At 36.8% G+C, this 72,089-nt stretch overlaps 1 protein-coding gene and 1 pseudogene across 1 annotated transcript; both read left to right on the top strand.

Annotated features, from left to right (window-relative positions):
* Nucleotides 1-42,592: 42,592 nt before the first annotated feature.
* LOC108475215 (2-oxoglutarate-dependent dioxygenase 19-like) lies at nucleotides 42,593-43,947 on the top strand (annotated as a pseudogene).
* A 10,338-nt stretch (nucleotides 43,948-54,285) lies between these two features.
* On the top strand, nucleotides 54,286-58,836 carry LOC108475214 (uncharacterized). The gene is made up of 4 exons (XM_017777199.1): nucleotides 54,286-54,366; nucleotides 58,054-58,189; nucleotides 58,232-58,388; nucleotides 58,479-58,836. The coding sequence occupies exons 1-4, from the start codon at nucleotides 54,286-54,288 to the stop codon at nucleotides 58,834-58,836; spliced, it is 732 nt and encodes a 243-aa protein (XP_017632688.1).
* The last annotated feature ends 13,253 nt before the right edge of the window (nucleotides 58,837-72,089 follow it).

A 72,089-nucleotide genomic window follows, 5' to 3' on the forward strand; every position in this document is an offset into this window, starting at 1 on the left:
CAAGGCGAAACTTTAAGAAACACTTTATCTCCCACTTGATACTCAATGTCTTTTCGTTTCAGATCCGCGTACGACTTCTGACGATCGGAGGCTATCTTCAGATTTTCACGGATTACTTTTACTTTCTGTTCAGCATCTTTAATCAAATCCACTCCAAAAATTTTGTTCTCACCGAGCTCGGTCCAAAACAATGGTGTACGGCATTTACGCCCGTACAAGGCCTCGTAAGGCGCCATCTTAATACTTGATTGAAAACTATTGTTGTGCGAATTCAATCAAAGGTAAGTACTGCTCCATGAACCACGAACTCGAGGATGCAACATCTCAACATATCCTCAAGTATCTAAATTATCCGCCGGATTGACCATCGGTTTGGGGGTGAAAGGCGGTCTTTGAAATGCAACTTGGTACCTAAAGCTTCTTGCAATTTCTTCCAAAATCGAGAGGTGAACCTCGGATCTCTATACGACACCACAGAAATCGGTACCCCGTGTAATCTCACAATCTGAGAAACGTACAATTCAGCTAGTTTATCCAATGAAAATCCGTGCGCGACGGGGATAAAGTGAGCCGACTTAGTCGATCTATCAACAACAACCTAAATCGCATCCTTCTTGCTCACGACAATGGCGGTCCGGACACAAAGTCCATTGTGACTCGATCCCATTTCCACTCGGGTATCGTAATCGGTGAAGTAATCTCAAGGCACTTGATGTTCCGCTTTCACTTGTTGACATATTAAACATCTCAAACAAAGTCGAGATGTCTCGTTTCATACCATGCCACCAAAACCGACGTTTCAAATCGTTGTACATCTTTGTACTCCCGGGTGGATTGCCATTCGGCTACAATGGGCTTCGTCGTAATCATTGAAATAAGTTCAATTCTTTGGAACACACAGACGACCTCTGAACCTCAAACAATCGTCATCACCAATATGAAACTCCGATTCCTTGTTCGAACACACTCAACCCGTTTTGCAACCAACTCATCATCAACTTTCTGAGCTTCACGAATTTGATGAGTCAACAATGGTTTGGCCTTTAATTCGACTACTAACACATTGTCGGGTAGAATAGACAAGTGTACATTCATTGTTCGTAAAGCAAGCGGGATTTACGGCTTAAGGCGTCCGCAACCACATTAGCCTTTCCCGGATGATAATCAATGACAAGCTCATAATCTTTTAACAACTCGAGCCAACATCTTTGTCGCAGATTTAAGTCTCTTTGAGTCATTAAATATTTGAGACTTTTGTGATCCGAATACACATGGCACTTCTCACCAAATAAGTAATGTCGTCATATCTTTAAAGCGAATACGATGGCGACCAATTCGAGATCATGGGTCGGATAATTTTTCTCATGTGGCTTTAATTGTCTCGTGCGTAGGCCACAACTCGACCTTCTTGCATCAATACGCACCCTAACCCAAGTAGGGAGGCATCACTATAGATGACAAACTCTTTGCCGATTCGGGTCAGTACTAGCACCTGGAGCTTCCGTCAAATGAGTTTTCAATTGGTCGAAACTTTTCGACACTTTTCCGTCCATTCAAACTTGACATCTTTAAGAGCGGTTTACGTCATGGGTGTGGCTATCATCGAGAATCCTTTTACAAACCGTCGGTAGTAACCGGCAAGTCCCAAAAAGCTCCGAACCTCAGTAATATTTCTCGGAGGCTTCCAGTTAAGTATAGCTGAAATTTTACTTGGGTCGACTCGAATACCCGATGCAGATACCACATGACCCAAGAAGCTAACCTCTCTTAACCAGAACTCACACTTGCTGAACTTAGCATATAACTGCTTATCCCGTAAAATTTACAACACTAATCTCAGGTCTCCGCATGTTCGGTCTCATCTCTTGAATAGACCAAGATGTCGTCAATGAACACAACTACGAACTGATCCAAATATGATCTGAAGATCCGATTCATCAAATCCATAAATACCGCAGGGGCATTAGTGAGCCCAAACGGCATCACTAAGAACTCGTAGTGACCATATCTCGTTCTGAAGGCAGTTTTGGGTATATCCGAATCTCGGATTCACAACTGATAATAGCCCGATCTCAAATCTATTTTTGAAAACATTGAGGCTCCCTTCAGTTGATCGAACAAATCATCGATCGCAGATAACGGATATTTGTTCTTTATTGTCACTTTATTAAGTCGACGATAGTCGATGCACAACCTCATGGTTCCGTCCTTCTTTTCACAAACAACACCGTGCACCCAAGGTGAAAAACTCGGGCGAGCAAAACCTCTATCCACCAACTCTTGCAACCGAGCTTTCAACTCCTTTAATTCCGTTAGTGCCATACGATCGGAGCTATCGAAATCGGTGTGGTCCTGTACAAGCTCAATACCAAACTCTATCTCCGAACAGTGGCAAACCCGTAATTCTTCGAAAAACATCCGGTATTCACAAACCACCGCACAGATTCGGGTTTTATTTCTAACTCCTTATCATCAAGTACATACGCAAGGTATGCTTCGCACCCTTTTCTTACATATTTACGGGCCAACATTGATGATATTACAATTGGTAACCCTTCAAGTCCGTAGACTCAACTCGGATCATCTCGTTATTTAGCATCTCAAATCAATAGTCTTGCTTTTGCAATTCACAACCGCATCATGCACGGTCAACCAATCCAACCCAAGAATAACATCAAATTCATCGAACGGCAAAAATATCAAGTCCGCGGAAAATAGGAACCTCAATTACTAGGGGACATTTCTTACACACTTTGTCGACCAAAGACGTAACGACCCAAGGGATTTGACACCGAATTACGAACTCGAGAGACTCAACGGTGAGAGTCTTCTTTGGATGCTAAGGTTTCACATATATATGAATGAGTAGAGCCAGGGTCAATCAATGCAATCACACTAGTATCAAAGAGAGTGAAAGTACCAGTGATAACGTCAGGGGAGGATGCCTCCTCTCGTGCACGGATAGCATATGCTCTAGTAGGAGCACGAGTCTCGGATCGAACAACCGTATCAGAGACCCCTCTCTGATTACCACCCCTACCTCCTGAAATCCTCGGGGGTCTACCTCTAGCCGTCGTCCCACTAGATCTCGCACCTTGCATCTTATTCTTCTCATCTAGCTCCGTGCAATCTCTAATGAAGTGGTCCTTCGAACCGCATCCATAACAGGCCCTATTAATAGACTTACCCCAACATTCACCTATGTGTCGCCTTCCACATTGGGGGCATTCGGGCTTTTCTTGACGATTATTACCCACACTAGCTATCGATGTAGCTCGTGAGTCCATCGATGGTCGTGTTCTCATGGAAATCCCCGCAGTCGCCCTCGACTTATTTGTGTCCTCTCTGAACTTCTTTACAACCGAAAATGGAGCCTTGCCCGTTGAGCTTTTACGATAATCTCTAGCTTCAAATTCAGCCTTCCTCTTTTCCCTTCCGAGCTCTTCCGCCTTGCGTGGCTCGTTCAACTAGTGTTACAAATTCTTTTATCTCCAAAATACCCACCAAGCTTTAACTCTTCATTCAATCCTCTTCAAATCTTTTGCACATAGCAACCTCATCAGCCACACACTCCGAGCATACCGACTAAGTCTTACGAACTCATGTTCAGATTCGATATCAATCATACGACCTTGCTTGAGCTCCAAGAATTCCTTACGCTTTTGATCGATGAACCGTTGACTAATGTATTTCTTTCGAAATTCGTTTGGAAGAAATCCCAAGTAACTTGTTCCTTTGGCATTATGGAAATTAAGGTCCTCCACCAATAGTAGGTGAGTCTCGCAACAAGGATATAGCACACTTAAGACATTCATCGGTGTGCATGACAGTTCATCAAACACTCTAATTGTGTTATCAAGCGAACTCACCCTTCGGCATCATCAAGAACTATGGCCTTAAACTCCTCATTGCGCTTCCTAATCAAGTCCACGGTGGTTTACTTAGCCTCACAGGATCAGCAATGATGGCATTACGGGCTCTTGGGGTGGATTATTTACATTCGGAATGGTTAGACAATAGGATTGGTTCGGGCATATTGCGCGACCCACTCGTTCATCATGGTGAAGAAGGCTTGTTTCGCCCTTCATCTTGATTATTCGCGGATGACCGAGGCTCAACAGCGGTGTTCCTTGCGCAGAGTAGCCGCTACACTTTCAACGTCATCCGCCAAGGGTCTCTCTACCCCGGTTCCATTTGCTAATCAAAACAAAAATTTCAACCTTGAAGTCATCACATTTTAAGCACTAACACATTGGCATGTATAGCTAGACTCACACGCTTCACATGAGTCCTAGAACCGACTAAACCATAGCTCGATACCAATAAAATTGTAACACCCGAACCCGAGACCGTCACGGAGTCGAACACGAGGTGTTAACGGACTTCAAACCACTTATTGAGAATTTCCCGACAAGCTGCCAATCTGTGTACTAGTCGCTTCAAAATCATAACTTGAGTTTTGCAACTCGAAAATCAGTTTCGTAATTTTTCCCTAAAACTAGACTCATATGTCCATCTACAGATTTTTTTCTAGAATTTTTGGTCAAGCCAATTAGTACAGTTTATTAGTTAAAGTCTCCCCTGTTGCAGGGATCGACTACACTGACCTTTGTGCGTTACGAATTGGATATCTCCCTGTACAGGGCTTCAATACTGATTCCGTTTGTTTCTATAGAAACTAGACTCAGAGAGGAATCTACACATATATGGAAAGACTTCAAATTATCTCTGGTTAATTTACAATTATTTTCTAAAGTCGGAACAGGGGATCCAGAAACTGTTCTGGCCCTGTTTCACGAGAACTTTAATATCTCTTAAAATACAGCTCATATGGTCGTTTCGTTTCATCCATATGAAAATAGACCCATCAAGCTTCGAGTACGAAAATTTTTTTTAGCTATTAATTCCACTTCTACTATTTTTAGTGATTTTTCGATCTCATATCACTGCTACTGTCCGCATAGCCATTCTGCGATGACTATGCCAATTTCATGAATCCTTCCTTAGCCTTACTAATCATCCATCATACGTGACACAAATTATGGCCACCTTATCAAAATTAAGGTTTCTAAGACTCGTGGCTATAGATTCTAGCATCCCACTCAAACGACCACATAGGCCATTTTCACATGGCTTAAAGTTTACAACCCCAAAATTTAACAAAACAAAATAGCCCATACATGCCAAATGTTCTCCTAAGTCGACTAAGAAGACAATACCAAAAATTGCTCGCCGGTGTGATGACTTCGTTGACGGTTACGAACACCCAAAAGGAGACGAGTCCAAGAAACCTAAAATGGGTGACAAGAAAACACCGAGTGAGTTTATAACTCAGTAAGTCATAAGCATTCCACAACCATCCATTAATAACATTATCATAAAATGAAATAATGAAACAAGGCCAAGTGTTCTAGCCATACCGAACTATACCATAGTTCCTTAGATCCTTCGGATCAATCTCATACCAAGTCATACATTTACATTTCATATACTATTCAATAGGATATTTGAAGCAATTTCCATACATCATTTCATTTCCGCAACAATCATGCAATTGAAATCATCACATAGATTTAAATCTTACCAACTCCACCCCGAGCATGAACATAGCATCTATTAGCCATGAACTCAAGGTACTTACTCTTTCCGCTGTCCATACTCATCTCGATAGAGTCACACCTCCATATAGATATTCAATCGGAGATATATGTAGAGTTCGCACACATAGTGCTTGATACTCAATCACGCACACTTAGTGCCGGTGATTCAAGCCCGCACACATAGTGCCATATAGTCCAAACTCGCACACTTAGTGCCATACATTACAAGCTCGCACACTCAAGTGCCAATCTCGCCACACCGTACACATCTATTTCTCGCACACTTAGTGCCAAGCAAACTTCCTACACATTTCACTATCTCTTTTACGTTCAACATTATCATCTTTTCATACACATACATTTGTATATATTTCATCTCATTAAACACAATTGCATAGATATTACAATCACTTAAGCAATATCAAATATATGCTTAATGACTTACCTTGTGTTGGGTAAAATAGTCCAAGTCGGCTACTCGATGACCTTCGTCTTTCCCTTGCTTGATTCTCCTTCTTTAACTCCTTGAGCTTAATCAATAAATCAACTAGTTTAACCATCTTGCTAAACATTCATAATTCAATTACACATGCATATGTATGTTTGTATATTCGCAACCATCCTCACTTATTACCCATTCAGTCAACAATCTAAGCCAAGATAAGGTTTCAATATGGTTGCCTCTAACCGAATACATGCACACCAATTTCCCTCATGTGGCGAATATGCATGTCCATGTTGAGGCCATTTATGCACTTATTACCACACAAAAACAGCATACATTTTACTAACTAATACCTTTCCATATTGTAACTCAATACACATCTATCATTTCCTTCATAACCAAACATCATCATAAGTAAGTATATACCTTAAGATAGTATATATGTCATGCCAATACATCATGCTCAAACATATATACATATATGTATGCTAGAGCCGAATCTCAAGTTGATTGTAACTAAACATGAACATGATTTGAAACACAAATCTTACTCTCCATGCAAAGAGCATAAATCACACTTGGGATGTACCATGGCGAATACATCACACACCATAATTTTGGTCACGATTACACAAAGAACTTAGTATATCATTCAAAATGCTCAAAGAAAATCTAAGAGTCCTCAATCCACCATCACATGTATCATCATCAAGCTTCATATTTAACATGCAATGGCATTAACTCAAAATCCACCTTGGCCAAATACCATCCCCATGATATAACAAAGATTTGAACCATGGGCTAATAAGAACATCAAGTTAGCAACCAAAAACATGCATGAATCTCATGGCACAACATCAAACATACCTTAATCTTGATGCAAATATAGCCAAACCTCTTCCTAATCCTCTTCCAACCCAAGCATGAAGCAAAATTCCTCCCTTCCCTCTAGTATTTTCGGTCAAGAGAGAATGAAATGGATGAGCAACATTTTTTTTCTTTCTTTTCTTCCATGTACAAAGAATGGGGGGTTTCACTCACACACACATTTTTTTTCCTTTCTTTACTACCCATGCTTATTTGTTTATTATTTCCCTAATGCACCAACAAAACATGTTTCATGACATGTTTAACCCATACTCCTTGTCATGGCCGGCCATCACTTGTAAAAAAGGGGGTATTTGACATGCAAGGCCATTGTTTTGCATGCATGCTTTAATTAGTCATCATACATTTCCCCATCATACTTTCAAAGTTTTCTACTAGGTCCTTTCTAGTGAAATTCACATTTATAACTCTAAATTAAAGCATCAAAATGTCACACATGAGTTAACACATATTATAGGCATCAAAATAAATATCAAATTATTTTTATGCCTCGGTTTTGTGGTCCCGAAACCACATTCCGACTAGGGTCGTTTTAAGGCTGTCACAGTTTGTTTCTAAAGTTTGAGGTACCCGAACCAGCAAATTCCTCGATCCTCACCTATTATAGGCTCATTTGAATCGAGTTCAGTTTAGGGGAATACATTTCCCTATGGCTACACGGAGATGAAAATCTCACGAAACCATAGGTATGGATGTATCCCGAAAGTGATCCACTATCCTGCACGAAGGCGAAAACCTCACGAAGGCGTAGCTTCTCACTCCCACTTAAGGGTGTGACCACAACGGTCATACAAATGCAATGCGTATCAGAATATAGCATGCAATAATACAAACACATGTAATGCAAAGAGGATTAAATTTTAAAATTTTTAATTTCCGACATTAAGACAAGAGATAATCAATTACACGACTTGACTCTCTTATTATTCCCCAGCGGAGTCGCCAAGCTGTCGAAACCATTTTTAAATTGAGTTTTGGAAAATGGGAATCGACTTTAAGAAAAATGAAAATGGGAGTCACCATCAATCTTTTTAGGTGTGATTGGATCACCTTATAAAATGTTTTGTTTTAAAACATTAATTTTGGTCTACGAAAGTCGAGAAAATGGATTCGGGAGTCGGTTACATACGAGGAAGGGTTAGCACCCTCGTAACGCCCAAAAATTGGTACCTAATTGATTATCAAGTGTCTTTAATGTCAAAAATTTGAAAGTTTTAATATGCAAACCTCTTTTAATTAGAATGTCTTAATTTTGAAAATTAAGGCTCACTTATTTCAAACGAGTCAAAACATCACATCCAATAAGTTAGGACACAACATTTTAAAACCTTCGAAACCAAGCTCGTCTTTCGAAAATTTCTATCTCGAAACAACAAAACGCCATATCCAGTAAGTTAGGACACTATGTTTTGAAATCTCAAAATAATTGTTTAAGTTTTGAAAACTCAAAATCACTTAGAAGGGTGCTTGACTATTCGAATTCAACGAGAAAAGTCTCAACCCAGTAAGTTAGGGCACTACCTTTCTCGAAGTTTCCAAACATCAAGCATTGCCTTTTATTTTTTTAAAAAAAACATTGGAATATTATTTTAAATGACGTTTTAGGATGACATATTAATGCATCATGAAGCATAGATGTACAAAATATTCTAACATTTCCATACAAACATAAATAATATCATTAAAACAAAACTAAATAACATGAACATACGTTTAATGAAAAAATCATACTAGGGTAAATATAAGATAAGAAACAAATAAAAACATGAGTAAACTAAAAGAAAAACATAATACATGCAAAAATTATACAACAATATATATCATAAAATAGCACATAAAAGAAATAATTAAACATAGCATATAAAAAATAAAACTATGCACAAATAAAATAAATGACATACACTAAAAAAATGAATAAATAGAATATTTACAAATTATAAAAATATAATGCAATAGTTCAAAATACATGAAATGATAATATAATATTTATACATGCATAGAAAATATATATTTGAAAATAAACTATATAAAAAGGTTAAATATTATAATATATAAAATACATAATCAAATGTATAAAAGATTGAAATAAATATACATATTTAAAATAAAAAAGGTTGAAAAACTAAGAAAGACGAAGAATAAAATAAGAACAACCTATAGAGAGTAAGAACGCAAGAGGGAGAGAAATTTGAGTGAATGCTCTCAAGAATTCTTATTGCTTCCCAAAGCTCAAGTGATTTACAATGAAGGGAGAGGCCTCTATTTATAGTTGAGCCTCCCCAAATCCAACAGTACAGATCAATTACATCAACAGTTAAGATTAAAGGATATCTACAAATTAAATCTCCAAGATTACAAGATCATATCTTCAAGATTGCATATCATATCTAAGATTGCATATCATATCTAAGATTGTATCATATCTAAGATTGCATATCATATCTAAGATTGCATATCCTTAAAGATTATATTTCCATATGAGTCAAGCTTATAGATAGACCTTAAATCTTTTCAAGTAATGGGCCATTCCGATTGGGCCAAATTATATGTTTGTAATTTTGTACTGGACTTGGACTTTGTTTTATTTTTATTTTTTGGGATTTATCATTTTAAATACTGAAATGGGCCAGGAAAAATTGAGTGTCTACATTAGACATAAAATATTATATTCAAATATTTTGGTAACTCGGTTTAGCGGTCCTGACACCACTTCCCAACTAGGGTCAAAATAGGGTTGTCACAACTCTCCCCCCTTTAGGGATTTTTGTCCTCGGAAATCTTACCAGTAAATAGATTTAGGTATCATTCTTTCATACAGTTCTCGGGTTCCCAAGTAGCTTCTTCGATCCCGTGCTTGAGCCATAACACCTTTACTAACGGAACCTTTTTGTTTCGCAACTCTTTCACCTCACGAGCTAGGATACGAATCGGTTCTTCTTCATAACTCAAATCGGACTGAATTTCAATTTCTGACGGACTAATTACATGAGAAGGATCGGATCTATAACGATGGAGCATTGATACATGAAAAGCGTTGTGAATCTTTTCAAGATCAGGGGGCAGAATTAGTCTGTAAGCAACCGGCCCAATCCTCTCTGACATCTCATACGGTCCGATAAATCTCGGACTCAATTTGCCTTTACAGCCAAAACGGAGTATCTTTTTCAACGGCGAGACTTTCAGAAAAACTTTTTCTCCAATCTAAAATTCCATATTTTTACGCTTTAAGTCCACGTATGATTTCTGACGATCCAATGCTGCTTTCAAGCTATCACGAATTATTTTCACTTGTTGTTCGGCTTCTTTAATTAAATCAACCCCATATAACTTATTCTCGCTGAGCTCGGTCCAAAACAAAGGTGTATGACATTTATGTCTGTATAAGGCCTCGTAAGGCGCCATCTTGATACTCGTTTGAAAGCTATTATTATAGGCAAATTCAATCAACGGTATGTATTTCTCCCACGAGCCACTAAACTCGAGAATACAACATCTCAACATATCCTCGAGTATTAGAATCGTTCTTTCGGACTGACCATCGGTCTGGGGATGAAAGGTAGTGCTAAAATGGAGCTTGGTACCCAACGCCTCATGCAATTTCCGCCAAAACCGTGAAGTAAATCGGGGATCTCTGTCTGAAATAATAGAAGTAGGTGCCCCATGCAATCGTACAATCTGAGAGACGTATAATTTCGCTAGCTTATCAAGTGAAAAGTCCGTACGAACAAGGATGAAATGAGTTGACTTCGTTAATCTATCCACAATAACCCAAATGGAGTCTTTCTTGCTCGGCGTCAGCGGTAAACCAGACACAAAGTCTATTGTAACTCGATCTCATTTCCACTCCGGTATCATGATCGGCTGAAGTAACCCCAAAGGCATTTGATGTTCTGCTTTCACTTGTTGACATATTAAACAACTTGATACAAAATTAGATATGTCACGTTTCATACCATGCCACCAATACTGACGTTTTATATCATTATACATTTTCGTGCTACCAGGATGGACCGACATTCGGCTACTATGAGCCTCGCTCAAAATCATCGAAATAAGCTCTGAGTTTCTCGGAACACACACATGATCCCTGAACCTCAAACAATCATTATCGTCAATTTGAAACTTTGAATCCACACTTGATTCACACTGAACTCGCCTAGCAACCAACTCATCATCGACTATCTGAGCTTCACAAATTTGTCGTATTAACACTAGTCTTGCTTTTAACTCGGCTATCAACACATCATCTACGGACAACGATAATTGTACGTTCATAACTCACAAGGAAAATAATGATTTTCGGCTAAGAGCGTCCGCAACTACATTAGCTTTTCCCGGGTGGTAGTCAATGACAAGCTCGTAGTCTTTAAGTAACTCCAACCATCGTCTTTGTCTCAGATTCAAATCTCTTTGAGTCATTAAATATTTGAGACTTTTATGATTAGAAAAGACGTGGCATTTCTCACCGAACAGATAGTGACGCCAAATCTTCAGAGTGAAAACAATAGCAGCTAGCTCCAGATCATGAGTCAGATAGTTCCGCTTGTGAGGCTTTAACTGCCTCGAAGCATATGCGACAACTCGACCCTCTTGCATCAAAACGTAGCCCAGACCGTTCAGAGATGCATCACTATAAATCACGAACACCTTGCCGGATTCTGGCTGAACTAACACTGGGGCTTCCATCAAAAGCATTTTCAGCTGGTTGAAACTTTTCTGACACTTTTCAGACCACTCGAATTTGATGTCTTTTTGCAGCAATTTTGTCAAAGGTGTCGTGATCATCGAAAAACCTTTTACGAATCGTCGGTAGTAACCGGCAAGTCCCAAGAAGCTCCAAACTTTCGAAACATTTCTAGGAGGTTTCCAGTCGAGAATGGCTGAAATCTTGTTTGGATCGAATCGAATACCCGAAGCAGACACTATATGTCCCAAAAAGCTGACCTCGCGCAACCAGAACTCGCATTTACTGAATTTTGCGTACAATTGATTATCACGTAAAGTCTAAAGCACAAGTCTCAAATGCTCAGCATGCTCGATCTCATCGCGAGAGTAAATCAAAATGTCATCGATGAACACCACCATAAATCGATCCAGATACTGTCTAAACACCCGATTCATCAAGTCCATGAAAATCGCAGGGGCATTAGTGAGCCCGAACGGCATCACTAAAAATTCTTAGTGTCCGTATCTCGTTCTGAAAGTAGTCTTTGGCACGTCGGAATCTCTAACTCTCAACTGGTAATAACCGGATCGCAGATCAATCTTTGAAAACACTGAAGCTCCTTTCAACTGATCAAATAGGTCGGTAATTCGGGGCAACGGATATTTATTCTTTATAGTGGCTTTATTCAATTGTCTATAGTCGATACACATTCTCATAGTCCCGTCTTTCTTTTTCACAAACAAAACTGGTGCGCCCTATAGTAAGAAACTTGGTCGTGCGAAACCTCTATCCGTCAACTCTTGCAACTGAGCTTTCAATTCCTTCAATTCGGTTAGTGCCATAAGATATAGAGCTATCGAAATTGGTGTAGTCGTAGGTACAAGTTCAATGCCAAAATCTACTTCACGAATAGGTGGTAATCCTGGCAACTCTTCGGGAAACACATCCGAATACTCACAAACCAAAGGTATAGTCTCAAGCTCTTGTTCGGATACTTTGCTGTCTAACACATAGGCCAGATACGCTTCACAGCCCTTCCTCACATATTTCTGAGCTGACATGGAAGTTAATACGACTGATAGCCCGTTTAAATCAGTGGATGCAACCCTAATTATCTCATTATTCGAACATCGTAAATCGATAGTCTTTCGCTTGCAATTCACTATAGCATCGTGCATAGTCAACCAATCCATTCCGAGAATAATGTCAAACTCGTCGAAGGGTAAAAGCATCAAGTCGGCTGGGAAACAGAAATCTTGAACCATCAGGGGGCATTTCCTACACACTTTGTCGACTAGTACATATCGACCCAAGGGATTCGATACTCAAATCACGAACTCAGTAGACTCAACAGGTAAAGTCTTACTGGATTCTAAAGTCTCACATACATATGAATGAGTAGAACCAAAAGCAATCACATCAGTATCAAAGAGAGTGAAAGTACCGGTAATAACATCAGGCGAAGAAGCATTCTCGCGTGCGTGTATAGCATAAGCTCTAGCAGGAGCACGAGCATCAGATCTGGTTGTAGCATCTCTAGACCCTCTCTGACCGCCGCTAGCATTCCCTGTTTTCCTAGATGGTCTACCTCGTGCTGTAGTAGTACTCGGTTTCCCACTCTAGTTTACATTTTGTTCGGATAATCTCGGGCAGTTAATAAAATGGTTGGCTGATCCGCATCTATAACAGGAGCGGTCATGAAATCTACAGCTCCCCGAATGCCATTTTCCACAATACTTGCACTCGGTCCTATCCCGTCGATCATTTCCAACACTGGCAACTGAAGTGGCTTGTGTACTCACAGGGGGTCGATCGCGGTCTCGTCTGGAAAAACCCGAAGTGCTCTTTGATCGGCCTGAATCATATCGAAATTTCTTCGATGATTGCTGAAAAGACTTTCCTGAATATCTTTTACGAAATTCTCTAGGTCTGACATCAGCTTTTCTTTTCTCTTTACTAAGTTCTTCGGATTTGTAAGCTCGCTCGACAAGTACTACGAACTCTCGTATTTTAAGAATGCCAACTAACATTTTTTTATCTTCATTCAGCCCATCTTCAAAACGTTTACACATAATAGCCTCAGACGATACACATTCCCGAGCATATCTACTAAGTCTGACAAACTTCCGTTCATAATCAGTAACTGACATGGAACCCTGTTTAAGCTCAAGAAATTCTTTTCGTTTCTGATCGATGAACCTCTGACTGATATACTTTTTTCGAAACTCAGTCTGGAAGAATTCCCACGACACTCGTTCTTTGGGCACAACAGAAACCAATGTATTCCACCAATAATAGGTAGAATCACGCAGCAGAGATATGGCACATTTCAGGCATTCATCAGGTGTGTAAGATAGTTCATCGAATACTCAGATAGTATTGTCCAACCAAAACTCAGCTTGTTCGGCATCATCACTGTCTGTAGCTTTAAATTCAGTAGCCCCATGCTTTCTAATTCTGTCTACTGGGGGCTTATTCAACCTCATGTGATCAATCACTGGAGGTATCATAGGTGCAGGGGGTGTATTTGTTGGAAGTGGGGGTTGTGGAGCAGCCGTATTTGTCCGAATGTATTGGTTGAACCAATCATTCATCACATTATAAAAGGCTTGTCTAGCCTCAACATTTTGATTGCTTACGTTAGGTTGAGAGTCTATCGGCGCTGTCCTGTGTGCGGGAGCAGGCGCTACACTCTCAACATCATCAGCTATCGCTCGATCGGGATCGGGATCCATTACTATACCAAAAAAATGTTTTTAACTATCAGAAATCATCACACTATCGTATTAACACTTAATGGCATGTATAGCTAGACTTATACGTGCTACGTTAGTCTAGAATCGACTAAACCGTAGCTCTGATACCAATAAAATGTAACTCCCCTAACCCGTACCCGTCGCCGGAGGGTTAAAGAGTATTCCCATACAAGCACAAAATTCCATTTAACTTTATTCGAATAACTCCCGTTGGCACACTTATAAAACCGAGTTCCAACTTGTTTTTCCAATTATACAATATACAAAAGAGTCATCTCAAGTTAATGGGTACATTGATTCATTCTTAAGTTCAATTCAGATCAAAACATTGAAAACATTAATCGAATATCAACCACACATTCACATTAACTATGTGGAACACATATAGTAACTTAACTAGCCATTTTCGCATGGCTATACATATATACATCATCAAAAAGATACTTATTTAACAACAAAAAGTCAAGCCTATACATGCCATTATCAAAGTTTAGCTACTAAAGTACCGAATGGGCTTAGATAGTGTGGATGACTTTGACTTTGAGATTCCCTAGACCGTAGCTAACGAACGAGATCTATAAAACAAAGAATTAAGGGCAACAAAGTAAGCATTTCTATGCTTAGTAAGTTTTAAGCAATGAAATCATTTAAAATTAAAGCATAGCATTCATAATGCTTATCATCTTTTCTTTGACCGAATGTAACCATGACTAAATATACCACTATTGTTCATGCATGTCATTTTAAATTATTCCTTAAACACAAATTCATATCACGTAGATAACTTCTTTTTATCCAACCAACTTCATCATTTGGCTGAATACATCTAATTCAATTACAAGGCTAAATAAATACATATACGCATATTCACATATTCATGTTACTTCACACTTCAACCAATATACTCACATGCTCAGAGCCAATCTTAACATATTTCCACTTGAATCAAAATTCATGTATCCTGAATAAGCTATAGACTTCATACAACCCTAAGCAATGGCCGGAAGAGCACTATCCAAATGAATAATCACAATTTAAACCGAATCAAATTTTACAACGTATAAACGGTACATACCTGACCATCTTAAGGTTGTGAGCACATTAATTGGAATTATTACAGCAAGATCATACATTTCCAACACAAATGCCTTCGGGACTTAGCCCAGATATAACACCAGCACGAATGCCTTTGGGACTTACCCCGGATATAACACCAGCACGAATGCCTTTGGGACTTAGCCCGGATATAAATCTCACACAAGGCCTGCGAGTCTTAGCCCGGTTATAATCCTCAATTATCATGCACATATATATATATCATAACACATTAGCATTTCATTTACATTACTAGAACACAAGCACAACATGCCTATCAACCATTCCACTTTCGGCTCAATAGCCACATACAAAGAACACGATTTCGTTTCGCTATCCAACATGATTTCTATAACCATTAGGCTACAAGTCATATGCACAAATTATTTATCTCACTACGTAATTCAAGTAGAACCATTAGGTCACAATTTATTTGTTATGCTTATATATCATGATTTTATCAAATCATAAGCTAAGTTCCATTACTTAAAGACTTACCTTGTATCTTTCTGAACAAATTTCGGGTTGGCTATTCCGTGACTTTAGCTTTTCCCTTATCCGATGTTGCCCCTCTATGCTCTTGAGCTATGTTAAACAAGTTTAATTATATTAAACCTTATTCATACCTCTCATTCAATAATTACACTTTCATTCCAATATGACACACACACACACACACATAATTTTCCTTTACATACACATTCGGCCAAATACAACTATGTTACAAGTCACAACTAAATTATTGATTAGATCAAGTTTACATAATCTTTTAATCAAACTCATTATTCATGACATAATAATCACCAAGAGCCGAATATGTGATCACTTAGTAAGCTTAAATTCATGTGAACTTAAGTGTCAAAAATGTCTATGAAATATTTACTCACTATCTTCTATCTTTAACTCAATTTCCTAGCTCCCAATCGGCACACTAGGACCATCTTAATTCATTTCTCATCTTATTAACATAAACATGGCAAAGCTAATTCCCATAAACAATTATCATCAATTCATTCATTCTCTAGGGACAAAGCTGAATGTTCAATAAGCAAATAAGGCACACAAAGCATGACTTCTTCAATTAAACCTACCATTCTCTATTTCATTGATTTTAACATCAATTTTACTTAGCAACTTCTCACTTTACAATTCGGCAACCATGAAAGCTTCTTTTTAAGCATATTGACTAAATTCTCAATTATCCAAATCTTAACAAAATCTAGCTAATGGCCGAATATAAATACTTTGCCACATACCCACGAATTCACCTATTATAAGCTCAATTTGCCAATTAAGTAAATAACACTAATGTTGAGCATTATTTGACAATTTGTCTTAAGTAGTCGACTAAATTCATGTTCCTAATTCATAATTTCAAGTATTTCATTCACAAGTTACACAAATTATGCTCAAAACCTCAAATTCAATTTCGATAAGCACAAACATGTTAGCCAAAATTCCCCAAAGCACCTAAACCACTACTATGCATATCTAACAAGTTTAAACCTCACTTATCCACCTTTACTCATAAGAGCATAAAACAACCACCATTTCTTACCATCCATAACATGGCTGAATGCCCAAATCACCATAGAATTCAAAATTTCAAAATGGGCTAAGTCAAATACTTAGCTATCAACCACACTTTAAAAAAATTCAAAGGAAATAACATGAAATTTTTGCCTTAATCAAGCAAAAATCAAAGAGTGACCGAAAGCCTAGCTTTCCCTCCTATATTCGGCAAATGAAGAACAAAAGATGAACTAAGCCTTGTTCTTTTCATCTTTCACTATTTTATTTATTTTATTTTAACACCAATAACATATATAATTATAATTATATTATAATACAAATATATGTATAAAATGCATACATTTCAATGATTATTCCACATGGTAAAGCCCTTTGTAAAAAAATGTCAATTTGACATGCAAGTCCTTGTGTTTTAAAGTCACATAATACAAGCCCATTTCAAAATTTACCTAACACATTCTCAAAATTTTCACACAAGTCCATTTTCAAATAATTTCACATCAATTTGCAAAAATTAAAGCATTTAAAAATTCACACAGGCATAAACACATATTTTAGACATAAAATATTATATTCAAATATTTCGGTGACTCAGTTTAGCGGTCCCGAAACCACTTCCCGGCTAGGGTCAAAATAGGGCTGTCACATACATCCGTACCTATGTCTTTGTGGGGTTTTCACCTCTGCATGGACATAGAGAAAACCTCTTGCCAGCCAGAATTTTTATGTTGGAACTCCATTCCACAAAACCTGCATAATGGAATTTGTGATGGCTGACATAATAACAATACATAGTACGTTTGGAATACTTGCAACCTGAAGTGATGCATCAATGAAATCCCAACGCATTTGATCATATGTCATTCTTAAGGTAGATCTTGATAGCCAACCACTTCCTATTCTTTTGCTTGTTTCTCAACGTCTTTCATTTTTAAATATAATCTCATGTTCCATTAATGGCAAAATTCACCACCGTGGGTAGTTAGGCTATCTTAATCTTTTCAATCTATTTTTTTAAAGTTAAAAGGGTATATAACATCTTTGTACAGCCCTAAATTTGCCCGGGGCCCAATAAGACCCAAACCCTATACATCCCTATTAAACCCCAAGTAGATTTAAACCCAAGTAAAACTAACCCAAATAACCTAAACCCCAACTACCCAAACCCAAAATTGAAAAACACTAGCCCAAACCTAAGAGGCCCAAAACTTAAAAACAAAAAAAACCCTAGGTCTTCAACCACCTTCTGCCACCAGCCGCACCTGCCCACTGCCACCTCTGCACCACCACCTGCTCTACCGCCCTAGTCTACCTCCACTTGCACCTGCAGATTAAGTAGAGAAGAGACAGATAATAATAGAAAATGCATGTAAATTGGCGTTAAAAAGCCAAGCCGAAATTAGAAAGAGGATTCGGCAATTTTTTTCTTTGCAAATACAAAACATGCGGCAACTTTTCATCAATACAAAAATAGATTTAAACATAAACAAAAGCTGTAAACCCAGTAACATCAAAGCACGAGAATATCACAAAATCAGGCAACCAAAATACCAAAATCACAATCGAAGGACTAAGGTGATTTTAGTTTTTATTTTTGTCCTATTTTCGAATTTATTTCCTTGCATATATATGTATATTATATAAACCTAAAAAAATACAAAAAAAAGAGAAAAAGTACCTTTTCGATTTTCCGGCCACCGCGACGGCGACCTCACGGCGGATGACGTCGGTCCGATGACCGGACCCATGATCGGCGCAGGAGCTCCAGCAGAGAAAAAGAAAAAGGCCCTCTTGAGTTTTTTTTTTTTATTTTCAGCAGAAATGAACCCTTTTTTTGTTAAATTTGATTTATATAGAAGGATAAAACGACGTAGTTTCGATGGGATTTTAGAGACCACAAAACGGCGCCGTTTGGCCCTCAACCAGTGTAGGCGACCCGACCCGCTAGGGGATCCGCGCGTTTTTGTCCAGGTGGGATATTTTCCCAATAAGTCCTTCCACTTTTTATCATTTCGCAATTAATTTTTTTTGGGTTTTAATTTTGCCCCAAATTTGTGCTTGGATTTCAATCGGGTCCTACTCGATGTTGCGCGTTTTAGAGGAGGGTTTATTGCTCGATTTGGTCCCTCTTTGTTGTTTGCGTGTTCGATTTGGTGGTTTCCTTCTTTATTTATTTTCAAATTGGCCCCGATTTTTCATTTTATGTTCATTTTAGTCTTTTTTGTTATATTCAATGTTTTAACTAAATTAATTGGTTTAATATGTTATTATTATTACTATTGTTATTCCACTATTATCACTTAATATATATTATCACTATCATTATTATTTTACTATTATAACTTAACATATTATTATTACTTTTATTTTTATTATTATTATCATTTATATTGTTATTATTATTACTTTTATTACTATCATATTTTCATCTATACTTATTTTGTTATTTATCTTATTTTTATTTATTTACTTACATTTTATGTTATTATTTTATGTATTATATCTACATTAATGTTTATGCATGAATATTATGATTTTACTATTGTTATTTTTCTTATACTATTATTATTATTAATCTATTATCATTCTTATTAGTATATTATTATTTCCTTTTTATATTATTGTTGTTATTAACATATATTATTATTATTAATGTTCTTATTATTTTCTATTATTATTATTATTATTATTTTATTATTATTATTATTATTATTATTATTATTATTACTATTAAACTAGTTTGGTTAATATTTAATAGTTATTTGTTTGTTTATTTATTTATTATTTTTTATAAGTTGGTTTTATTGTAACACCCCAAACCCGGCCTGGAAGTTTGGCTCGAATCTGGCGTGTCACATTGAAGTGTTTTTCGAAAACCATGTTTCCATTAAAAACCCTTCTTAATAATTAAAAACTTATACCCTTTTTAAACCTTGTTAGAAAACCTCAATTGAATAACATTCTTAACACTTTGTAAAAATCTTGGAAGTTGCGAAAGCTTAATTTAAAAACAATTATGTTCGTGATGTTTTGAACAACGATAGTTGCTTTGGAAAATCGTGTTCTAATACTAGCAATTATAAGAACAATAAATAAAATTCCAAACTTGAAATCCAAAAAATTACAACGGCTTTACTACAACCCACATAAAAACATTTAAAAGTAATAATCAAATCAGTAACATAAATAGTGTGTGTGGCTTCCTCCGAGCCCTCGCATTCTCACGTCGTCTAAGGTGGAAATTACGAAAGGTTAATAAGCGGGTGAGTTTACGAAAACTCATGTGAAATCCCCTCCGTAAAAGGAACGATCACCATATAAAAAGAATTAAAAGTCCGCCTGACCTTACTTACGATTTCAGACCAATTGGGTCTTAGCCCATTATAACAGACAGTACCAGATGGGCCTTAGCCCATTACAGAATAAGAACATTATTAGAACTAGAATCAAAATGAGAATCAGAATCAGAATCAAGTAACAGAATCAGAATTAGAATCAGGTAAGAGAATCAGAATCAGAATGTGAATGCAAACCCAACCCAATCCAGCCGTATACACCGCCGTACCAACCTTACACCATATGGGGAGACTACTCGACCCACCCAACCTGTAACACCCTGAATTTGGGCCTAGAAGTATTGGGCCTTGAGTGGGGGTCCGTAAGGAGGTTGTATATAGGTATTTAATTGTGCAATGAAATGACACAATTAAATGTCCGCTTTGGTGGTTAATGGCCCTGAGAAGTGTTAGAGAAATCTTGGGTTCAAACTTGGGCTTTAGCAAAAATTTTGGTATTAAGTGAAAAAAACCTGGGTTCTTGGATAAAGGCCTTTGAAATTATTATGGTAAATGAATGTCACAAGGAAGTATGTGGTCTAGTGGTTGTGGCGTCATTAAGGTTGTATGGGAGCCTGGGTTCAAGCCTTGGCTCTTGCAATTTATTTTGGGTTTTTTAAAGGGAACCTGGACTTTGGCCTCTAGACCTTATAATTAATTGGGGATAAAATATGACACAAAAAGCCTTGTGGCTTAGTGGCAAATAGCGTGTGGAGCATCGAGGGAGGCATGGGTTCGAATCCCATGGCAAGCAAGGAGCATTTATTTTGCTAACAGGGGGCGGCAAGAGTTGGTGTTGAATTTAAACTCTAATGTTGGAGGGATCCCACATCAGGAAGCTAATATAAGAGTGGTTGTGAAGTCGGCTTTAAATAGAGGAACCATGAGGAGAGTAAATGTACCTTTCTTGGTCGATCCCTTCATTTGTATGGCGTGCTCGTTTGGGTTGGGTGTCGGCTAAGAGTGCTCGGGCGTGGATTAACTCCAGTCTCCTATCGGTGTGTATTTCTTACTACTCTAGTCAGTAGGATGGCTACTTGGACGCGATGGTAGAAAGGGGTCATGTGGGCCCAATGGGCCTCTGAGCCCAATTGGATAAGTTGTTTGATTGTGTAGTAAATATTGGACTAGACTAGATGAATCTAATATTTGTGGCTAGATTTGGGCTAAAAGGGCCACACGAGCGTGGGGGCCCATTTGGGCGAGAATGGGCTTTAGAGCCATTAGTATCGTTATCCATGTTTAGAATACTTTAGTTTACTAAAATTACCGAAATACCCTTAGTTTGTAAAAATACTAAAATACCCTCGATTTGTAAAATTACTGAAATACCTTCGACTTGTAAAATTACCAAAGTACCCCCGATTTACAGAATTATCGTTTTACCCCCGATTTACATAATTACCATTTTACCCCTAATTTACATAATTATCGTTTTACCCTCGACTTACAGAATTACCGTTTTACCCTCGATTTACAAAATTACAATTTTACCCTCGATTTATAGAATTACTATTTTACCCTTGATTTACAGAATTACTGTTTTACCCTCGATTTACAAAATTACTAAAATACCCTTAGTTTGTAAAATTACCAAAATACCCCTAGTTTGTAAAATTATCAAAATACCCTTGGTTTGTGAAATTACCGAAATACCCTCAATTTGTAAAATTACCAAAATACCCACGATTTACAAAGTTACGTAAATACCCTTGACTTTCTAAAATTATAGAAATACCATTGGTTTACAAAATTCTTGAAATACCCTTGGTTTGTAGATTTACCAAAACACCCTTGTAGGATGAAATGACTAAAATACCCCTATTAGGTAAAAAGACCGTAAAGCCCTTGTAGGGTAAAGTGACCGTAATACCCCTGTATGGTAAAATGACGAATATGCCCTTATGTTCCGTATGGTGATGTGCTTAGGATTTACATATATTGATATTGGAATAGTTAAGTTTGAGTGACGGTGGTGGTTATCGTGGCGATTGATTTTGAAGCGTTTCAACTTCAACCCGTAATGTGTGTCTTGACCCTCGTAATAGCTTAGATTAATATTTGATGAAAAGTCAAAGCTTCATATTTTAGTGATTCGGAATTAATATTTAGATCTATTTTCTCGCACGTTTAAGTTGGATTCTAGCGGATATGGGGTAGGAAGGTATTTGGAGCGTTCTTCAATGAGTAGATCTCTTGGTAAGTATTGAACCTTCTTTCCATTTGTATCTTGTGGTTTAAGAAAAGTGAAAACCCTCTCACGACTAAGGCTAAAAGGGTTTTTGGTGTTATTTGGTTTGTTGGTGCTAGTGAGGATTAAAGGCTACCGATCGAGGAGTGTGTGAAAAGCTTGGATCATCGGAGTGACTAAATCTAGTCATCAACTTGGCAAAGGTATGAACCCAAGGGCCATTGTGGATGGTGGCGAATGTGTAAGTGATGATAATAGGTAGTTTTGATTTGGTTTAATAATAACATGGTCTAATCTATAAGTGGTTGATTATAGAAGAAATCGCATAGGAGATCTCGTCAAGGAATATCGCAAATCGGTGTGTAATGAACCCTTTTCATAGCTTAAGCGATAAGATTCGAAAAGCGAAATCTCAAATTCGGCATTTCGAGGACTTGTGAGCAGCGAATGCTCACTAGTTAGTTAGAATCGATGAGGCGGTGATCGAGAACGATGGAAATGGTAAGAATGTGATTTTTGCCGTTCTTGGTAAGTTGGGCCTCGAGGTAGAAGTGGGGCCCATTTGGCTTTCGGGCCCATTTGGGTAAATTGGTAAAAAGCAAAAATCATTAAATTGCATGATAAGACCGTTAAAACCGTTATGGAATCTAGGCTAAATGGGCCTAGATGACGAAATTGGCTAAGTAGGGCCCATTAGGGTTTTAGGCCCAATAACTCGATTTCGCTAAAAATGGGCCAGAATCACTGTTTGCACCCATGTATTGTTAGTAATCGTGAATGAACATGGAAAACCTAATTTTTGGTAAAATTATGAGATTACCCTTATACCATGAAAATGACCGTTTTGCCCCTAGGTAAAAATGACCATTATACCCCTAGGGTTTATGTATGATTTTAATACATGGGATTTTGATAAATATGGTATGTATGAGATGCACATGACATGTATGATATGCACATGATATGTATGATATGCACATGATGTAATCATAAGCGCATTAGGTTGGGTTTTATATGGAAGGAGGAAGTGAAAAGGGCTTATGCCCTGGTTATCAAAAGGGCTTATGCCCCAGATTATAAAAGGGCTTATGCCCGATTATTGAAAGGGCTTTTGCCTAGTTATTAAAAGAGGCTAGGCCTCGGTTATATGATAAAGCACTATCTTTGCCGGTGGAGAGTTTGGCGGGGTGGGTCGAGTTAATCCCCACATGGTGTGTTGGTTGGTACGGGTGGTGGGTTGAGTAGTCTCCCCAAATGGGTTGCATTCTTTCATTGAAATTATATGTGACATTGAAATGGGCCTAAGGGCCATACCGTTTCTGATAAAGGCTTGACCCGATAATATGAAATATGAAAAGGCTTGACCCGGTGTTATGGAATATGAAACATGAAAAGGGCTATGGCCCAAGATATGTTGAGATTGGATTTGGGCTTAGACCCAACAGTCGTTATTATTTTGGGCTCTGAAAGGGCTTGTTGCTGTCGAGTTTCCAAACTCACCCCTTTCCTTAACCTTGCAGTGAGCCTTGATGTGGGGACTTGGGCGGAGAGGATTGAGTAGCCACGGTGATTGTCTTTGGACTTTTAAATAGCGTTGGTTTTCATTAGTTTCCTTTAATTATTATTTATTTTTGGGTTGTAATAAGGCCATTTTAACTTTCCTTTTATTTCTTTTCGGGATTATTTTAATTTGAATAGCTTCAAACACAGTTAATAATTATTCAAATGGGCTAGACTTAGGGCGTGTTTTCAAAAGCGATACTTGTTTTCAAAAGAGTTCAACACCACGATTAATCGATTTATCAAAGTCGTTCACTTAAACAAATTTAAACTCGATATAAAAAAGTGTGGCTATGGTTGTGAGCATGTCTAGGATTGGATCCAATCAAAGAGCTTGGTACTTAAGCAGCCTTCATGGCTCACCTCCTCTGTCTCGGATACCTACCTAGTGCCCAGCTTCCATACACTTTGTTAACTCAACAAAATATATGGTTTTAAAACACTAAAATGGAACGTGGGTTTTCAACTCCAATGTGGCACGTCAGATTCGGCCATAACGTCTGGGCCGGGTTTGGGGTGTTACATTTAGTGGTATCAAAGCTAAGTTGCAACAACTCGGCTGTGGATCGGGTCCGAAAATTTTTCAAAAATTTAGGCCTAAGAAGGGTATTTTTGGAAATGGTTTTTGAAAAGTTCATTTTAAAGATGTTTTATGAGTATATATGTTAAAATGGTCCAAGTTTTTCTGTTTTAAATCAAGAGTTTCAAAATAAAGGGTGTTTTCAAATCAAAGTTTTTAAATTTCTATTTTCAGTGATCAAAAATATGGTTTTCGAGTTTTAAATGGATTGAGAAAGAAGTGGCCACTGAATCCCCGGCACCAAGTCTGTAAGTATACTATCTTTTACGTTATGTATATGATGCTATGAATAGAACTGAGACCCTACTATGATACTCTAGATAGGGTAGAGTCAGTAAAACCCTAGAATCTTGAGACTATAGCTAGGCTTTGATTCTATGAAAATAGAAACTTTAAAATACTATCTCTGCATAAGACATATGAATAAATAGTAAAATTTTTGAGATCTTGGTAGTTATTTGATATGTGTACTGGTAATGTAGAGTATTGATATGGATTCTGAGGGTAAGCAAAGTCTTCCAACTTCGGGTTGCGGTAACTCGGAGCTTCGTACTGAGGCACTGGCCGAGTTAGTAAGGAAAGTGGTAGAGGAAGTATTGGATACCAAAATTAAGGAAATTAGGGAAACGCTTCAAGTAGGGTGCTTGGAGTGTATGAAAAGGAAGGATTCTAGTTCTTAGAAAACCAAGCCTCGTTCTGTGAAACATGTTAAGGCATGACCAAACTATCCAATCTGTAAAGACTGCAACGGACGCCATCCGGGTGAATACCATAGGAAGACAGGAGCATGTCTTAGATGTGGGTCCAAGGAGCATCGAGCTCCGGATCGCCAAGTTTATTTTATTTAAATATGTGTTATGAATTGTATGCGTGCTTGATAAATGTTTCTTTACTTTGGTAATTAGATGTTCTGGGTCGTACTAAGAATTATTTTTAATTAGAGTGCGTAGCGGAAGCATAGAGGTTTGACTTGAGTAATACGGTTAGTTGATAGTTGGAAATTTCGAGGACGAAATTTCTTTAACGGGAGTAGAATTGTAACACCCCGAATTTGGTCCTAGAAGTATTGGGCCTAGAAGTATTGGGCCTTGAGTGGGAGTCCGTAAGGAGGTTGTATATAGGTATTTAATTGTGCAATGAAATGACACAATTAAATGTCCGCTTTGGTGGTTAATGGCCCTGAGAAGTGTTAGAGAAATCTTGGGTTCAAACTTGGGCTTTAGCAAAAATTTTGGTATTAAGTGAAAAAAACCTGGGTGCTTGGATGAAGGCCTTTGAAATTATTATGGTAAATGAATGTCACAAGGAAGTATGTGGTCTAGTGGTTGTGGCGTCATTAAGGTTGTATGGGAGCCTGGGTTCAAGCCTTGGCTCTTGCAATTTATTTTGGGTTTTTTAAAGGGAACTTGGACTTTGGCCTCTAGACATTATAATTAATTGGGGATAAAATATGACACAAAAAGCCTTGTGGCTTAGTGGCAAATAGCGTGTGGAGCATCGAGGAAGGCATGGGTTCAAATCCCATGGCAAGCAAGAGCATTTATTTTGCTAACGGTGGCAAGAGTTGGTGTTGAATTTAAACTCTAATGTTGGAGGATCCCACATCGAAGCTAATATAAGAGTGGTTGTGAAGTGGCTTTAAATAGAGGAACCATGAGGAGAGTAAATGTACCTTTCTTGGTGATCCCTTTTCTTTGTATGGCGTGCTTTCGTTTGGGTTGGGTGTGTCGGCTAAGAGTGCTTGGGCGTGGATTAACTCCAGTCTCCTATCGGTGTGTATTTCTTACTACTCTAGTCAGTAGGATGGCTACTTGACGCGATGGGCGAAAGGGGTCATGTGGGCCCAATGGGCCTCACAGCCCAATTGGATAAGTTGTTTGATTGTGTAGTAAATATTGGACTAGGCTAGGTGAATCTAATATTTGTGGCTAGATTTGGGCTAAAAGGGCCACACGAGCGTGTGGGCCCATTTAATAGAGAATGGGCTTTAGAGCCATTAGTATCGTTATCCATGTTTAGAATACTTTAGTTTACTAAAATTACCGAAATACCCTTAGTTTGTAAAAATACTAAAATACCCTCGATTTGTAAAATTACTAAAATACCTTGACTTGTAAAATTACCAAAGTACCCCGATTTTTACTGAATTATCGTTTTACCCCTGATTTACATAATTACCGTTTTACCCCTAATTTACATAATTATCGTTTTACCCTCGACTTACAGAATTACCGTTTTACCCTCGATTTACAGAATTACAGTTTTACCCTCGATTTATAGAATTACTATTTTACCCTTGATTTACAGAATTACTGTTTTACCCTCGATTTACAAAATTACTAAAATACCCTTAGTTTGTAAAATTACCAAAATACCCCTAGTTTGTAAAATTATCAAAATACCCTTGGTTTGTGAAATTACCAAATACCCTCAATTTGTAAAATTACCAAAATACCCCGATTTACAAAGTTACGAAATACCTTGACTTTCTAAAATTATAGAAATACCATTGGTTTACAAAATTCTTGAAATACCCTTGGTTTGTAGATTTACCAAAACACCCTTGTAGGATGAAATGACTAAAATACCCTATTAGGTAAAAAGACCGTAAAGCCCTTGTAGGGTAAAGTGACCGTAATACCCACGTATGGTAAAATGACGAATATGCCCTTATGTTCCGTATGGTGATGTGCTTAGGATTTACATATATTGATATTGGAATAGTTAAGTTTGAGTGATGTGGTGGTTATCGTGGCGATTGATTTTGGAAACGTTTCAACTTCAACCCGTAACGTGTGTCTTGACCTCGTAATAGCTTAGATTAATATTTGATGAAAAGCAAAGCTTCATATTTTAGTGATTCAGAATTAATATTTAGATCTATTTTCTCGCACATTTAAGTTGGATTCTAACGGATATGGGGTAGGAAGGTATTTGGAACGTTCTTCAACGAGTAGATCTCTTGGTAAGTATTGAACCTTCTTTCCATTTGTATCTTGTGGTTTAAGAAAAGTGAAAACCCTCTGTCGACTAAGGCTAAAAGGGTTTTGGTGTTATTTGGTTTGTTGGTGCTAGTGAGGATTAAAGGCTACCGATCGAGGATGTGTGAAAAGCTTGGATCATCGGAGTGACTAAATCTAGTCATCAACTTGCAAAGGTATGAACCCAAGGGCCATTGTGGATGGTGGCGAATGTGTAAGTGATTATAATAGGTAGTTTTTGATTTGGTTTAATAATAACATGGTCTAATCTATAAGTGGTTGATTATAGGAGAAATCGCATAGGAGATCTCGTCAAGGAATATCGCAAATCAGGTGTGTAACGAACCCTTTTTCATAGCTTAAAGCGATAAGATTAGAAAAGCGAAATGCCAAATTACGGCATTTCGAGGACTTAATGAGCAGCGAATGCTCACTAGTTAGTTAGAATCGATGAGACGGTGATCGAGAACGATGGAAATGGTAAGAATGTGATTTTTGGCGTTCTTGGTAAGTTGGGCCTCGAGGGGCCGAAGTGGGGCCCAATGGGCTTTCGGGCCCATTTGGGTAAAATTGGTAAAAAACGAAAATCTGTTAAATTGCATGATAAGACTGTTAAAACTGTTATGGAATCTAGGCTAAATGGGCCTAGATGACGAAATTGGCTAAGTAGGGCCCATTAGGGGTTTTAGGCCCAATAACTCGATTTCGCTAAAAATGGGCCAGAATCACTGTTTGCACCCATGGATTGTTAGTAATCGTGAATGAACATGGAAAACCTAATTTTTGGTAAAATTATGAGATTACCCTTATACCATGAAAATGACCATTTTGCCCCTAGGTAAAAATGACCATTATACCCCTAGGGTTTATGTATGATTTTAATACATGGGATTTTGATAAATATGGTATGTATGAGATGCACATGACATGTATGATATGCACATGATATGTATGATATGCACATGATGTAATCATAACTGCATTGGGTTGGGTTTTTATATGGAAGGAGGAAGTGAAAAAGGGCTTATGCCCCAGTTATCAAAAGGGCTTATGCCCCAGTTATAAAAGGGCTTATGCCCCAGTTATTGAAAGGGCTTTTGCCCCAGTTATTAAAAGAGGCTAGGCCTCCAAGATATGATAAAGCGACTATCTTTGCCGATGGAGAGTTTGGCGGGGTGGGTCGAGTTAATCCCACATGGTGTGTTGGTTGGTACGGTGGAGAGTAGCGGATGGTGGGTTGAGTAGTCTCCCAAATGGGTTGCATTCTTTCATTGAAATTATATGTGACATTGAAATGGGCCTAAGGGCCATACCGTTTCTGATAAAGGCTTCGCCCGATAATATGAAATATGAAAAGGCTTGACCCAAAGGTTATGGAATATGAAACATGAAAAGGGCTATGGCCCGAAGATATCTTGAGATTGGATTTGGGCTTAGACCCAACAGTCATTATTGTTTTTGGGCTCGAAAGGGCTTGTTGCACACCGAGTTTCCAAACTCACCCCTTTCCTTAACTTTGGTGAGCCTTGATGTGGGGACTTGGTAGGAGAGGATTCAGAGTAGCCACGGTGATTGTCTTTGGACTTTTAAATAAGCGTTGGTTTTCATTAGTTTCCTTTAATTATTATTTATTTTTGGGTTGTAATAAGGCCATTTTAACTTTCCTTTTATTTCTTTTCGGGATTATTTTAATTTGAATAACTTCAAACACGGTTAATAATTATTCAAATGGGCTAGACTTAGGGCGTGTTTTCAAAAGCGATACTTGTTTTCAAAAGAGTTCAACACCACGATTAATCGATTTATCAAAGTCGTTCACTTAAACAAATTTAAACTCGATATAAAAAAGTGTGGCTATGGTTGTGAGCATGTCTAGGATTGGATCCAATCAAAGAGCTTGGTACTTAAGCAACCTTCATGGCTCACCTCCTCTGTCTCGGATACCTACCTGGTGCCCAGCTTCCATACACTTTATTAACTCAACAAAATATATGGTTTTAAAACACTAAAATGGAACGTGGGTTTTCAACTCCAATGTGGCACGTTAGATTCGGCCATAACGTCTGGGCCGGGTTTGGGGTGTTACATTTAGTGGTATCGGAGCTAAGTTGCAACAACTCATTTGTGGATCGGGTCCAAAATTTTTCAAAAATTTAGGCCTAAGAAGGGTATTTTGGAAATGGTTTTGAAAAGTTCATTTTAAAGATGTTTTATGAGTATATATGTTAAAATGGTCCAAGTTTTTCTGTTTTAAATCAAGAGTTTCAAAATAAAGGGTGTTTTCAAATCAAAGTTTTTAAATTTCTATTTTCGGTGATCAAAAATATGGTTTTCGAGTTTTAAATGGATTGAGAAAGAAGTGGCGCACTGAATCCCCGACACCAAGTCTGTAAGTATACTATCTTTTACGTTATGTATATGATGCTATGAATAGAACTGAGACCCTACTATGATACTCTAGATAGGGTAGAGTCAGTAAAACCCTAGAATCTTGAGACTATAGCTAGGCTTTGATTCTATGAAAATAGAAACTTTAAAATACTATCTCTGCATAAGACATATGAATAAATAGTAAAATTTTTGAGATCTAGGTAGTTATTTGATATGTGTACTGGTAATGTAGAGTATTGATATGGATTCGAGGGTAAGCAAAGTCTTCCAACTTGGTTCTGTAACTTCAGAGCTTCGTCTTGAGGCACTCGGCCGAGTTAGTAAGGAAAGTGGTAGAGGAAGTATTGGATACCAAAATTAAGGAAATTAGGGAAACGCTTCAAGTAGGGTGCTTGGAGTGTAAGAAAAGGAAGGATTCTAGTTCTTAGAAAACCAAGCCTCGCTTACGTGAAACATGTTAAGGCATGACCAAACTATCCAATTTGTAAAGATCAGCAGGACGTCATCCGGTGAATGCCATAGGAAGGCAGGAGCATGTCTTAGATGTGGGTCCAAGGAGCATCGAGCTCGGGATCGCCAAGTTTATTTTATTTAAATATGTGTTATGAATTGTATGCGTGCTTGATAAATGTTTCTTTACTTTGGTAATTAGATGTTACGGGTCGTACTAAAATTATTTTTAATTAGAGTGCGTGGCGGAAGCATAGAGGTTTGACTTGAGTAATCTGGTTAGTTGATAGTTGGAAATTTCGAGGACGAAATTTCTTTAACGGAGTAGAATTGTAACACCAATTTGGTCCTAGAAGTATTGGGCCTAGAAGTATTGGGCCTTGAGTGGGAGTCCGTAAGGAGGTTGTATATAGGTATTTAATTATGCAATGAAATGACACAATTAAATGTCCGCTTTGGTGGTTAATAATACGAGAAGTGTTAGAGAAATCTTGGGTTCAAACTTGGGCTTTAGCAAAAATTTTGGTATTAAGTGAAAAAAACCTGGGTGCTTGGATGAAGGCCTTTGAAATTATTATGGTAAATGAATGTCACAAGGAAGTATGTGGTCTAGTGGTTGTGGCGTCATTAAGGTTGTATGGGAGCTTGGGTTCAAGCCTTGGCTCTTGCAATTTATTTTGGGTTTTTTAAAGGGAACCTGGACTTTGGCCTCTAGACCTTATAATTAATTGGGGATAAAATATGACACAAAAAGCCTTCTGGCTTAGTGGCAAATAGCGTGTGGAGCATTTGAGAGGAGGCATGGGTTCGAATCCCATGGCAAGCAAGGAGCATTTATTTTGCTAACGAGTGGCAAGAGTTGGTGTTGAATTTAAACTCTAATGTTGGAGGATCCCACATCGAAAGCTAATATAAGAGTGGTTGTGAAGTGGCTTTAAATAGAGGAACCATGAGGAGAGTAAATGTACCTTTCTTGGTGATCCCTTTTGCTATATGGCGTGCTCGTTTGGGTTGGGTGTCGGCTAAGAGTGCTCGGGCGTGGATTAACTCAGTCTCCTATCGGTGTGTATTTCTTACTACTCTAGCTGTAGGATGGCTACTTCGAGTCGCGATGGTAGAAAGGGGTCATGTGGGCCCAATGGGCCTATGGGCCCAATTGGATAAGTTGTTTGATTGTGTAGTAAATATTGGACTAGGCTAGGTGAATCTAATATTTGTGGCTAGATTTGGGCTAAAAGGGCCACACGAGCGTGTGGGCCCATTTGGGCCGAGAATGGGCTTTAGAGCCATTAGTCTCGTTATCCATGTTTAGAATACTTTAGTTTACTAAAATTACCGAAATACCCTTAGTTTGTAAAAATACTAAAATACCCTCGATTTGTAAAATTACTGAAATACCTTCGACTTGTAAAATTACCAAAGTACCCCCGATTTACAGAATTATCGTTTTACCCCCGATTTACATAATTACCGTTTTACCCCTAATTTACATAATTATCGTTTTACCCTCGACTTACAGAATTACCGTTTTACCCTCGATTTACAGAATTACAGTTTTACCCTCGATTTATAGAATTACTATTTTACCCTTGATTTACAGAATTACTATTTTACCCTCGATTTACAAAATTACTAAAATACCCTTAGTTTGTAAAATTACCAAAATACCCCTAGTTTGTAAAATTATCAAAATACCCTTGGTTTGTGAAATTACCGAAATACCCTCAATTTGTAAAATTACCAAAATACCCCTGATTTACAAAGTTACAGAAATACCCTTGACTTTCTAAAAATTATAGAAATACCATTGATTTACAAAATTACTGAAATACCCTTGGTTTGTAGATTTACCAAAACACCCTTGTAGGATGAAATGACTAAAATACCCCTATTAGGTAAAAGACCGTAAAGCCCTTGTAGGGTAAAGTGACCGTAATACCCCTGTATGGTAAAATGACGAATATGCCCTTATGTTCCGTATGACTGATGTGCTTAGGATTTACATATATTGATATTGGAATAGTTAAGTTTGAGTGACAGGTGGTGGTTATCGTAGGCGATTGATTTTGGAAACGTTTCAACTTCAACCCGTAACAGGTGTGTACTAACCCTCGTAATAGCTTAGATTAATATTTGATGAAAAGTTGAAAGCTTCATATTTTAGTGATTCGGGAATTAATATTTAGATCTATTTTCTAAGCACGTTTAAGTTGGATTCACAATGGATATGGGGTAGGAAGGTATTTGGAACGTTCTTCAACGAGTAGATCTCTTGGTAAGTATTCGAACCTTCTTTCCATTTGTATCTTGTGGTTTAAGAAAAGTGAAAACCCTCCGTCGACTAAGGCTAAAAGGGTTTTTGGTGTTATTTGGTTTGTTGGTGCTAGTGAGGATTAAAGGCTACCGATCGAGGAGTGTGTGAAAAGCTTGGATTATCGGAGTGACTAAATCTAGTCATCAACTTCGGCAAAGGTATGAACCCAAGGGCCATTGTGGATGGTGGCTGAATGTGTAAGTGATTATAATAGGTAGTTTTTGATTTGGTTTAATAATAACATGGTCTAATCTATAAGTGGTTGATTATAGGAGAAATCGCATAGGAGATCTCGTCAAGGAATATCGCAAATCAGGTGTGTAACGAACCCTTTTTCATAGCTTAAAGCGATAAGATCTAGAAAAGCGAAATGCCAAATTCGGCATTTCGAGGACTTATGAGCAGCGAATGCTCACTAGTTAGTTAGAATCGATGAGACGGTGATCGAGAACGATGGAAATGGTAAGAATGTGATTTTTGGCGTTCTTGGTAAGTTGGGCCTCGGTAGAAGTGGGGCCCATTGGGCTTCGGGCCCATTTGGGTAAAATTGGTAAAAACGAAATCTGTTAAATTGCATGATAAGACTGTTAAAACCGTTATGGAATCTAGGCTAAATGGGCCTAGATGACGAAATTTGCTAAGTAGGGCCCATTAGGGTTTTAGGCCCAATAACTCGATTTCGCTAAAATGGGCGAGAATCCTTGTTTGCACCCATGGATTGTTAGTAATCGTGAATGAACATGGAAAACCTAATTTTGGTAAAATTATGAGATTACCCTTATACCATGAAAATGACCGTTTTGCCCTAGGTAAAATGACCATTATACCCCTAGGGTTTATGTATGATTTTAATACATGGGATTTTGATAAATATGGTATGTATGAGATGCACATGACATGTATGATATGCACATGATATGTATGATATGCACATGATGTAATCATAAGCGCATTGGGTTGGGTTTTTATATGGAAGGAGGAAATGAAAAAGGGCTTATGCCCTGATTATCAAAAGGGCTTATGCCCTGATTATCAAAAGGGCTTATGCCCCGATTATAAAAGGGCTTATGCCTAGTTATTGAAAGGGCTTTTGCCCGATTATTAAAAGAGGCTAGGCCTCGGTTATATGATAAATGACTATCTTTGCCGATTGGAGAGTTTGGCGGGGTGGGTCGAGTTAACCCCACATGGTGTGTTGGTTGGTGCGGTGGAGTGTAGCGGATGGTGGGTTGAGTAGTCTCCCCAAATGGGTTGCATTCTTTCATTGAAATTATATGTGACATTGAAATGGGCCTAAGGGCCATACTGTTTCTGATAAAGGCTTGACCCGATAATATGAAATATGAAAAGGCTTGACCCGGTGTTATGGAATATGAAACATGAAAAGGGCTATGGCCCAAGATATGTTGAGATTGGATTTGGGCTTAGACCCAACAGTCATTATTGTTTTGGGCTCTGAAAGGGGCTTGTTGCTGTGAGTTTCCAAACTCACCCCTTTCCTTAACCTTGCGGTGAGCCTTGATGTGGGGACTTGGTAGGAGAGGATTCAAAGTAGCCACGGTGATTGTCTTTGGACTTTTAAATAAGCGTTGGTTTTCATTAGTTTCCTTTAATTATTATTTATTTTTGGGTTGTAATAAGGCCATTTTACCTTTCCTTTTATTTCTTTTGGGATTATTTTAATTTGAATAACTTCAAACACAGTTAATAATTATTCAAATGGGCTAGACTTAGGGCGTGTTTTCAAAACGATACTTGTTTTCAAAAGAGTTCAACACCACGATTAATCGATTTATCAAAGTCGTTCACTTAAACAAATTTAAACTCGATATAAAAAGTGTGGCTATGGTTGTGAGCATGTCTAGGATTGGATCCAATCAAAGAGCTTGGTACTTAGCGACCTTCATGGCTCACCTCCTCTCTCGGATACCTACACGGTGCCCGCTTCCACACACTTTGTTAACTCAACAAAATATATGGTTTTAAAACACTAAAGCGGGCGTGGGTTTTCAAGCGCAATGTGGCACGTCGATTCGGCCATAACGTCTGGGCGGGTTTGGGGTGTTACACAACCACTACACGCCATCGAAATTGCGGCGAGGCGCGGATATTGTGAAGAAGTCACGGATCTGAGATATTGTGGCTAGGCCACGAGCAGATATATATATATATATATATATATATGTATGAAACCACCAGATTGCGATGAGGTCCGGATATTGTGAAGTCACGGAAACGAATATATGTGGCGAGGCCACAGATTGCGATGAAATTGCCGAGCGCTTCCTCTATCAATATAACCCAGATCCCATGCAACAGATGCACATGTCATGGCATACAACATACAAAATCAGAATATCATGCCCATATTTGAATCAAACAGACACAGTCAAGTCATTCATATCACCAACATATATTCACAATCAAATCCGTCAACCACACAGTCCAAGTTAGTCACTTGCCCACAAGGGCAAAACAGTCATTTAACACCCTAGGGGCAAAATGGTAATTCTACCCTACAGGGGTATTTCAGTAATTCTACCTTACAGGGGTATTTCGATATTTCTACCCTACAAGGGTATCTCGGTAATTCTACCCTACAGGGTTATTTCAATATTTCTACCCTACAGGGGTATTTTAGTAATTCTAACCTACAGGGGTATTTCAGTATTTCTACCCTACAAGGGTATTTCGACAATTCTACCCTACAGGGGTATTTCGTAATTCTACCCTACAGGGGTATTTTAGTAATTCTAACATGCAAGGGTATTTCGATATTTTACAAATCGAGGGTATTTTGATAATTTCACAAATCAGGGGTATTTTGGTAATTTTACAAGCTAAGGGTATTTTGGTAATTTTACAAACCAGGGGTATTTTGGTAATTTTACAAACTAAGGGTATTTTGGTAATTTTCCTGATCGAGGGTATTTTGGTAATTTTGTAAACCAAGGGTATTTCAGTAATTTTGTAAATCAAAGGTAAAACAGTAATTCTATAAATCGAGGGTAAAAGATAATTCTGTAAATCGAGGGTAAAAGGGAATTCTATAAATTGAGGGTAAAACGGTAATTCTATAAATCGAGGGTAAAACGGTAATTCTATAAATCGAGGGTAAAATGATAATTTTGTAAATCGAGGGTAAAACAATATTTTTTTAAATCGAGGGTAAAATAGTAATTTCGTAAATCGAGGATAAAACGGTAATTTTGGAAATCGAGGGTAAAATGGTAATTTTGTAAATCGAGGGTAAAATGGTAATTCTATAAATCGAGGGTAAAACGGTAATTCTATAAATCGAGGGTAAAACGGTAATTCTATAAATCGAGGGTAAAATGGTAATTCTGTAAATCGAGGGTATTTTGGTAATTTTATAAGTCGAGGGCATTTCAGTAATTTGGTAACCTAAAGTACTCTAAAAAGGGATAACAATATGAATGGGCCTAAAGCCTATTCTTGGCTCAAATGGGCCCACACGCTCGTGTGGCCCTTTTAGCCCAAATCTAGCCACAAATATGAGATTCACCTAGCCTAGTCCAATATTTACTACACAATCAAACAACTTACCCAATTGGGCCGTAGGCCCATTGGGCCCATAACCCCTTTCATTATCGCGCCCAAGTAGCCATCCCTCTTGCTAGAGTAGTGAGAAATACACATCTGATAGGAGACTGGAGTTAATCCGCACTCCGAGCACTCTTAGCCGATGGCCAACCCAAACGAGCACGCCATAAAGCGAAAGGGATCAGCCAAGAAAGGTACCTTTACTCTACTCATAATTCTCTCTATTTAAAGCCAGCTTCGCATCCACTCTTATGTTAACTTCCCGATGTGGGATCCCTCCAACGTCAGAGTTTAAATTCAATACCAACTCTTGCCGCCCCCTGTTAGCAAAATAAATGCTCTATTGTGCATCCCAAGACTTGAACCTCAGACCTCATAGTTACACAATACGCCACCTTGCCACTCTACCAAAGGCTCTTTCTGTGTTAAAAACGTCCATAATTAACTTTAAGACATATGTGCGGCGTCGATTCATAAGAGAAAACCAAAATGAATTGTAAGAGCCAAGACTTGAACCCAAGCTCCCTTGCAACCTTAATGACGCCACAACTACTAGACTACATGCTTCCTTGTGTCATTTATTTCACACTATAATTTAAAAGGCCATCATCCAAGCATCCAGGGTTTTATTCACATAATACCAAATTTTTTGCTAAAGCCCAGGTTCGAACCCAAGATTTCTTCGACACTTCTCAGGGCTATTAACCACCAAAGCAGACATTTAACTGTGTCATTTCATTGCACAGTTAAATACCTATATACAACCTCCTTACGGACCCACACTCAAGGCCTAATACTTCTAGGCCCAAATTCGGGGTGTTACAACTCTACCTCCCTTAAAGAAATTTCGTCTCTGAAATTTCTATCTAACAGGGTAGTCGTGTAACATCTACCCCACTACGCTACCACTGCGCACTTTGATCCTACTATCACTATCACACTTCAACTAGAACTTGAAATATCTCATACATACAACACTTATTCACTGAACCAGACACATCTTTATCACACATATATACAATTTCTATATCCAAACATCACATCCACATAAAATAATTACCAAATTTAAATTCAGACCAATATCTAAGAAATCCACAGTATTTCAATTTCTAAAAAGACAAAAGTATTCAGAAGACTTACAGGTTTCGTGCCGGAGACTCGGTGTGCCACACTTTTTAAGAGAAATACTCAAACAAACCACGTGGTTGAAAATAATTTTCTAGAATTCAACCTTTGAAAACCCAATCCACAGCAGAGTTGTTGCAACCTAGGCTCTGGTACCACTAAATGTAACACCCCAAACTCGGCCTGGAAGTTTGGCTCGAATCTGGCGTGTCACATTGAAGTGTTTTTCGAAAACCATGTTTCCATTAAAAACCCTTCTTAATAATTAAAAACTTATACCCTTTTAAACCTTGTCGAAAACCTCAATTTGAATAACATTCTTAACAACTTTGTAAAAATCTTGGCGATTCTGAAGCTTAATTTAAAAACAATTGCGGTTCGTGATGTTTTGAACAACGATGAGTTGCTTTGGAAAACCGTGTTCTAATACTAGCAATTATAAGAACAATAAATAAAATTCCAAACTTGAAATCCGAGAAAATTACAACGGCTTTACTACAACCCACATAAAAACATTTAAAAGTAATAATCAAATTTGTAACATAAGCGGTGTGTGTGGCTTCCTCCGAGCCCCTCATGACTCCGATCCGTCTAAAATTGGAAATTACCTAAAAGGTTAATAAGCGGGGTGAGTTTACGAAAACTCGATGTGAAATCCCTCTTGTAAAAGGAACGATCGACCATATAAAAAGAATTAAAAGTCTGGCCCCAGCCTTACTTACAGTTTCAGTACCAATTGGGTCTTAGCCCATTATAACAGATAGTACCAGATGGGCCTTAGCCCATTACAGAATAAGAACATTATCAGAACTAGATCAAAATGAGAATCAGAATTAGAATCAAGTAACAGAATCAGAATCAGAATCAGGTAAGAGAATCAGAATCAGAATGTGAATGCAAACCCAACCCAATCCAGCCGTATACACCCCCGTACCAACCTTACACCATGTAGGGAGACTACTCGACCCACCCAACCACTACAAGCCACAGAAATTGCAGCGAGGCTGCCAGATATTGTGACGAAGTCACCAGATATAGATATTGTGGCTAGGCCACTAGAACAGATATATATATATATATATATATATATATATATATATATGGCGAAGCCACCAGATTGCAAATGAGGTGCCGGATATTGTGACGAAGTCATCGAGCAGATATATGTGGCGAGGCCACAGTTAAACAAAAAGGCGCGAGCGCTTCCTCCATCAATATAACCCAGATCCCATGCAACAGATACACATGTCATGGCATACAACATACAGAATCAGAATATCATGCCCATATTTGAATCAAACAGTCACAGTCAAGTCATTCATATCACCAACATATATTCACAATCAAATCCGTTAACTACACAGTCCAAGTTAGTCACTTGCCCACAAGGGCAAAACAGTCATTTAACACCCTAGGGGCAAAATGGTAATTTTACCCTACAAGGGTATCTCGGTAATTCTACCGTACAGGGGTATTTCGGTATTTTTACCCTACAAGGGTATCTCGGTAATTCTCCGTCAATGCGGTATTTCATAATTCTACCTACGAGGGTATTTCATAATTCTACCCTACGGGGTATTTGATATTTCTACCCTACAAGGGTATTTTGGTAATTCTACCCTACAGGGGAATTTCGGTAATTCTACCCTACAGGGGTATTTTAGTAATTCTACCCTACAGGGGTATTTCTGTATTTTACAAATAGAGGGTATTTCGATAATTTGACAAATCAGGGTATTTTGGTAATTTTACAAGCTAGGGGTATTTTGGTAATTTTACAAACTAGGGGTATTTTGGTAATTTTACAAACTAGGGGTATTTTGGTAATTTTCCTGATTGAGGGTATTTTGGTAATTTTGTAAACCAAGGGTATTTCAGTAATTTTGTAAATTAAAGGTAAAACGGTAATACGGTAATTCTATAAATCGAGGGTAACACGGTAATTCTGTAAATCCAGGGTAAAACAGTAATTCCATAAATCGAGGGTAAAATGGTAATTCTATAAATCGAGGGTAAAACGGTAATTCTGTAAATCGAGGGTAAAACGGTAATTTTGTAAATCGACGGTAAAACGGTAATTCCGTAAATCGAGGGTAAAATGGTAATTCTATAAATCGAGGGTAAAACGATAATTTTATAAATCTAGGGTAAAACGGTAATTTTATAAATCGAGGGTAAAACGGTAATTCTGTAAATCGAGGGTAAAACGATAATTCTATAAATCGAGGGTAAAACGGTAATTCTGTAAATCGAGGGTACTTTGGTAATTTTACAAGTCGAGGGTATTTTAGTAATTTGGTAACCTAAAGTATTCTAAACAGGGATAACAATACGAATGGGCCTAAAGCCTATTCTCGGCTCAAATGGGCCCACACGCTCGTGTGGCCCTTTTAGCCCAAATCTAGCCACAAATATGAGATTCACCTAGCCTAGTCCAATATTTACTACACAATCAAACAACTTATCCAATTGAGCCCGTAGGCCCACTAGGCCCACATAGCCCCTTTCGGCCCGAAGTAGCCATCCTACAGCTAGAGTAGTGAGAAATACACATCTGATAGGAGACTGGAGTTAATCCGTGCTCCGAGCACTCTTAGCGCGACGATGCCCAACCCAAACGAGCACGCCATAAAGCAAAAGGGATCAGCCAAGAAAGGTACTTTTACTCTCCTCATAGTTCTCTCTATTTAAAGCCAACTTCGCATCCACTCTTATGTTAAGTTCCCGATATGGGATCCCTCCAACATCAGAGTTTAAATTCAACACCAACTCTTGCCGCCCCCTGTTAGCAAAATAAATGCTCTATTGCGCATCCCAAGACTTGAACCTCAGACCTCATAGTTACACAATATGCCACCTTGCCACTCCATCAAAGGCTTTTTCTGTGTTAAAAACGTCCATAATTAACTTTAAGACATATGTGCTAGCGTCCAGATTCACTTAAGAGAAAAACCAAAATGAATTGTAAGAGCCAAGACTTGAACCCAGGCTCCCTTGCAACCTTAATGACGCCACAACCACTAGACTACATGCTTCCTTGTGTCATTTATTTCACACTATAATTTAAAAGGCCATCATCCAAGCATCCAGGGTTTTATTCACATAATACCAAATTTTTTGCTAAAGCTTAGGTTCGAACCCAAGATTTCTTTGACACTTCTCAAGGCTATTAACCACCAAAGCAAACATTTAATTGTGTCATTTCATTGCACAATTAAATACCTATATACAACTTCCTTACAGACCCACACTCAAGGCCCAATACTTCTAGGCCCAAATTCGGGGTGTTACATTTATTCTTATTTTACCCTTATTATTATCATTGTATTTCTTTTATAATTGTTCACTTTAAAATTTCTATATACAATTATATGGTCGTACCATATTTTATATATATCCTTTTATGTATATATAAATTTAAAATTTTAGCCTTTTGCTTACTTAGCTATTATATTACTATTATTAATATCATCGTCATTATGATTAATATTATTATTGTTCAAATTGCTTGACACCTTGTTTGTTCATTTATACAATATAGGTCTTTGACTTGATATTTTTATTTATTATTTTATTTATGGTTTGTTTATTTTGTTCTTGTCCTTCTTGTTGTCATTCATATCGATGCATGTATTATTTTGTTACGTGTATTAACATGATCTATTTTTACATTTTACTATAAATTCATGTCGCATTAATTGTTACCCGAATTCGTTAAAAATGAAAGTTTTGCGAAATAAGGCAATGTTCTGTATTTGAAAATTCGAGAGATCGTGCCCTAACGTACTGGGTTTCGATTTTTCTTGTTTGATCCAAAGGACCGAATAACCTTTTAAAATTAAAACACGTGAATTTTGAAAATCAAAAGACCAACTTATTCTCGAGGGTTTGAAATGTTGGGTCCTAACGTACTGGATGTGGCATTTTATTACTTCGGGACAAGAAGGTCTTTAGAATCCATTTTGATTTACTCAAGCAAATTCCTAGTATAAATCAACATAAAAAAGGGATCGTATTCTAAATTCTTTTCGAGTTTTTAAATTTCGACATTAAGACATTAATTAATCAATTAGGTACCAATTTTGGGCGTTACGAGGGTGCTAATCCTTCCTCGTACGTAATCGACTCCCGAACCCGTTTTCTCAAATTTCATAGACCAAAATCATTGTTTTAGTAAATCAAAATGTCTTATTAAAATGACCAAATTTCTAGGTGATCCGATCACACCTAAACAAAAAAGATTGGTGGCGACTCCCATTTTTTCGTTTTCATTTTCAAAATATAAAGCCGATTCTTGTTTTCAAAAAAATGGTTTCGACAATCTTCATTGATTTTTTTAAAAAAATCAATTAAACTCCGCTAAACTTTTTTTTCACTTAATTGAGCATTAAACTTTAAAAATAGAATTAATTAGATTTTTCATAACCGTTAACTTTTAAAGGGTAATTGTTGCCATTTTTGGGGTTGTTACGCCATATAACACGTTAAGATTGTGCCACGTAACGAAATTTAGGGTTTTATGCTTAAAATTATTAAAAATATTAAAGATGATAAAATTGATAGAAAATCATAAAAATATATAAATTTATAAAAAATATAAAAGTGAAAAAATTATAAAAATATTGTAATTACTCAAAATCATAAACATTATTATAAAAGACTTAAAATATATAAATTATGAAAATAAAAAATTATATTAATTAAAAAATAAAAATGGAAAATATTAAAATTATTATAAAAAGCATATAAAAGTGCAAAAAATTATATAAAATTACAAAACAAGATAAAAATTTTAAAAATATTTACAATTTTATATACAATCGGTGAATTAAATTATTGACAAAAGTGAGATATCATTTATTGAAAAAAAAGAAATAATGGAAGGATGAATTAAATTATTTAATTTTGAAAATGATTAAGAGAAAAGAACTACTATTCATTTTTATGACTATAACTTTTAACATTAAAATCAGCAAATAGTAGATCCCGGAGTTGATCTATAAAAGGAGCAAAACTGCATCCCAACCTGCATGCAAATCCAACCTTCCCCGTTTTAAAGAAGCTCTTCAATATATTTATTTCTGCTTTTTAACTTGTCATCACAGTTTCTATTCCCCTATGGCTCACTCGGTTGGGATGCTTGGTCAAGAATGCTTTGATTTGAAAAACAAGGCTATTGCTCATCTCCTAGATTATTCCTTCATTGATGAAATCCCCACAATTGATTACTCTTTGTTGTTTTCCAAGGATCATAATGAACGGGCTAAGTCCTTGGAACACCTTGGAAAAGCATGCCAAGAATTTGGTTTCTTTTATGTACGAACTTCCAATACACACACGCATATACACATCAACTAGTTATGGTTATCAAAATCTTAAACTCTTGAAAACCTAACATTGTTTCTTAATTACATTAGTTATTTTTTGCATTTTTTTACATATACGTATATGGTAGCCTTTTTCCATATAATTTAGGGTTTTTTTTTTTGTCTTTTTGAAGCTGATAAATGGTGTTGAAGAAAGGGTGGTAGAAGGAGCACTGAAGGGTATTTCAGATTTCAGGAGGAGAGGAGTGAGTACTTGAAGAAGAATTCCATGGATAGGATAAGGTGGTATTTAAGATCTGATGCTGGGGAAAACAGAGAAAATCTAAAGATAGTAACACACCCTGAATATCATTGCCCTAGCGAACCTGATATTTGCAAGTATTCATTATTCCTATCATTCATCTCATATGTTATAATACTGTTTAAAGTTTTGTTATATATATATCTTAAAATGGTGGATTTTGATCCATATTTGACAGAGATGCCATTGGACAGTACTTGAAAGGGATGCATGAGGTTGAACTTGGTTTAGCTAAAGCAATCTCGACAATTTTGGGACATGAAGAAACCTACATCGCGAAGGAATTCAAGCTGGAGGCAGGATTCGACATGGCTATCTTGAATCTATATCCACCATCTTTACAATCCAAAGGTTCTATCGGTTTGGCGGAACATACGGACCCGGGCTTTTTTGTTTCCCTGATACAAAATGTTAACGGGGGACTTCAAATGCTCTCTCATAAAGGAAATTGGATCACTGTTCACATACCCCGAAACACCATTTTCATCGGTATTGGGGATCATCTTGAGGTATGTCTTTCTATCATTATCATTTGCTCATTGCAAGATGTACTAATAGTTTATGTTATATTCTTGTGTGCTAATTAGATATTAACCAATGGGAAGTACAAGAGTCATATACATCAAGTGATCCTAAATAACAACAAAGTGAAAAGAATCTCAATGGCGACACTTCATGGACCTTCATTGGACACATTTGTAGCTCCAACACCAGAGTTCATCGATGAGTCTCACCCACCAAACTACCGAGGGATGACCTACAAGAAATCCTTGAAGTTCAATGGTTTTGATGAAATCGATGTGCAGTCATCCCTTTTTCAGTTTCGAATGTTGCTATCTCTCTAAATTCATGCATGGTGTTATATTTCTATAATCGCATTTGAGTGCTTTTGTGATAAAAGTAAATAAAGAGCTATGCTTGTTGTTTTCATCATCATGAAGTATTTGTGTGACAGAATTACATTGTATGTGCATTTCCTAGTTGAATTTAATCCCATCTTAAATAAGAAAATTTACATTGTATGTATGTTCTTCTACTCGTTCATGGGTATTAATCCACTATACTGATCGTCAAATTATTACCTAGAGCTTGTTGGTAGAACTTTTGTTAAAAAAACTTAACAACTAGTGACTTAAATAAAAACTTTTAAATAGTTCAATAACTTAAATGAAATTTTTAAATAATTCAGTGACCAAAGTGTAACTTTTTAAGTTAAGTGACCAAAATAAAACTTACCCATAATTTAATTACAAATAGTATATTTCTTTCAGTATATTAAAATTTGTTAGCCCCATCTTGTTTCCTAGAGTTGTCATTTGCTCTATCATCCTTTACATTACATTCTTTTGTTTAGATTTTAATTATTATAGTATAATTTATACTAACTTTAATTAGTATGATATAATTATAATATAAGTTGCAAATTATATAAATTCCATCAATTCAAAATTTACATACCATATTTACGGGCACAAACTTTGAACAATCAAAATCCTAAAACGTTAACCTTAAACACTTGTAAATACTTTATTGATTTTTTTCCTTCTATTATTTTACTTTCGTAATTTTCTTTTCCAAATTTATTATTATTTCATTGGAACTATAAAATGATAAAAAAATGAAATTACTTGTTAAAGCATCTATTATAGTTACATTGTGATGGGATTAAATAGCACCTCTATTATTAAACAGATAAATTTAATTTTTATATTATTAAAAAGAATTAAATATATAACACTCCAAATCCGGCCTAAACGTTATGGCTGGATCTAGTGATGTCACATGATAGGGTGTTTGAAAACCGTGCCGTCATGATAAAACCATTTTTATTGAATTACTTATCTTAATATCTTATTAGTTCCAAAATCGTGTTACTCATTTAGTCGATAGTTTCAAAACGTTATTCGTTGCGGAAGCTTTTAAAACAGTTTAAACAATTGGGCGTTTCCGAAAATCATGTGTTTCTTTTGAAAACCGAGGTTTCCTACTACTAGTAGTTGTAATTCATAAGGTAAAGATAATTAAAACCCAAAACCAAACCAAAGTCCGAAAGTCCAATTACAACCCAAAAATTTAACTAGTAAAAATAGACTAAAAATAAAACCAATAATCATAAATTAAAACCATGACAGTTCAGAACTGAGGTCACCATCGAGTCCTCTGCCATACTGATCCATCTAGGTCTGGGGATTACCTGTGCATATTAATCAGAGAGGGTGAGTTTTCGTAAACTCAGTGTGTAATCCCACAGAAAACAACAAACAATCAGTAATCATAGTGCACAGTCAAACAGTCTAGGGCCTAAGCGCCTTTCAGTATCAGTAACATTTGGGCCTTAGCCCATCTCAGTATCAGTATCAGCCATGCAGTTTTCAGTAACAAAGTCCTACCCAACCAGCCTCTCCACACCATCTCTGTCCAACCCTACACTCCATGTGGGTATTAAATCAACCTACCCATCCCTACACTCCATATAGTACCGAATGCGGCACAAAATAGTAATTTGCAGCTGAGCTGCTAGTATATTAGGCTTAAAAGCCTTTCAGTACACTTCCTCCAAATAATATCAACCCAACCCAATGCAATGCAACATACAATGAAATGTCATACTATCACAGGTTTGTCAGATACACGTTCAGTTCAGTATACATGCTTGTATATAACATACTCAGTGCATAATTCACACAATCAATATCACACAGTTAAGGGTCTAAGTAGTGCTTACCAAAGTTTCACAGTCAACTTGGGTGACCCGTACAACTTTAACAGTCATTTTAGTAAAAATGGGCTCACACGCCCATGTGGCCTTCCTGTGTGGCACAAACGCTCAGATTGGCCTTAGCCCGTGTGGATCACACAGCTTGGCCCAAATTCCCACACGCCCGTGTGGCCCACATGACCCAAATCAGTCTAGCCCGTATGTCACACAAGGTTTACCTGGCCATCACACTGCCGTGTCTTGTGCGTACGGCCTAGCCTCATTGATCACACGCCTGTGTTATGGCACACGACCTACCACATGGGCGACCACACGCTCGTGTGGTGTCGACAGTGAGGTTTTTGGCTTTTACCAAAACCTCATTTTCTGCGCAATAGAGTACACACGTATGTCGTTTTCGCTCCTAAACGCAATCTCATATTTCCAGAACCTATGATTGACATTACCAAAGCCAATTTTAGCAGCACCTTCGCAGACCAACTCGGGAATATTCCTGACATCATCATAGAATCATCAAAAAACAAACACTACTTACCAAATAACGAACCAATATCCCTGTCGTTCAAGACTCCACCAAGGTGCTAATTTCAAAACCAAAACAGTCCTCTTTTAGAAACTAATTTCAGAACAACAGAATAGTGAGAAAATGAGTACTTACTGAACGAGCGACAAGAAATGTTGTACAGGAAGAAAGCAAAATAAAAATAAAAAAGGAGACAAGAAGTAAAATTTTGGCAGATTCTTGGGCTATACCTAAACCGAGAGTAAAACAAATCCTCTTGTTAATCACCCAGTCAGAAAATTGCTAGGACTTATGACAAAACACAACTTACCGAACGATTGGGATTATGCGCAGCTCAAAATAAAGGAGGTGAACTTGAATAAAACAACGAAAAAGATGAAAGGGGGGAGAGGTGGAATTTTGGCAGAGAGAGAGGGAGAAGAGAACAAAATTTTGCAAAAAAGAAAATTGAACAGAAATATTCTGATAACCCCCTATCCCAATACCCCTTACTTTTCTCCATCTAACACTCCACTACTCAGAGTCCAACCACAGTACAAATTTAGCCGAAAATTAGTCAAAAACAAAAATACTAACCCTTACCAACGTAGAGAATCAAACATAAGACCTTCATCTTACCAACACTCCACTTATCCACTAAACCAGCAGGCCCATTCTATTAATTACATACCATCTTTTATTTAAAAGCTTATCAACCAAAGATTGGGCTTTATTCATAAAAATACCAAAATTTATCCAAGTCATGACTTGAATTTGAGACCTTCCACTCACATCCAGAACACTTAATCACTAAAGCAGATACAAAGTTGTGTCACACCTTTGCAAAAAAAAAAAATTTAATTTTGGGGATTGTAATGGAGTTAACATTTATCATTTAAAAATATTATGAAAAAATATTTTTACATTTGTAGTTCAACTCAAATAAAATATTTTTTTTGTAGCACCATAATTTTTTGAAATGTTAAAATTGTTAAACAATAGATGATATTTTTAAACAGTAAATATTGAGTTTATTAAAATTTGATATTATTTGATTCTTATTAACAATGGAAGAACTAATTTGATTCGATCCTATAAGAAAAAAAGCTTTCAAACAATTCCACCAAAAATAGCTAAAAGTATATAACTTTTTAAATATATAGAAAAATAAAGAAAATTAAATTTCGTAAAAACTTGAAACATAATGCCATCCACATAATCAAATTCTATTATTAGCCGTATGTATAAATTATTGGTTAATCATTTTCTTTTAACATGATAGTTTAGTTTTATGAATTTTGAAATTTCAGTAACGATTCAAACGATAGCAATTAAATTTATTAAATCAAATTATGCAATTGGTCTTCTATTATGGCTTTAGTTCAATTTGATCATTTTTACTTTCTATGTTTTCCAACATTAAAATTTTGGCCTTGAATCAAATGATAACCTTTAAATTTATTAACTAAAATAATGTGACTTTTTTGGCGTATTATGTGAAATAGCAAGTTGGTGTGGCTTGGTATTTGGATAATTTGATTGATATGTATGTCATAATAACGGAATGTTAAATCTAATGTTTGAATAGGTAATGAATGTTGTTAAGAAGTTAAACGTGGTAATTTGAACTTGATTAGTATGGTTTTTAGTATATTTTTGACCAATAGAATTTGATGTTTGTTGCATATGTTGTAGGTTTTGTTTGGAAGCATTGAAATAGGTATCTAATAGTTTATTTTTATCAAAAATAGAGTTCTCGTTAAGTGATGCAGTGACGTTGAGTGTTCTTATGTTGTGACATGACATATTGTTTTCGTGATGCCTCAATGTGGAATTCATGACGTCACGACGTCGGCCCTAAACTTTTAAAACCTTGCCATTTGGTCTTATTTCATTTTCGGTTATCAAAAGAGCTTTCGTAAGCTCGATTAAGACTAGGGATTGATTGTTAAACCTAAAATGAATGTGATTGATGTTTAAATACTTGTGAAAATGAATATTTTATAATGAATTTGACTATACTTGCTTTGATAATAACTAAAGCATCTTGTAGCTTAGACCCGATAATTGGGTCGAGTGAGGGGTGTTACAATAACTGTATCACCTCCAACCTAGCCTAGGAGTTTTGGCTAAGTTGAAGGTGTTACATTTTATCACCGAAGTGATCCCGTACAACCATTCTTTCTTCTTAATTCGATTTGTTTGAAAATCAATCTTTTTCTAGGAAAACATTCATATATTAAACTGACTTTACCTAGTAATTTAGAGCTTTTGTCAAAGCATTTTAAGTATTCATAAAGTAGCGAAAAACATTTAAGGTAATGGTTTTTTAAACCGAAAAGCATGCAAATATCAGAGTTATAATTAAAATGTCATACTTAAAATAAATATGCTACATAATCCCGGAATAAAATTATTAAGGAAATCTTTAATGGAAATTTTAAATAAAAATAAAATAAGCTACTAATCCTAGGTTCCTCTGATGCCTTTTCGAGTCTTAGATCTTTGTGCGACCAGAAAGGTAAAGAAAAGGGGGAATGAGTTTAGAACGGCTCAATGTGAGACTAACCTTAAACCATTATATATAATTATTCTCAATGTGAGACTAACCTTAAACCATTATATATAATTATTCAAACAGTAAAGTATAGAATTTACAGCATAATAGTAAATTAAGTATAATGTAAGGAACATATAGTAAACCAATGCATAAACAAAATACATTCATGATGCAAATGCAAATTAATGTTTTAATTTAATTTCCCACACGTCCATTTGAACCGCCCTCAAGCATTGCTCAACACCGAAACAAACTACAATAACAGAACATCTTGGGTTTGATTCTCAATGATGATAAACGACCATCCACTCCTATCCAATTTAGATGGCTTTTCACTACAATAAACTATTATCCCAGTTGACCTGATTTGGTGGCTTTTTAGCCTACCATCTTGGCTTATCCATTTTGGATGATAGTGTCTCCTACTTCATGCAGTATTGACTTTCAATGTGGACTTAAATTGCCATTGTCTCCTGTAGAACTTATTCATCCTCCATTACTAATTTCATTTATTATGCACATATACTCATCATATCATACTCATTATCAATGATACTATGCTTATTTAGCACATTTATTGTCACAATTTATCATCAAATGGCATGCAATCATGTATTCAATCAATCTCACATATATACACATATATTTGGTATGTGTAAAAAAAACAATGTCACATATACAGGGGTTCACATGTAGCATTTATAAAGTTCGCATATAGCATGTATAAGGTTCGCATATAGCTAGTTTTATAAGTTTGCATAAATAATCTTCTAGGTTCTCATGTACCTAGGGTTTGCATGGCATATAGCTCGTATGTACCTAGGGTTTGCATACATATAAACTTGCATAATCCTAGGGTCCACATACATATAGGCTTGCATAATCCTAGGGTTCACATATATATAGGCTCGTATAAATGTCTTAAGAGCTCACGTGACTAATCCTATATGGTTTTACACATCGGTTCACTAATTTGGGTTCATGCTCGAGGCTCTCACATGGGTTCACACCTAAAGGGTTTGCATGCAAGGGGTGTTTCACATACAATAGGGGGTTCACACCAATAGGCTTGCACATGGGTTCGCACACCTAGGGTTTGCACAAGGGTTCGCTCATGGGTTTGCACTACATGGGAGGTTCGCTCATGAGTTTGCACTACATGGGGATTTGCACTAAGGGCTTGCACACTTATTGTTTGCCTAACTAATCATGTGCGGTTCGCGTATTAAGCCAGTAGAGTTCGCATTATTAAATATGTACAACTCACCTATTAAGCAATTAAAGTTTGCATATAATTTCTATTTCGCATATAACTCCTACTTGTTTACATTACAATTCCTATAGTGTTCACATATTATTTCCTATAGGTTTGCATAATATACAGTTTGTCTAACAACCTTTTTTACTCCCTAACACTACAATTAATCATACATAATGTTTTAAGTTTAGATCCCACACCTGATTTCTACTTTGGGAGGAGAGGGACTTTTTGAAAACTTAGACTCCTTTTGCTTTGAAAATAGATTTGGTGTTGGTGGAGAAAAGAGAGAACTTTAAGAGTTTTTCTTGAAAAAGTCCCTTAGATAAATTCTATGATTTGAATAGAATTGGCTATTTTTAAACCATATTTTACTCTAATTGGAATAGGTTTTTCCTAATTTATGTAGAATTAGGACAATTTTAAAATAAGGACTAAATTGAAAAAAAAGTTTTTAGTTGGGTTATTTTGTAAATTCGACACTTTTTTTGACAAAAAATAGGAAAACAAAATGTCAAAAGGCACCGTTAATCTTAATATAAAGGGCTGACTTGAAGGCACCCTTTTGTTAAATGTTTTAACCCAAAACACATCATAATAATAACAGACTTAATAGGAAGACAGAAAGAATTTTCCCTCCATAACATAACATAAAAATTTTTGCTACCAAACAACATAAAATTTTGACTTCAAAATAACAAGCAGGCAATAAGAAATAAAAGAATAACAAAAACCCAAAAAAAATTGCTAATACATTTGAAGAAAGCACATAAAGAATCTTCTTTCTCTTCTACAGTTAGTTTTTTTTTTCCATTAAATAACTTTGAATGTCATGAATTTGTGAATCAAAATCTAAATAGTTTTTTTCTCCGATCTTCAACATTGACCGTTAAATCAATTTGGACCTAAAGTATGTTTTTCTACTCATTGATGGGTACTGATCCATTGTACCACTCGTTGAATCATCGCTTGAAACTCACTAGTTTGATTCGAAAAAAAAATTTACAACCTAGTAACTTTCCAATAGTTGGTGACCATTTTGTTACTTTTTTAAGATGTAAACTTACTAATAATTTAGTGACATTGGGGGTAGTTTACCCTAATTACTATTTGGTACATTCTTGATTTTATTTTCTATATTTGCTGTTTTTTTTATAATGTTGTATCATATTTTAATTATTCATTCATTATGTATTTTTCAAACTTAAAGATATGATTTATTGTTGATTGAGCCTTAATTCAATTAAGACATTTGTTATTACAATAATAAGGTGGACATAGATTCGAGCGCACTTAAATTTATTTTATTTCTAGTTTAAGAATTGGGGAGGAATTATGAGTAGAAGTGACTATTAAATAATATATATGCATTTGCGTGTCTTTTTGCCTATCATAACAAGATAAGTAAAGTGATTATTCTTATCTAATTTTGTAACGCCCCAAAATTCTTATTTTTGTTTTTGTTAAAAAGTGACATAATTGTGTATCTGCTTTAGTGGATATGTGTTTTGGGTGTGTGTGAGAGGTACCAAGTTCAAGCCTTGGCTTTGGAAAATTTTTGTTATTTTTGGAATTAAGCCCTATCTTTGTTTAGTGGGCTTATATTAAATTATTTACTAAATCATATCAGAATGGGCCTATTGGTGTGGTGGTTAAGTTGAGTGTTAGATTGCTGAAGGTCTTGTGTTCGAATCTTTGGGCGAGTGTGGGAGTCTTATTTTGCTCGTTCAACCGAGAGAGTTTCGGTCAAGTAGGAATTTTGAGTAATAGAGATAATTAAGGGATTTGGGGGGGAAGTTATCAGATTTTTATTTTATTTTTTCTCAAAATTTCGATTCTCCCCCCTTTCCTCTCAAAATTCGAACGTTCATGCTCTTCTCCCTCTTTTTCACTTTCTTCTATTGTTGTCAATTCTTTTGTTCCACTCTAGTATTCCAGCTTTTCAGTTCCTTGTGTGTTCGGTAAGTAAGCATAGATTATTCTGCAAATAGGGGTTTCTTTTTAATTGTTCATGATTTCTTTATTCTTTTCGGTTGGAATCTTATTCGCTATTTTGGTAGCAACAAACTAGGGCAGAAGGGGCTCTCCTTATGCAGAAATGTGATCAAATTACTTAAAGGTGTTGGGGTAAGTGTTGAAGGTGGATTGATGTTGTTGTCAGTTTTGTAATTTTGATTCAAACGTGTAATAGGTCTGATTCTAAGTGTTGGTATACTGATTTTTATGTTCTGGAGTGTTTGTAGTTGCAGTAGCATTGAAATCGTTCCAAGTGTGTACCCGAATCACAAGAAAACGTATTTTTGGTAAAAGCTGAAAACCTTTCTATTGACGCCACATGGCCGAGTGATAGGCTGTGCGGTAGGCCATGTGAAACAACACGAGTATGTGATTGACGAAGGTCATGCTGTGTGCTAGACACGACTGTGTGATGGCTAGGTAGGCCGTATGCGACATACGGGCTCGACCAAATTGGGCAATGTGGGCCACATGGGCGTGTGGGCCCATATGGGTAGTCCACACGGGTGTGTGGAAATTTGGGCTAGGCCGTGTGATCCACACGGGCCAAGGCCAATCTGGGCATATGGGCCTTTTTAGCTATAATGATTCCTAGGGTTCCACGGGTCGCCCAAGTCAACTGTAAACCTACTGTAGGGTCGGTAAGTGCTACTTATACCCTAAATTGTGTTATTTGAATATACAATGTATGTACTGAGCTTGTTAGATCTATGCATGTTTACTGATCTATATGTATGACTGATAACTGAATGTTAGCATGTACGCATGTAATCTGTATTACTACATTGAGCATGTCAAGTTGCTTCTGCATTGGGGTGGGATGATTGATTATTGAAGGAAGTGTACTGAAAGGTTTTCATGTCTATTATCTGGCAACTCAGCTGCAATATTATTGATCTGTTGCATTCAGTACGACTTGGTGTGTAGGATTGGGTGGGTGTTTTAAACTCCACATGGTGTGTAGGGATGGTTGGAGATGGTGTGTAGAGGCTAATGGGTAGGATACTGATTTCTGATGCTGTATGCACACTGATGGGCTAAGGCCCTAATTTATATTTGGAACTGTATCTGAATGGGCTAAGGCCTAAACTGTATTTGATACTATAATGGGCTTAGGCCAGACTGTATTTGACTGATGACTATTGTTTGATTGTATGCATGTTTTCTGTGGGAATTACACACTGAGTTTACGTAAACTCACCCCTTTCTGTTTTATCTGTACAGATAATCCCCAAACTTAGACGGATTGGTGCGGCGGAGGACTCAGCGGTGACCATAAGTCTATTGAACGATTTAATTTCTTTTATGGTTTTAATTCCTATTTGTTTTCTGGATATTTTGATGTAATTTGGCACTTTTGGACTGTTTACCATTGTTTTAGGATTTTAACTGTTTTCACGAACTTTTGAACAGCAATGAAACTCGGTTTCATTAAACACAACATTTTTCCTAAAAGTGAATAATTTTATTTAAATATCATGGTTTTAAAAGCTTCTGCTATAGAATAGGTTTTAAACGAATCAAATTAACGAGAAAATAGTTTTGGAATTGATGGAAAATAAATAAACTCTAATAAAACGAAAACGGTTTTAACTTGATAAATTCGTTTTCAAATTCCATTTCATGTGACATTGCCAGATTCGACCATAATGTCTAGGCCGGGTTTGGGGTGTTATATTTAGTGGTATCAGAGCCAAGTTGCAAAACTCGACTGTGGATTTTGGGTACTAAAACTTGGTTTTTAAAAAATTGATTTTCAAATGATTTGAAATGATTTGACTGAGAATGTGGTACACAGAGTCTCTGGTGTCGATCCTATAAGTATTCTAATAATCTGTTATAATATTATAGATAGTTTGTTCTAAAAACACTTTAATTAGTGTATACTGAAACTGTAGTGAAACTAAAACTGATAAAGATTGTACTTGCAAAAAACAAACTCTGAATTTATGATACTGCTTTACATAAAACATTTATTATCAAATACTAACACTGTAATTGATTCATAAAATTCGTAATAAGATAAATCCAAATAGACATGAGCACATGAGGTATCTGTGGACGTGGTACTAAAGGCCGAGGTAGAGGCCGTAGAGGGGCTCGAGCTGAGTCCTCTTCTCTGGGCAGCATGCCAAACTTGGATACGAGTGAGACGCTGGTATCACCTGCTACTGAGACTGGGTCTCAAGATCGCATGGCTGGGGATGACGTATTGTCCTAGGCTATGTTAAGGATACTGGAAAGGGTTGCTGGGCCCAACATTGGACCTGGGGGCTGAGGGCCAGTTACGGAACAACTCCGGTCCAACGGAGCTGAACTTTTTAGGGGTGTCACTAGAGTCGCCCTTAATTTGGCTGAATATTGGATGGAGGCTACTGAAAGGATAATGGACAATTTAGACTGTACCCTTGAGCAGAAACTAAAGGGTGCAGTCTCATTGCTTCGTAATGAGGCCTATCAGTGGTGGCTGACTGTTAAGGAGTGTACCTAGCCCGATCGTCTATCTTGGAAGTTTTTTAAGTCTGCCTTCCAAGGGAAATATGTGAGAGCAAGTTACATCGACGCTCGTAGGCATGAGTTTCTGAATCTCACACATAGAGATCGATCAGTGGCCGAGTATGAGGTCGAATTTCTAAGACTGAGCCGCTATGCATGAGGTATGGTAGCGTCTGAATACGAGAGATGTGTTTATTTAGGGATAATCTGAGGGTACTGATAGCTCCCCAGAGAGAGCGAGAGTTCTCCATTCTGGTATATAAGGCAAAGATTGCCGAAAAGGTTAAGCGCGCTGAGCACTAAAATAGGGATCGTGAGAGGGCTAAGAACAGGAGGGATTCAGAGCCCTCGAATTCAGTACAGAGGCCTAAGAAAAAGGCTAGGACTGATGGGCCGGTTAGAGCTGGGCCCCTTGTTGCTCCTACTGGATTGCAGTTGTGTGGAGATTGTGGTAGACGCCATCAGGGCGAGTGTTGGAGGAGGACTGAGGTGTGTTTGAGGTGTGAGTCATTAAAGCTGTAACGCCCCGTACCCGAGACCGTTTCCGGAGTCGAACACGAGGTGTTAACGGACTTAATTCATTACTTAAACAGCTCATACAATTCATATTAAAATTTCCAGACAAGCTAACTAACTGCATCATAGTCTCTTTAAAAATCATATCTCGAGTTTCGAAACTTGAAATCCAATTCCATAAATTTTTCTTGAAACTAGACTCATATATATATCTAGTAATTTTTTTCTAGAATTTTTGGCTGAGCCAATTAGTACAGTTTATTAGTTAAAGTCTCCCCTGTTCCAGGGTTCGACTACTCTGACCTCTGTGTATTATGAATTAGATATCTCCCTGTACAGAGCTTCAATAACTATGCAGTTTGTCTCTAATAAAACTAGACTCAATAAGGAATCTGTACGTATAAATCATGACTTATAATTATCTTTGAAAAATTTATGGTGAATTTCCAATGTTTGAACAGGGGATCCAGAAATCGCTCTGGACCTGTTTCACAAAAATTTAAACATCTCATAAAATATAACTCATATACCTGTTTTGTTCCATCCATACGAAAATAGACTCATAATTATTCAATTCCTTATTTTATTCATCATCTAATTGTATCTCTACTATTTTTAATGATTTTTCAAACTCATATCACTTTATTGTTTATGCGAATCTATTTTATGGTAAATTTTACCTATTTCATGGTTTCCATGGATTAGCTAGCAATTTAGCATACATAACACCAAATATGTTCATGATTAGCCATTAAAATGGCTAATCATTACCAAGCATTTCCATACCACTCAATAACCATATCATAATACCATATATACAAAATGATTATAATGCTATACATGCCATACTCAAAATATACAAGCCATTATGCCAAGATGGTATACGGATAGTGTGAGTGTGCCTCCATTATTCGATTTTTGAGTGGCTTGTCAACACTACAAGGAATGAAAAGGAGGAGTAAGCATAAATGCTTAGTAAGCTAACATGTAAATAGCAGGTAACACAACTATATACGCAAACATAAAACATCATTTGCATAATCATCACCGAGACATCCATATCACATTTTCATTTATCATCTTACCATATTATTGTTATATCGAGTTTTCAACCCGAGGGTTAAGTACATACCTGTTCAAAGTATTCATTTCACAACACTTACCAATATGTCCCTTTCATCTCGAGTATTCCTCCATTTGAGTAAAATTTTACCCGTTGAACACATCGGAATATAATTCGGATACATGGAAAGTTTGCACATAAGTGCCACATATGTAGCCAAGCTACCATGTAACCCGCCCATAAGTGAACTCGGACTCAAATCAACGAGCTCAGGCGTTCGCATCCATAGGTGAACTCGGACTCAACTCAACGAGTTCGGATGCCTAGTTACATTTCACGAACTCGAACTCAACTCAACGAGTTCGGACATTCGCATCCATAAGTGAACTCAAACTCAACTCAACGAGTTCGGATGCTCAACCATCCTAGTGACATGTCACTTGTATCCTAATCTATTCCTAAGGTTCAAACTGGATTTTCCTCAAACACATCTCCTTGCCATCTTCCGTAAAATACCGAAACCAATACTCGGTAGTACTTTATATTTAACAATTAATACACATAATTTGCATTTTATTCGAAAATAACCACAAAGCATAATATTTCATGATAATAATCAGCATCATATCATATAAACAACATTAAATTGCTTAAAATGACAATTATGTTACTACATTTACACATGAACTTACCTCGTATGCGAAAATGGCTACTTTTACCATTTCGTCCACAACTTGGTATTTTCCCCATTTTAGCCCAAATTTTAGTTTTCCTTGCTCTATCATTTAAAATATAGTCTAATTAGGACTCACATTATACAAATTGACCCAAAATCATATTTTGGCAAAATTACAGTTTTGCCCCTAACTTTTGCATATTTACACTTTTGCCCCAAAGCTCGTAAATTAAACTTCAGCCTATTTTCTGATGTTTTATGACATGCTGATCATTTTTCCCTTCTATGGAAACATCAAATTCTCACTCTAACATGTACTTATGACTATTAGGTATTTTTACCGATTAAGCCCTTTTGCTCGTTTTCACTTAAAACCGAGTAGTACAAGTTGTCTAACATAATTTAAAACCTCATATTCTATCATAAAACACCAAAATACACAAATTTCACCTATGGGTATTTTTCCAAATATGAACCCTAGGTTGAATTATTGCTAGCATAAGCTTAATCGAGCTACCTGGACTCTAAAAACGTAAAAATCATTAAAAACGAGGCTAGAACGGACTTAAAATAGAGCTTGGAAGCTTGAAAAACCATATCCATGGTTTCTCCTTGCTACATTCGGCCATGGGGTTGAAGATGAGCAAAATTGGCTTTTAATTTTGTATTTTAATTCATTTTTACCCCTAAATGACCAAAATGCCCTTACTACTAAACTTTCCAAAAATTCCATCCATGTCCAATTTTTGTCCATAGACTTAGAAATTGGTAAAATTTCTATTTAAGACCTCCTAATTAATATTTCAAAACAATTTCATACTAGAAACTTCTAGAATGCAAGTTTTGCAAATTATTCGATTTAGTCCCTAATTTCAATTTAAGCACTTTATGCATAAAATTTCTTCACTAAATTTTCACACAATCATGCAATCATATCATAGACCTTAAAATAATCATGAAATAATTATTTCTATCTCGAATTTTGTGGTCACGAAACTACTATTTCTACTAGGCCCAAAATCAGGATATTACAAAAGCACTACATTCGGGAGTGTCTGCTGAGGGCCGATCAGATGCAAGCTCTGGGTTCTGGTACTATATAGCCACAGAGGGTAGTTTAGAAGCCATCGAGGGGTCACGCTCAGGCTAAGGGTGGCAACAGTATAGGCTGTGGACAGAGAGCACCAGACAGAGGTGCTGGACAAACTGAGGCGAGTCAGCCTACTCTTGTTTATGCTACTCATTGCCAAGATGGCAGAGATGCTCCAGACGTCATTACCGGTATGTTCTTAATTTATGATGTACCTTACTTTGCTTTGATAGATATAGGTTCCACACATTCCTATGTAGCTAGTACTGTGTCTGAAAACTTAGGGATTTTGGTTGAGAGTACTTCTAGTGAGGTGGCTGTATTGAGTCCATTGGGGCAATCAGTTTGGGTTAGCAAACCGTATAGAGATGTTTCGATAAAGGTTCAAGGGTAGGTATTTTTGGCTAATCTGATAGTGCTTTCGTTTGGGGAATTCGACCTGATTCTAGGTATGGACTGGTCGGTGAAGCACTGTGTTAGTCTGGACTGTGCGACTAAGAGGGTCATCTTGAGAACTGGTGAGGATAATGAGGTAGTCATGATTGGAGAACGTCAGAATTATTTGGCTAATGTGATCTCTGCACTGGTGGCTAAGAAACTAGTTCGTAAGGGATGTGGGGCATTCTTGGCTTATATTAGTGTTTCTGTTTTTGGGGACTCTACTGTAAAAGATATCAGAACTGTAAGGGACTTTCCAGACGTCTTTCCTGAGGAGCTACCAAGTTTACCTCCAAATCGGGAAGTGGAATTTGAGATTGAACTTCTTCCTGGTACAGCTCCAGTGTCTATCGCCCCCTATCGTATGACACTGAAGGAGCTTACAGAGCTTAGGGCTTAACTGCAGGAACTTTTAGACTGTGGTTTCATCCATCCCAATGTATTTCCATGGAGAGCACCGATTCTGTTTGTTAAGAATAAGGATAGGACCATGAGGATGTGTATAGATTATTGGCAGTTGAATAAGTTGACTATTAAGAACAAGTACCTACTTTCGAGGATTGACGACTTATTTGATCAGTTCTGAGGGGCTTCTATATTCTCTAAGATCGATCTCCGTTCAGGGTATCATCAGTTGAGGGTTAAAGAGGTGGATGTGCATAAGACTGCATTTAGGACTCAGTATGGACATTATGAGTTTCTAGTTATGCCGTTTAGGTTGGCAAATGCACCGGCCGTAGTTATGGATCTTATTAACCGAGTGTTTTAGCCCTATCTAGATTAGTTCGTCATAGTTTTCATCACGATATTTTGATATACTCTAAAACTGAAGATGAACATGACGAGCATCTTAGAGTTACGCTCTAGATTCTACGTGAGAAGCAGTTGTACGCTAAGTTTAGTAAGTGTGAGTTCTAGCTTCATGAAGTCACTTTTCTGGGGTATGTGGTTTTTGCTGAGGGGATTCGAGTTGATCCTTGTAAGATTGAGGCTGTGTAACACCCTTCACTCGTATTCACCATCAGAATAGGGTTACAAGGTATTACCGATCAATATACATCATTTAATATACATAACTCATACATAAAGCATTCATTCACATAACTCATTCAACACATTCACATTGTCCCTTATAAGGGCCTACAAGACCTTAAACATGTTTTAGAAGTAGTTCGGGACTAAACCGATAACATACAAAAATTTTGAAAACTTGTAAAAATTTCAAACATACAAGGGTCACACGCCCGTGTGAATAGGCCGTGTGCCTCACACGGCTTCAGACATGCCTGTGTGAAAACAGGGTATACATACTGACTTGGGTCACACGGCTGACCACACGCCCTTGTGTCTAGCCCATGTGTCCTTCGAAGTGGCCACACACACCCATGTGCTAGGCCGTGTACTAGGCCGTGCCAAACCTGTAGGGTATACTGACTTATTCAACACGGCCAAGTCACACGCCTGTGTGCTAGGCCGTGTGCCATTTAGGGGGTATACTGACTTGTGCCACTCGACCAGCCAAACAGCCGTGTATGAGGCCGTGTGGAGCATACTGACTTCATTTCAATTTCAACACTAGGGGATACACAACTGTGTAGCATAACAGTGTATCACACATGGCTGAGACACACGCCCGTATCTCTGCCCGTGTGGACAAAAATAAGCCATTTACCAAGCCATTTTGCCACCCATTTTGCACATACCCATACAAGCTCAAATGGTACCATTTTAAAACATAAATATACAGCCAAAAGTCATCAACCAATACACAATCATACAATATCCAATTCAACCATTTCAATACTCAATACAATGCCATTTACCGATTCAAAACCTATCAATTCAATTTGCTTCACTTGACATAATTCACATATATACTTCATTCAACTAAACCATTCCAACCATGCAATATCCAAGCATTAAAAAAAAACATAATTGTAATAATGTTTATCACGTATGAACTTACCTCAGATGTTAAAACGACGATTTGAGTTGATTATTCGATAACTTTCGTTTTTCCTCGATCTAGGTCTGAATTCCTCATTTTTTGATCTAAATTTATTCAAAATTAACTCATTAATTCATCAATTCATTCAATTCAGTCCACAAACACATATTTAGGTATTTTTACACTTTAGCCCCTAAAGTTTCACATTTTTACAATTTAGTCCTTATCACATAAAAACACAAATTACACAATTGCTTTCTAATTTCATGAGTGCTGAATTTCTATAGGGTCCTTAGTAGCCCTAAACTTTCATTTATTACACATTTCAACCACACATTTTAAACATTTCTCAATTTAGCCCCTAATTTGCATTTTCACTAAAAATCACTTAACAAAACTTGTTTAACTAACATCAAATATTCATAATCTATCATCAATCATCAAAAATCATACATATTCATCAATGGCAACATTCAAAACCTTTAACATTTTTGCAAATTAGTCTCTAGGTGTAACACCCCTAACCCGTATCAGTCACCAGAATAGGGTTACGAGGCATTACCGATCAATACACATCGTTCACATTCATAGTTCTTACGTTGATGACATATATTATCATATTTCATTCATTCATAATCACACTGTCCCTTATATAGGTCTACGAGACCTTAAAACATGCTTAGAAGTGGTTTGGGACTAAACCGATATTATTTGCAAACTTTAAGAACCTTAGAAAATTTTCAAGTTTTCAGGGTCACACGCCCGTGTGAACAGGCCTTGTGTCTCACACGGTCATAGACATGCTCGTGTCACATATAGTGTGAAAATAGAGCATACATATTGACTTTACCACACGGCCAAGGACACGCCCGTGTGTCACGGCCGTGGGAAAATTAGAGAAGATGTGCCAGCCCATGTGCCACATACTGCTAGTAGACACGCTCGTGTGTCTAGGCCGTGTCAAAACTGCAGGGTATATTAGCTTAACTTTGAAAGGCTATCCCAGGGGATACACGGTCGTGTAACATGACCGTGTATCGCACACGGCTGAGACACACACCCGTGTCTCTGCCCGTGTAGACAAAAATAGGCTCATTGCAAAGCCAACTTGCCACCATTTTCTAATGCACACCTAGTAATCAAAATGGTACCATTTCAAATATATATATATATATATATAGGCAACCAAAATATCCATTTCAATACACATTATAAGCCATTTCAAAATCAAGCATTCATATACTCAAATCAATACCATTTATACATTCAAACATATACTAACTAGCATGATTCTTTCATCATTATTCACCTATTTAATTATATACCAAAGTACATATCATACATATCAATACAACCTATTTCAGTATGTATTTTTACTACCATCAATCACAAACAAAGCGTGACTCATAAATCATCTATTAGCCATTCATTTATTAAGTCCAAATTGATGCTTTTCATAAGTAAATACTTATCATATACCAATTGACCAAATGATCATCTTGAACCATCACCAATATACCAAATTATTCCATTACACAATACAATTACACATCAAACATAAGTCATTAATAAGCCATATAAAATGACCAAATACATCACCTAAACCTTTATAAAAAAGACTCAAGCCTATACATGCCATATAACCAAGTCATAAGTATATAAATACCAAAACCAAAATCAGATAGTGTGATGCGATCCCCGCTAACTTTCAACCCGAGCAAAAGTCCAAATCACTATAAAACATAGAAAAATAACACAAGTAAGCTATAAATCTTAGTAAGTTCGTACCAATAATACTCAACAGTTCATAAAATACAAATAATCAATTAATAAACACTTAGTAGTTCTCATATCATCATTCAGTTCTAATTCATAACCATTTATCATATATATACAAATTCATCTGCTTCATACACATAGTATGAACTACCACATAGGTATAGTACGTACATGTAGTTTCCCGTATTTATTTATCTCATTCTTACCTATTTGTTCAATACATTTTAATTGTTCAAAAATCTTTCAATGCTTTAAGAACTCACACACTTAGTGCATAAATGTTTATCATTATATTACACACTTAGTGCCATATGAATATTTAGTTTAAACAACTATGACTCATAACTCACATATCACTCAATTCATACCTCATTATAACCAAATAAACACATTTTGTCATGAAACATACTTATACATAAATCTTTCTCATTTCATATACATGATACACTAATAACTTGCCAAATTACCTTCATTTAATTCTCATATAGGTTTTGTACGTACCTATATCACTTAATTCGATTGAACTTTCACTCTCGTCTTGACTTTTCCCATTGAATCATTCGATATTTCGCACACTAAATGTCATTCTCAATATCTCGCACACTAACTGCCATTTTCAATATTTCTCATACTGAGTGCCATATTTGATATCGCACACAGTAAATGCTGTACATAGCTGAAGCTATCTCAAATCGCACACTAAGTGCCAAATTTAGCTGAAGCTATATCGAACCGCACACTAAGTGCCATATTTAGCCAATATGTTATCAAACATAACAATACTCACGTATATTCAATTTATATGATATCAAAGAATTAAAAGCATAAATATAACAATGCTTATTGCATACGAACTTACCTCGTTCATTGTAATAACGAATTGGATCGATTAGTCTGAAACTTTATTTTTCCCTCGATATAGACTCGTACGAGGCTTAACTTGATCTAATCAATCAAATTCAGCTATTTCAATTCATATTCTATTCATTTTAACCCAATTTCATATTTTGGTAAAAGTACTATTTTACCCTTACACTTTTAACCTTTTTACAAATTAGTCCTTAAGCTCGTAAAATGCAAGTTTAATCAATTTCATCATATCCCAAGCTAGTCGAATTTCATACATGCTCATAACAACCCATATTTTTCATTTATTCACACATCTAACCATGAATTTTACATTTTTCTCAATTTAGTCCTTAATTGACATTTTTGTCAAAAATCACTTTATAAAACTTGTTAATCTAGCTTCAAACATTAATATTCTATCATAAAACATATAAAACAACCAAGAATTCAACAATGGCATCATTCAAAATCTATAGCAGTTTCAAAAACGGAGATACGGGCTAGCTAGATTAAGCTGTACCGAGTTTAAAAATGTAGAAATTATTAAAAACCGAATGAAAACGGGCTTACATGCATAAATGGAGCTTGGCCAAACCTTGAATGAACAAAAATGGTGTTCTTATTTCTCCATTTCGGTGATGAAGATGACAATTAGAAAGAATTTTGGCTTGTTTTATTAAATCTTTATTTATTACCTAAATTACCAAATTGCCATTTGTTTAAAACATTAAAATCTCACTAATTCATGCATGAAACCATCCAGTTGCATTATAAAAGGGTTAATTGCAGTATAAAAACCTTAACTAATTTATTTCATAATGATTTAGCGCGTTTAACTAATAAATCTCAACTTTTACGTTTTACACGATTTAGTCCTTTTTATCAAATTAAGCATTTAAACGGTAGAATTTCTTTATGAAACTTTCACATAATAATTCTAACAAGCTGTAAACCTTATTAAAATAATAAAATAAATATTTTGACTTCTGATTGTGGACCAAAAACCATTGTTTCGATTACCCCTAAAAAGGGGCTGTTACACTAGGCTTGTTAGTACTAGCTGCAACGATCTCAAAAACATAGAAATCATTAAAAACGAGACAAAAATTGTACCATAATTGATAGAAATAAGAATGCCAAATGAAGAACCCTAGAAATGTTCTCTTCTCATGCCATTTTTGGTTCTAAAAGATAATAGCAGAAGATGATCACTTTTGTTTTATTTTTCAATACCTTAATTATTTAATTACCTATTTAACCTTAAGTTTTAACCATTATAAAATGTCCATAAATGTCCACTTAAACAACCAATGGTATATTTACCACATAAGGACCTTTACTTTAATGTTCCATAGCTATTTGACACCTTTAGCTATTAGAACACTACTTTAGCATTTTACGAGATTCAGTAATTTTTTCTCAGAATGAGCTATTAAACGATAAAATTAGCTCACAATATCACACATACATTCAATCATGTTGTAAACACATCAAATAATATTAAAATGATTTTCTGACATCAAATTTGTGGTTCCGAAACCACTGTTTCGATTTGATTAAAAATAGGCTGTTACAGGCTGTACTAGATTGGAAATAGCCTAAGAATGTCTCTGAGATTCATAGCTTTCTGGGTTTGGTGGGTTATTATTGTCAGTTTTATTAAGGGATTCTATCTGATTGTAGCTCCCTTGACTAAGCTTTTGTGTAAGGGTGACCCTTTCGTCTGGACTGATGCACAGCAAGAGAGCTTTGAGAAGCTCAAGTCTGTTCTAACTCAGGCTCCTATTCTGATATAGCCTGAATCTGAAAAGGAGTTTGAAGTGTTCAGTGATGCATCGCATGTTGGATTGGATTGTATTCTGATGCAGGATGGTAAGGTTGTGGCATATGCGTCTCGTCAGCTCAAGACGTATGAGGAAAACTATCCGACGCATGATTTGGAATTGGCCGCCATTGTCTTTGCTTTGAAAATTTTGATGCATTATCTGTACGGGGAGAGGTGTATTATCTACACTGATCACAAAAGCTTCAAGTACCTCTTGACTCAAAAGGAGTTGAATCTTAGGCAACGTAGATGGATTGAGCTACTTAAGGACTATGACTGTACTATTGAGTACCATACTGAAAAGGCCAATGTGGTGGCCGATGCGTTAAGTCGTAGGGCAATGACTGATCTAAGAGTAATGTTCACTCGACTTAGTTTGTTCAACCACGGAAGTTTGTTGGCTGAGCTACAGATTAAACCGACTTGAATAGAACAGATTTAGGTTAGGCAGTTAGAGGATGAATCGTTAGGTCTTCGGTTCTGTCAAGTTGAGAGTGGCAGCACTACGGACTTTAGGCTAAATAATGATAGGGTACTCTATTTTCGTGGTCAGATTTGTGTACTGAATGATGCTTATCTAAGCCAGGCTATTCTAAGAGAGGCGCATAGTAGCCCTTGTACTATGCACCCTAGTGGGAATAAGATGTACCGAGATCTTCAAAAACTGTACTGGTGGTCGGGTTTGAAACGTGAGGTTACTGATTTTGTGGCACGATGTCTAACATGCGAGCAAGTTAAGGCTGAACATCAGTTACCTTCGGGTTTGCTGCAGCCGGTTAAGATTTCACTATGAAAGTGGGAGCGAGTAACGATGGACTTTGTTAGTGGGTTACCTCTAGCACCCACAAAGACGGATTCTGTTTGGGTCATCGTGGATTGATTGACCAAGTCTACACACTTCATTCCATTAGGAATGACTATTCTCTTTAGAAGTTGGCCAAGCTTTATATTTCTGAGATAGTGAGACTGCATGGGGTACCAGTCTCAATCATTTCTGATAGGGATCTTCACTTCACGTCTTGGTTCTGGAAGAAGTTACATGAGGCTCTGGGTTCGAGATTGAACTTCAGTATTGTGTTCCATCCTCATACTGATGGTCAATCTGAGAGGATGATTCAAATACTGGGGGATATGTTGAGGAGCTATGTTATCGATTTTCGAGGCAGTTGGGAGGACCATCTGTTGTTAGCCGAGTTTGTCTACAATAACAGCTTCTAGTTGAGTATTCAGATGGCACCTTACGAGGCTCTGTATATTCGTAAGTGTCGTACTCCTTTGTGTTGGACTGAGTTGGGTGAACGTCGAGTTTTGGGTCCTGAATTGGTTTTTGAGACTGAAGATAGGGTTCAACTGATTCAAGATCGTCTGAAGGCTGCTTCTAACAAACAGAAGTCTTATGCTGATCTAAAGAGGTGTGGGATTGAGTATTCTATAGGGGACTTCGTATTTCTCAAGGTCTCGCCATGGAAAAAGGTTCTGAGGTTCGTTCGCAAGGTCAAATTGAGCCCGAGATTTATTGGGCCTTACCAGATTCTAAAGCGAGTGGGACCGATTGCTTATCAGTTGGAGTTACCTCTAGAGCTAGACCGTATTCATGACGTATTCCACATATAATGTTGAGGCGTTACCACTCTGATCCTACTCATATTGTCCTTGTTGAGGAGATTGAGGTTAGGCCAGATTTGACCTTCAAGGAGGAGCCAGTTCAGATTCTGGATTGCAATGTAAAGGTTCTTAGAAGGAAGTCTATTCCATTAGTGAAGGTGTTATGGAGGAATCATAACACTGAGGAGGCCACGTGGGAGCCTGAGGATGCAATGTGTCAGCAGTATCCTCATCTTTTCTGATCAGGTAAATTTCGAGGCCGAAATTCTCTTTTAGGGGGTAAAGTTGTAACGCCCAAAAATTCTTATTTTTTTCTGTTAAAAAGTGACACAATTGTATATCTGCTTTAGTGGATATATGTTCTGGGTATGTGTGAGAGGTCTCAAGTTCAAGCCCTAGCTTTGGGAAATTTTTTTTATTTTTAGAATTAAGCCATATCTCTGTTCAGTGGGCTTATATTAAATTATTTACTAAACCATATTAGAATAAGCCTGCTGGTCTGGTGGTTAAGTTGAGTGTCAGATTGCTGAAGGTCTTGTTTTCAAATCCCTACGCAAGTGTGAGAGTCTATTTTTGCTCGTTTGACTGAGAGAGTTTTGGTTAAATAGAAATTTTGAGTAGTGAAGATAATTAAGGGATTTGGGGGGGAAATATTAGATTTTTTTTTGTTTTTTCTCAAAATTTTGGTTCTCTTCCTTTTCCTCTCAAAATTCTGACGTTCATGCTCTTCTCTCTCTTTTTCACTTTCTTCTGTTGTTGTTAATTCTTTTGTTACACTCCAGTATTCCAGTTTTTCAGTTGCTTAGCATAGATTATTTTGCGAATAGGGGTTTCTTTTTAGTTCATTCATGAATTTTTGATTCTTTCTGGTTGGAATCTTATTGACTATTTTTGTAGCAGAAAACTAGGGCGTAAGGGGCTCTCATTGTACGGAAACGTTATCAAATTGTTTAAGGGTGTTGGGGTAAGTGTTGGGTAAATGTTGAAGGTGGATTGATGTCATTATCAATTTTGTAATTTTGATTCAAACATGTAATAGGTCTGATTCTGAGCGTTGGTATACTAATTTTTAGGTTCTGGAGTGTTCATAGTTGCAGTAACATCAAAATCGTACCAGGTGTGTACTCGAATCGCAAGAAAACACATTTTCAGCAAAAGTTGAAATCCTTTTTATCGATGCCACACGGCCAGGTGGTAGGCCATGTGGTAGGCGATATGCGACGACACGGGTGTGTGATTGACAATGACCAGGCCGTGTGCTAGATACGGTCGTGTGATGGCCAAGTAGGCCATGTGCAACACATGGGCTCAACCAAATTGGGCCGCATGGGCCCACACGGGTAGTCTACACAAACGTGTGGAAATTTGGGCCAAGCTGTGCGATCCACACGGGCAAGTCACATAGGTGTATGGGCCCATTTAGTTATAATGATTCCTAGGGTTGTACAGCTTGCCCAAGTCGACTGTGAACCTACTGTAGGGTCGATAAGCGCTACTTAAACCCTAAATTGTGTGATATGAATATACAATGTATGTACTGAGCTTGTTATATCTATACATGTTTATTGATCTGTATGTATGACTGATAACTGAATGTTAACATGTACGCATGTATTCTATATATCTGTATTGAGCATGTCTAGTTGCATATGTATTGGGGTGGGATGATTGATTATTGGAGAAAGTGTACTGAAAGGCTTTTATGCCTATTATCTGGCAGCTCAGCTGCAATATTACTGATATGTGCCGCATTCGGTACGACTTGGTGTGTACGGTTGGGTGGGTGTTTTAAACCCTACATTGGGTGTAAGGATGGTTGGAGATGGTGTGCAGAGGCCAGTGGGTAGGATACTAATTTCTGATACTATATGCACACTGATGGGCTAAGGCCCTAATTTATATCTGGAACTGTATCTGAATGGGCTAAGGCCTAAGCTATATCTAAAACTGTAATGGGCTTAGGCCAAACTGCATTTGACTGATGACTGTTGTTTGACTGTATGCATGTCTAGTTTACGTAAACTAACCCCTTTGTGTTTTATTTGTATAGGTAATCCCTAGACTTAGACAGATCGGTGTGATGGAGGACTCAGCACTGACCACAAGTCTACTGAATGTTTTAATTTCTTTTATGGTTTTAATTCCTATTTGTCATCTGGGTATTTTTGATGTAATTTGGGACTTTTGGACTGTTTACCATTGTTTTGGGATTTTAATAGTTTTCAAGAACTTTTAAACCACAACGAAACTTGGTTTTATTAAATATAACATTTTTCCTAAAAACGAACAATTTTCTTTAAATATCACGGTTTTAAAAGATTTCGCTACAGAATAGGTTTTAAACGAATCAAATTAACGAGAAAATAGTTTTGGAATTGATGGAAGATAAATAAAAGCTAATAAAGGGAAAAGGTTTTAACTTCATAAATTCATTTTCAAATTCCATTTCATGTGACATTGCCAGGTTCAGCCATAACGTCTAGGCTGGGTTTGGGGTGTTACAAATTTTAAGGTATTTTGTAACGCCTTGATAAATTTATTTATGTTTTTTTGTAAATTCTAACATAAATGAGTAGTTGCTTCAATGGTTAAGTGTTTTTGGTGTGTGTATGAGGTCTTGGGTTCAAGTCCCACTTTTGGCAAAACTTTGTTTCTTTAGATCCAAGCCTTACCTTTGTTGAGTGGGCTTATATAAAACTGTCTGTTAATTAATATCAAAATGAGCCTGCTGGTTTGAGTGGTAAGGGAGATAGTGTGTTGGAGGACCTATGTTCGAATCCTTGCGTGAGCGTGAATGTTAGAGTTTTGATGGAGTTAGAATTCTGAGTTGGTTGAGTTGTTAGTGGATGTAGTGGGATAGTGCCAAATTATATCTTTTTTATTTTTATTTTATTTTGTTATTTTTCTCTCTCTCCAAAGCTTTTGATGTTTCTCCTCCAATTCTTGTTTTTCCAAAGGTTTTCATTTTGATTTCTATTTTCTTTGATTTATGTTCGTTGTTCGGTTGTTCAATCCCTATGTTGTAGGTTCTGTATCCACTGCTCGGTCTATGGTAGGTAATATCCTTAAAATTTTAGGTTATTAAGAATCATTTTCGGGAATGGTAATGTGGTGGTTTCTTGTGTAGGTGTTGTTCAAAGGGATCAAAACTTGTCTTCCATCATGTAGTGTGTTTGGGCTATCGTATCTATTTTGGTAAGTGATCGAACCTTCCTTTGGAGTAGTTTCTCAAGTATGTTGTTTGGGTTTTTGGATAGATTGGTGCTTTGATAATTGGAATTGATTGAGTGTTTGGTGTTGTTCTTAGGTTTTAGGAGTTTTGGGATTGTTTCATAGCAAAAATGAACCAGGTGTGTTCCTAAAACTCAAAAAATCGAACTTTGGCGAAAGCTAAAAAACCATTCTGTCAACGCCACACGAGCATGTGCCTGGCCATGTGGTTGGCCGTGTGTTTGACGAGGGCATGGTCATGCACAAGACACGGCCGTGTGGTGTATGAGTGTGGTCGTGTGGGCCACACGGGCTAGGCCAAGTTGGGCGCGTGGGTTTTGGACCAGGCCGTGTGGGCCACACGGGTGAGACCAATCTGGGCATGTAGGCCCATAATTCTGAAATTTCCCCTAGGGTAGCATTGGTGGTTCCGATCGACTATGGGCCTACCATAGGGTCAGTAAGGGCTAACCACACCTTCAAATTATGTGATCTGATATTCTACTCTGAGTAGGACACCGTTATGCATGTCTGATAATTTAATTAAATATATATATTTGTTATCTGTATACGAGCATGTAAGCATGATATTTCTATATATATGTTTGGGGTGGGAATTGTATATGTGGAGGAAGTGTTCTGCATGGCGACCTTTGCCTACATTTTGGCTACTTGGCTGCATATTATCTGATATGTGTCGTAATGTCACGATATGGTGTGTAGAGTTAGGTGGGTGTTTTTAACCCCACATGGTGTGATAGAATGGTCAGAGTTGGTGAGTAGTGGATGGGGGTAGGATTCTGTATATCTGTTCTGCATATCTGATTCTGTTATTTGTATCTGTAAAAGGACTTATGTCCAAATCTGAATCTGACTATATATGTGATTTCTGTATGTATTGCATGTCTATTTTCGTTGGGTTACACACTGAGTTTACAAAAACTCACATCTGTTTGTCTGTTCTGTTCAAGTAATCCATAGACTTAGGCGGATCGGTGTTACGGAGCCTTACGGTGATCACGAGTTCGTAAACTGATTAAGATTAAGGTTTTTATTTTGAGTTTAAATATTATTTCTGGGAGTTTTGTAATAAATAGACTATCCGGACTGTTTGGTTAAATTTTGGGATTTGGATTTTCGTCTTAACACTTTATTTGCGATGGTTACCTAAAAACATGGTTTTTACTAAAACAAAGGTTTTCTGAAAATACGAACGGGATTTTCAAATATAACGTTTTTCATGACTTCTGCTGTAAATTTTGTTTGGGCAAATAAATTAATAACTCTTTCAACAATAGTTATAAACGAACATGAGTTACAAAACTTGAATGATCTATCAAAACGACTCAGTTTTCAAAACCCTTCTTCGTGACACCTCCAGATTCGGCCATAACACCTAGGCCGGGTTTGGGGTGTTACATATTTGATTCAAATTTCGGATTTAATTCAAAATATTTTATTCAAGCTAATATTATTTTTTTTGAAAGGTAAATTCATTAATTCATTTAGTGAATGGAACCATATAATTCTGGAGAAAAAAAAACAAACACTCGTCGTAGATGGGGAAGGACAAGCTCCATCAACACAACAAAGAATTTAGCCTCAACAGCAATAGAACATTATGACATGTTGACAATGGGCTTTCTCACAACTTAAGCACGACAAATTTGGAGTGACTGCAAGCACTTAACACGATAAGGAAATCAGCCCTGGGTGGTCCAAAGCGATAAGTAAATATCGACAAAAGAATCGAGCATTCACGAAACTATAGAGGATGAAAATGAAACCGTCCCTAAAATTACTTGTAAAAATAAGATTACATGCTTAAGCAAGTCTAAAAATAGTGCTACAAGAGCAGACAAAAACTTCTAAAATTGAAGACTTATTAAACAATGGAAAAACAAATAAAAAAATATAAAAATTAAGACAACACGGGTCCAAATCGACTTGTGGGATCATTTATTGTTCTAAAATATTCTCAAAACAAAAACATATTAAGAAGCTAACAAAGAGCCACCTACTTTCTGAGAAAAAACTACCGGTGGCCAGTGGAATTTTAGCGAACGACAAGCATCGTCATCTATCCATCACAACTTGTGAAGACAACAAAGATACCCACAAAATAGATCTGCAAACTGAAAAAGAGAGAAGACATGTGAAGTGAATGAGAAGAAGAAAGAAAGAAAAAGTTGGTGAAAGAGAAAAAAAAAACGAGTGATAGTCAACCTAGAGGTTTGCACAGTCGCTAAACAAAACAAAAGGTAAGAAGGAAATGGCTTACAGGAAAAAAAAATTCTATGGTTTTAGTATAACTTCTAAAGAGATTGTTGTTTAATTTTAGTGTTTATTTCAATTAATTCTAATTATAAGTTTTACCTTAACAAAAATAAAATAAAATAGTTGAATATCACCATAAACTTTCTTTATTTCTTAAATA

This window comes from Gossypium arboreum, chromosome 3, assembly GCF_025698485.1.
Source record: "Gossypium arboreum isolate Shixiya-1 chromosome 3, ASM2569848v2, whole genome shotgun sequence".
Classification (NCBI taxonomy): domain Eukaryota; kingdom Viridiplantae; phylum Streptophyta; class Magnoliopsida; order Malvales; family Malvaceae; genus Gossypium; species Gossypium arboreum.

What these genes read in the sequence shown, in the direction of transcription:
- LOC108475214 (XM_017777199.1), top strand. Translation starts at nt 54,286, where the DNA reads ATGCCAAACTTGGATACGAGTGAGACGCTGGTATCACCTGCTACTGAG. An exon ending in ATCGCATGGCTGGGGATGAC is followed by an intron (nt 54,367 to 58,053) that starts GTATTGTCCTAG and finishes GGTCACGCTCAG; the next exon opens with GCTAAGGGTGGCAACAGTAT. An exon ending in GTTTCGATAAAGGTTCAAGG is followed by an intron (nt 58,389 to 58,478) that starts GTAGGTATTTTT and finishes GCACTGTGTTAG; the next exon opens with TCTGGACTGTGCGACTAAGA.